This window comes from Symsagittifera roscoffensis, chromosome 6 (assembly GCF_963678635.1).
Source record: "Symsagittifera roscoffensis chromosome 6, txSymRosc1.1, whole genome shotgun sequence".
Lineage (NCBI taxonomy): Eukaryota > Metazoa > Xenacoelomorpha > Acoela > Convolutidae > Symsagittifera > Symsagittifera roscoffensis.
The window spans coordinates 15,462,061-15,520,099 of record NC_087067.1 but is presented as its reverse complement, the minus strand read 5'-3'; the positions used below and the strand labels follow the sequence as shown (position 1 = coordinate 15,520,099).

Sequence of the window (58,039 nt, the reverse complement as noted above, 5' to 3'; positions counted from 1 at the left end):
GATCGGATTGGTCTTATTAATTTCGTACGGCTCAACCTTTCACACTTTAATATTGTCCGCAATTTATAGGTTTTCAATATTTTCTTTTCCCAAAAACTATTCGATATGAATTAAGGGACAGTCGGAACATTCAGGGCGTTGTCCTGATATACGAGCTGTCTTGTTCAGTTTCATGCCAGTGATAATCCCGTTAAAGCTTCCGCCACTTGACCACTGATAGATTATAACTAGTAGTTTCGCACCAAGCTTTACTAACTAACAGTCAGTATTTCATGCCATGTAAAAGAGGATAAAACTCATTGCAATGAACTGTAAAAAAAAGACGATGATCTTGTGCACAAATACTTATCTAAAACAAGGAAAAGCCTTACCAGACACTTATTTCATCAAAAAATAGATACTACCAGCAACATTGTTAGAATTTCAATTCGCCACAAACGTCGTATTAAAACTACTAACAACGAAACAAAGCAAATTGAATTTCAGTTTAAAAAATTAAAAAGCAAAAAAATCAATATCACAAAACCCTCAGAGAAATTTAAGTACCTTTTCTATCGCTACTATGAAATATATTTTGTGTATAAAAATTGAACATTTATAGGCATTAAATTGGCATATCTACATATCCTCAAGTGCAGTTGTTGATGTTAAGTCGATGAAATTTTTAGTGGCAATTTGTACTTGCAAAGCAACTACAAACTTCGGATCAACCGTACAATTTTCCCGGACCAAATCGTATTAGGGGGGAGAAAATATGGATTTTTCATAAGCTAATTTAGAGTATAGCCTAGATTCGTTTAAAATTGACCATATTACTAAAGAAAATTGAATTAAAACATTAATTTGTGTAATTAACAGCATAGAAATGCAATACCGCATAAAAATTTAAAAACCAATTTAAATTGCGCGTTTGTATGAAATGCATATTATTTTTTTTCATAATTACTACATGCTTGAGCAGGGAATTCTACGGTAGGTCAATGGGCGGGGGAGGAGATTGTCTGGTTGATTCCAAAATTCGAAACCTATCGTATATCCTCGGCTTGCACAAAGCAAAATAGCATCAAATTTTGACCAAAAAATTAAATCAAAAAGTAAATGACAAAACCGTAATAAAATACAAAACTTCACTTCCTGCAATAGTTATCTTTCACACACGAGTGAACTCTAAACCCCTTAAAACAAAACGCGAGCACCTGGGTGCTTGTAAACATCCGATGGGGTTTCAATGTCCTTTTTTTGTAAAATTCATAATTAAGGACAAATTGATAATTAGTTATTTTGTGCTTGAACTTCACGTTGAGATGCTAGCTCTTAGATTTTTATGTAAACGAAATTCCTAAATAACAAGAAGGATAACTGGTTGCTGTGCAAGAAACACTAAATGCACGACCCATTCTTTCAAGAAAAAAAAACATAGAGGCGAAGCAAAATTTCGCACTACTAGCGATAAAAAACCTCGAAAAAGTCGAAAAAAACTAGATCTATTAAAATGAAAATTAATTTCAAAAAAATATGGCAAGAGAATTGAACAAAAAATTAGTATCGAATGAAACTTACCAAACGTTAACAAGGTCGAAAATATCTGGGCAGAGGTCGACGCAATATAAACTCCTTTAATATCAATCGCACAGCAGCTCATGACTCAAGAAAACAACATTCAGTAACTTATTCAATTACCATTTTCCGTATAATAAAGACAAGATTAAAAGTTAAATACTTTTTTCCTTTTCAAAGACAATTTCAAAGTAATGCTCAAAAACAAGCAAGCAGAAAGCCAATAAAACCAAAATGATTCTAAATCTAAGCTAATAATAGGCACCATTGCAGTTTAACCATGAATCAAAGAGCAGCTTAATAATAACACAAAATTTGCAAATTCTACAATAATAAAAGGAAGCAATCAATTATAGCAGCTCAAAATGAAGAATTGCTGATATGTTACTTCTTAATGAATTTTTTAACATATTCCAGTGCGTCACTCTTATACGCTTTCAAATCTTCTTTGAACTTAATATGCGCCCTCCTTTCTTTCTCATAAATGAGAAGATACTTATTGATATCCGCCACTGACATGTCCTGTTTCAAGGTCATCATGACTTGGTTCTTCAGCACTGTTGAGGCTCGTGTGATGTCAGCTTCGCTTGCAACAGCTCTCGGCGTCTGGTGATTTGTATCCACACTTGAGTTCTGCGTCACTTCTGAAGGTATTTGGCTGACGCTACTTGTACGACTCACCGAACTTATAGGCGCTATGGTACTTCTAGTATTAGGGTGAAAAGGTAAGACTCCCGGAGTCACGGCACTATCACTTGGCGCGGGTAAGGTCAAGGCACCCGCATCACTAAAAACACATTAAAACCCAGAACAAATTTATGAAGAAAATCATTCTTGAACGCCTTACAGTTCAGGACACTTTCATCGAAACCCCTTTAAAACTTGTTTTGAGCAAGAATGTTCCGATCTTTTGTAAGCATGTTTTGAGCAAGCAGTACCTAATTTCTCTGAAAGTCTTTGACTTTCCCCAAAAAATCGTAACTTTTAGATGTGCCCTATCCGCTTTCAAATTTACCCATCCTCTCTCGCTTCATACATGTTTTTGAAAAATGCACCTTTTAAAAGAAAACTTCCGAGTAGGTCAGTTTGAATGTGGCTAAATATAAACACGCGAAACAATTAATGCAGCGAGTCAAAACCCGAACCGGATTTTATCCGACTAAGTTTGCGGTGTATTTTTTACAATATACAAAATACAAATCTTCCATCGCTGTACAGAGGTTGAACACGCCAAGTCACAGTTTCTCACTTCGGTGCTAATTTACATACCATGTACGATAACATTCCAATTTTTTTATGATAAAGTTATTTTGCAGAGAACCTGATGATGATGACGCTTTCTTAAGCTTTTGGACCAACCTAATTCTTGTACTTTCCAGTCCCGGAAGAATGTTTCCTGCGATGGACACTGTAGCGTTGTGGGTTGACTGAAGCAAAGTGGCTCCAGCTTGAGTCAAACTTGTCAACGGTGCTTCGTCAAACATACTCGGCAATGTCATGTCCACCGGTCGTGACTCGTCTGTAATTGACACATTATTTATTAATTTCGCTATCAGGTCGGCAGGTAATACGCTCCTCAGGCTTTCAATCCAGGATGCTCTTTCAGCTGGGTTACTTGGTCCGTTCAAGGATTCTTGTCCTGCGAAAACGTCACTCATGCTTATAGGTAGTCCAGACGGTAACAACCCGTATCCCGTGGGAAACCCTACCAGGCCAGGGTAATTAATGGCGCCCGGCAACACACCTCCCGGGGGCGGCGACCTCATTCGCTCACGTTCCTTTTCATATTCATCCCAAGCCGCCAATTTTTCCGATTCGGACAAATCTTCATCGTTATCATCTTGCAACAAGGTATCGTGTTCGTAGAAATTGCCGATCCACTTGTCTTTGTGGTTGTAAACTATATCCGCCAACACCTTGTCATCAGGCACCATTTGTATTGGACTTTCCTCCATAGTCGGATTAAACCTGTACAATTCACCTAACTCATGATCCGTGAAGCGTCTTTCTTTCGAATTTTTGTCCACGACGCGTTCTGCAAGTGAAACCTTGACAACTTGACGATAATAAACTTTATGTTCAATCGTGCCCTGTCCTATGAACCTGTAAATATACACTTGTTTCTGCTGTCCCATTCTGTAAACTCTGAACATAGATTGAATATCCTGAGTTGGGTTCCAGGAAGCGTCGAAGACTATCACGCGGTTGGCCGAATGGAGATTGATTCCGAGGGATCCCGCCCTCGTGGAAATTATCATCAGTTTGAAATTATTATTTTTCTCATTGAATATCTTGCACAGTTGTTTTCGAGTATCAGTGGACGTTGATCCGTCGAGTCTGAAATATAATTAGGTAGTAGAGCTACAATAAGGTTTGAAAAAATCCAACGTTTAGCATTCTGAGTTTAGCGGCTTTCAATTGGTTAAAACATTTCTGCTATTCGGCTCTTCTGTAATAAGTATAGCAGCCAATAAAAAAGACTGACCTTGTCCGTTACAGGCGGAGCATTCTGTCTGGAACTGTTGCACGAATCCAGGTCCCAGCTGCCGAACTTTGATAACCCGTCCTTGACCCTCACACTCGCGACACACACTCACAGAGCCAGGCTTCCCTCCTTGTCTATACAAACACATTTAACACAGGTATTTATTTCTCAGAATAAGTATTCTCCCAAATTTTCAGGCATAACTCATGATTAATTTAATCTAACAATTTGTCATGAATTCTCTAATTTCATTGCAATAAACTGACTTCTCCATTTAGGTGATAGCATTTCTGGGGCAACGTCAGATATGTAAGGAGTTAATTAACTAAAATTTTGGCCTTTGCTTTGCTGTTTCAATTTATGTTTTGCCAGTAGATAAATATTTGTAATTTCACAACAATAAAAGCCAGGAACTTACCCATTGCATTTTTTGCAAAGAACTGTTTTGTTCAGCTGTATTTTGCTCGTCTTGCCTTTGTAGAGATCTTCCAGGCTAACTCTGAAAACAAACACAACAATTATTTCAACCGGTTCAAACTCACATCGGCCGCAACTCAACCATACAATCGCAGTTCAAATCACTTCAGCTGCTAATGCCGAGAGAGAAGCTCAATTTAGTTTCAAATGCAAATGTTCAAAAGTTAATACTGAAAAATAAGAAAAAAAAACTCACTTAAGGGGGTGTATGTATCACATCTTTGCCCTTGGTTGGCTGCTGGCGTCTACCTCTTCCTCCGCCGCCAAACCCACCAAATGGAGAAAACATGTCTTCAAAGGGGTGTCCGCCGCCACCTCCCATGCCCCCCGAGGATCCGAAGAAGTGTCCGAATACATCGTCCATGTGTCCCGAAGCACCTCCCGACGAGTCTTTGACTGCATCCATTCCGTACCTTAAAAAAATTAAGATCACGTTGAGTATAAATTAATATAAATTAACAACCTGCTCTCTTTAAAAGGGAAGGAGATCTTTCAGCAGAAAATTCAGCCAAAAAATTCGACTTCATTACAAAAAACTAAAGCGAAATTGAATTTACAGTCTACATTTAACAAATAGAAAGACTGCGTTTTTAAAAACTGCCTGGTTTGGACGACAATAATTTGTTTTTAGGGAGTGCAGATTTTTTAGTAGAAACTATAGAGTGGAATGGATAAGAAGATTCAATTTATTGTAAGTATAGTTTCAAATACCCCTCAAACGAGAGTAGCCGGTTGTTTTGCAAGTAGCACTTAAACAAGAGTTATTTTTTAGAAAATCAAGAGTTTTTTAAGAATCTGCGCCGGTTTTTGAGCATGGTGTATGGAGTGACGAGGAAAAACAAAGCTTTTCCGGGGAAAACTAACGAGGAAAAAAAAGAAGGGTAGCCGTTTACTGTGCAAGTAGCACAGAATGTTCAGACCATATTCATTAAAAAATATATATAAGGGTTTTTTCCTTTCTTTTTTCAAAGTAGCGTCGTTTTTAGTATACAGTTTTGAGAACCATACAAACGCGTAGAAAGTTAGTGAAATAGGCAAGATGGACAATATTTTTTTTGAAAAATGAATACCGAACAAAAACTGTATTTTATTTTTTTAAAGAAAACCTTTATTGCCAAGCAAGCGCTACATGAACTATTAAAATCAAGTTTTGTAAGTCTTCACAAAAGTAATTTTTCCTATAACAAAGATTACTCGCTCCCTCAAAATTAGACGGAAAAACCAAAATTTTTTCTCGACAATGGGAAAATTTTTGACGCTCAAATCACGACTGAAAGGGATTCAATATGGTATATCACTCAACCCAGTCTGATGATTCTTTTTGATACATGACTTTGCGTGGAAGACAAAAAGTAAAAAACTAGAACACACCCGAATACAAAGCTTTTCCTCATTTTCACCGCTTGGAACAAAAAAATCAAAAAATAATTAAAAAATTTTACTAACTTTTGAAGGTTGCTTTTGAATATTATAAACTTTCTATTGCCAAGGAAACGCTAAATAAAGCTCCAAAAACTGGATTGGGAGTTCAGTTAATTAATCTAAGGAGGGGATTTTTCAAATGGGACTTTCATTTCATACCTGTCATACATGGCCCTCTTAGATGAGTCACTCAGCACCTCGTACGCCAAATTCACCTCCTTCAATTTCTCCTCCGCCTCAGCTGCTCCCTGGTGATTCTTGTCCGGATGATACTTTTTAGCCAACCTATGGTACTGCTTCTTAATCTGTGCATCTGTCGCATTGGGGCTCACTTCCAGTACTTGATACAAAGCTGTGTCTGCCACCATTATGCTGCTGTTATAATTCTTTTTTGAATTTCAGAAATAACTGCTATGACAGGGCGCTCGAGGCAAACGCTCTGAAAAAACAAGAGATAATTTAATTTGTTAGTTCTCTGGTGGTTTTGTTATAACAAGACTGCTCTCAAAAACTCTGAACGAGCTGAGCATATAACAATTTTCAGTTCAAGCTTATTTAAATTATTTGATATATCGACACATTCTACCACAGTATGAAAAAAAATTAAAGCTTGAAAGATTCTTCTATGTGGCATTAGAAAAACTGTATCTAACCAGGACCGATATTTGTCAGATTATAACAATAATACTCCCGATGATATCACTCATGATCATTAACACCAGAACGATTTCAAGTGTTTCATGATTACCCAGAGAGCCACTTATCAGTATCATTGTTGAATGATCCCAAAATCATTGTTGAAAAACTCCCGCGCAACTTTAAAAACTCATGTGCAGATTGAACTTTTGAAAATTACAAACTGATGCGAAAGCTCTATTTAAATACAGAGGGGAATATTTGCAACCTTTTGCAAACCGCTTTTACCAAAAACCGACAGGTGTAAATACAACCACAAGTTTTAAAAAAACTAGCCAACAAAAAATTTTCCTGTCAAAAATTGTAAGGGCTGGAAAAATTTAAATAAAAAGACTTTATGGGCTGATGAAATCTTCAAATAAAGCGTTTTAGCAGAAGGCAACAAAACGGAAAACATTCCTTCAATATGTACAAGTGGGAGGATAGAAAGAATACAGAAAGTTCAGAGAACGAAAGAGAAAAGAGAGAGAGAGAGAGAGAGAGAGAGACAATCAGAAGCGACATCTTTTACAGGCAATGGAAATTAACAAAACTATTTTCGTCGGATCTCTAAAACTGCCTTTGATAGAAACATCAGTTCTAACCAAAAACCAGAGAATTCTTGACACAAATATCAATCATCAGATGCAAGCTACTCATTCTAGCCGAACAAAAATAAAACATAGCCAACAGAAGGTTAGCAAAGTTTAGAAGAGCAAAACAGAAAAAAAACGTTAATAAAAATTTTTGAACATTTTAAACTTTCGAGCTTTAGCGAAAAAAATTCAAATATATGATCTCATGAACTGTTTCTGATTGACAATTTTTTTGATGAATTGACCCAATGTTTAAAATAAAGTGTATCAATGGGTAACTTTTTTATTTCGCTTAATTTTTTTTTATATTAAAAACTAAAAACCACTTTCGAAACAAAAAATTGAAAACATTTTTTTTTCGCTTCATTTCAGCTTTCATAATTGGAGAGCGCAATTCGCTCAACTTTTAGGGAAAGATATTGAATTGAATTCCAAAAGTCAAAATAAATGCATTAAAATGCATGAAAGCACTTCTGTCGTAAGAGACTTTTTTCTGGGAAAAAAAAACAAAAAAAGACCTATAGGAGCGAAAATCACTTCTTTCTTTTAGACTTGAACACACAAGCGAAGCTGCACTTCAATCACGACAAAACAGCAGTAAAAAAAGCTCTGAAAATTCAAAAAAATACGAGGATTTGTTGTTCTGACTTTCGAAGAAAACGGAATATTTATGCTCGGTGTGGTTTTTTTATTCAGTCAATTTTCGCCGATCAAAATCGTAGTTTTCAAAAAAAAATTTATACCTCATTGAAGATATTGACTTCCTGAGTTCAAAATTAAAAACATATTTCACCTTAGATTATTTTTTGTGAAGTCCTGGGGGTTTGAAAATTGCCAAATTGGCCATGTTATGCGCTAAATTATGCTCGCTTTGAAGAACTGCTGAGAGCGCAACGCGAATTATTTATGCATAGCGAATTATCCCGCACAACAAAATCGTTCCAAATTGAATTGAGGCTAGCTGATCGGATTGGTCTTATTAATTTCGTACGGCTCAACCTTTCACACTTTAATATTGTCCGCAATTTATAGGTTTTCAATATTTTCTTTTCCCAAAAACTATTCGATATGAATTAAGGGACAGTCGGAACATTCAGGGCGTTGTCCTGATATACGAGCTGTCTTGTTCAGTTTCATGCCAGTGATAATCCCGTTAAAGCTTCCGCCACTTGACCACTGATAGATTATAACTAGTAGTTTCGCACCAAGCTTTACTAACTAACAGTCAGTATTTCATGCCATGTAAAAGAGGATAAAACTCATTGCAATGAACTGTAAAAAAAAGACGATGATCTTGTGCACAAATACTTATCTAAAACAAGGAAAAGCCTTACCAGACACTTATTTCATCAAAAAATAGATACTACCAGCAACATTGTTAGAATTTCAATTCGCCACAAACGTCGTATTAAAACTACTAACAACGAAACAAAGCAAATTGAATTTCAGTTTAAAAAATTAAAAAGCAAAAAAATCAATATCACAAAACCCTCAGAGAAATTTAAGTACCTTTTCTATCGCTACTATGAAATATATTTTGTGTATAAAAATTGAACATTTATAGGCATTAAATTGGCATATCTACATATCCTCAAGTGCAGTTGTTGATGTTAAGTCGATGAAATTTTTAGTGGCAATTTGTACTTGCAAAGCAACTACAAACTTCGGATCAACCGTACAATTTTCCCGGACCAAATCGTATTAGGGGGGAGAAAATATGGATTTTTCATAAGCTAATTTAGAGTATAGCCTAGATTCGTTTAAAATTGACCATATTACTAAAGAAAATTGAATTAAAACATTAATTTGTGTAATTAACAGCATAGAAATGCAATACCGCATAAAAATTTAAAAACCAATTTAAATTGCGCGTTTGTATGAAATGCATATTATTTTTTTTCATAATTACTACATGCTTGAGCAGGGAATTCTACGGTAGGTCAATGGGCGGGGGAGGAGATTGTCTGGTTGATTCCAAAATTCGAAACCTATCGTATATCCTCGGCTTGCACAAAGCAAAATAGCATCAAATTTTGACCAAAAAATTAAATCAAAAAGTAAATGACAAAACCGTAATAAAATACAAAACTTCACTTCCTGCAATAGTTATCTTTCACACACGAGTGAACTCTAAACCCCTTAAAACAAAACGCGAGCACCTGGGTGCTTGTAAACATCCGATGGGGTTTCAATGTCCTTTTTTTGTAAAATTCATAATTAAGGACAAATTGATAATTAGTTATTTTGTGCTTGAACCTCACGTTGAGATGCTAGCTCTTAGATTTTTATGTAAACGAAATTCCTAAATAACAAGAAGGATAACTGGTTGCTGTGCAAGAAACACTAAATGCACGACCCATTCTTTCAAGAAAAAAAAACATAGAGGCGAAGCAAAATTTCGCACTACTAGCGATAAAAAACCTCGAAAAAGTCGAAAAAAACTAGATCTATTAAAATGAAAATTAATTTCAAAAAAATATGGCAAGAGAATTGAACAAAAAATTAGTATCGAATGAAACTTACCAAACGTTAACAAGGTCGAAAATATCTGGGCAGAGGTCGACGCAATATAAACTCCTTTAATATCAATCGCACAGCAGCTCATGACTCAAGAAAACAACATTCAGTAACTTATTCAATTACCATTTTCCGTATAATAAAGACAAGATTAAAAGTTAAATACTTTTTTCCTTTTCAAAGACAATTTCAAAGTAATGCTCAAAAACAAGCAAGCAGAAAGCCAATAAAACCAAAATGATTCTAAATCTAAGCTAATAATAGGCACCATTGCAGTTTAACCATGAATCAAAGAGCAGCTTAATAATAACACAAAATTTGCAAATTCTACAATAATAAAAGGAAGCAATCAATTATAGCAGCTCAAAATGAAGAATTGCTGATATGTTACTTCTTAATGAATTTTTTAACATATTCCAGTGCGTCACTCTTATACGCTTTCAAATCTTCTTTGAACTTAATATGCGCCCTCCTTTCTTTCTCATAAATGAGAAGATACTTATTGATATCCGCCACTGACATGTCCTGTTTCAAGGTCATCATGACTTGGTTCTTCAGCACTGTTGAGGCTCGTGTGATGTCAGCTTCGCTTGCAACAGCTCTCGGCGTCTGGTGATTTGTATCCACACTTGAGTTCTGCGTCACTTCTGAAGGTATTTGGCTGACGCTACTTGTACGACTCACCGAACTTATAGGCGCTATGGTACTTCTAGTATTAGGGTGAAAAGGTAAGACTCCCGGAGTCACGGCACTATCACTTGGCGCGGGTAAGGTCAAGGCACCCGCATCACTAAAAACACATTAAAACCCAGAACAAATTTATGAAGAAAATCATTCTTGAACGCCTTACAGTTCAGGACACTTTCATCGAAACCCCTTTAAAACTTGTTTTGAGCAAGAATGTTCCGATCTTTTGTAAGCATGTTTTGAGCAAGCAGTACCTAATTTCTCTGAAAGTCTTTGACTTTCCCCAAAAAATCGTAACTTTTAGATGTGCCCTATCCGCTTTCAAATTTACCCATCCTCTCTCGCTTCATACATGTTTTTGAAAAATGCACCTTTTAAAAGAAAACTTCCGAGTAGGTCAGTTTGAATGTGGCTAAATATAAACACGCGAAACAATTAATGCAGCGAGTCAAAACCCGAACCGGATTTTATCCGACTAAGTTTGCGGTGTATTTTTTACAATATACAAAATACAAATCTTCCATCGCTGTACAGAGGTTGAACACGCCAAGTCACAGTTTCTCACTTCGGTGCTAATTTACATACCATGTACGATAACATTCCAATTTTTTTATGATAAAGTTATTTTGCAGAGAACCTGATGATGATGACGCTTTCTTAAGCTTTTGGACCAACCTAATTCTTGTACTTTCCAGTCCCGGAAGAATGTTTCCTGCGATGGACACTGTAGCGTTGTGGGTTGACTGAAGCAAAGTGGCTCCAGCTTGAGTCAAACTTGTCAACGGTGCTTCGTCAAATATACTCGGCAATGTCATGTCCACCGGTCGTGACTCGTCTGTAATTGACACATTATTTATTAATTTCGCTATCAGGTCGGCAGGTAATACGCTCCTCAGGCTTTCAATCCAGGATGCTCTTTCAGCTGGGTTACTTGGTCCGTTCAAGGATTCTTGTCCTGCGAAAACGTCACTCATGCTTATAGGTAGTCCAGACGGTAACAACCCGTATCCCGTGGGAAACCCTACCAGGCCAGGGTAATTAATGGCGCCCGGCAACACACCTCCCGGGGGCGGCGACCTCATTCGCTCACGTTCCTTTTCATATTCATCCCAAGCCGCCAATTTTTCCGATTCGGACAAATCTTCATCGTTATCATCTTGCAACAAGGTATCGTGTTCGTAGAAATTGCCGATCCACTTGTCTTTGTGGTTGTAAACTATATCCGCCAACACCTTGTCATCAGGCACCATTTGTATTGGACTTTCCTCCATAGTCGGATTAAACCTGTACAATTCACCTAACTCATGATCCGTGAAGCGTCTTTCTTTCGAATTTTTGTCCACGACGCGTTCTGCAAGTGAAACCTTGACAACTTGACGATAATAAACTTTATGTTCAATCGTGCCCTGTCCTATGAACCTGTAAATATACACTTGTTTCTGCTGTCCCATTCTGTAAACTCTGAACATAGATTGAATATCCTGAGTTGGGTTCCAGGAAGCGTCGAAGACTATCACGCGGTTGGCCGAATGGAGATTGATTCCGAGGGATCCCGCCCTCGTGGAAATTATCATCAGTTTGAAATTATTATTTTTCTCATTGAATATCTTGCACAGTTGTTTTCGAGTATCAGTGGACGTTGATCCGTCGAGTCTGAAATATAATTAGGTAGTAGAGCTACAATAAGGTTTGAAAAAATCCAACGTTTTTTGTCCAACACTTTTTCGAGCGCATCAAGATGATTGATTACAGCTTTAAACTTTCTACTTCTTAATGTTTCTGCTTCATAGTTCGCAAGTTTTACCTATGACTAAAAAATCGACTGAACGCTTTAAAGCTTTTTTAAACTCAGCACATTAACAATTTGAGCTGATTAAATATAAGTAGGATAGTACTTGGACCCCATTAAAAATGGAAGAGCACAAAAAAACGAAAACCATTTCAAATAGTGAACTATTTTCAAGGAACTACAATATTGGGAGCAGCAGTCAATATAGAGAGCTAATGAAAAACGGGGGTAAAAAAATAAGTTAAAAAAAATAGTTCGAGAAATGTAGCCTAAATATTTTATTTATTATTAATTGTATACAGCATATTATTTTGTCGAAAATTCGGTTAAATTTAAACTAGCGTGTAACGCACCTCTGTTGCTTCGAAACTTTCACAACTCATGAAAAACCGCATATATTGGAAACCAGATCTGCAGGCTTTTAGTGTACTCTGACAGCACCCAATTACATGGTTGGTAATTTCATATTTTATAAAAGTTTTTAATTCCTAATTTGCGTCAAATCTCGAAAATGTCAAATCTCGAGAAGTACAAACAATTGGGTAGTCTTTTTTGAAGGCCAGATTTACAGCTCCTGGAAGTAGACAGGCAGCACCCAATTACAGGGTTGGGATATTTAAATTTAGTAACTTTTCTAAATCTAAGTTAACTGAAAATTTTGAACAAATCATAAAAAACCTCATATCTCAAAAACCTCAAGAATTTGAACAGGAATATTTGGAGGCTAGATTTGCAACCCCTGTGAGTACCCAGACAGCACCCAACTAAAGAGTTAGGAATTTCAAATTTAAAAAAATACAAAAATTGAGTTTTGTGATAAACTTTGAAAAAAATTTGAAAAAACGTCATATCTCGAAAACTACAAGGACTTGAGCAGTGATGTTTGGAAGCAACATTCTCAACTCCTGAGAAATATCTGACAGCACCCAACTACAGAACAAACTCTGATATCACCCAAGAAATTTTAAATTTGAAAACAAAAATTAATTCAAATTTTTTCAAAAAAATCACAAAAGAAGTCATATCCCGAAAACTACAAAGATTTGAGCAGTCATAATTGGAGGCAAAGTTCGCAATTGCTGAGAGTACTCCGATAGCCCCCAAGTACAGGGTTGAGAATTTCAAGTTTTGAAAAAAAATCCTTTCAAGTATTCTGAAAATGTTTTGAAAAAACCACAAAAAAACGTCATATCTGAAAACTACAAAGATTTTAGCAGTCAAATTTGGAAGCAAGATTCACAACCCCTGAGAGAGAGAGTACCCTGACAGCGCCCAACTAAAGGGTAAAGAATTTCAAACATACAAATTTTTGGAAAAATCACAAAAAACGTCGTATCTCGAAAACTACAAGGATTTGAGCAGTCATAATTGGAGGCAGGTGTTATAAAAAAAAGAAAAATAGAATAGGACAGAAAGATAGAAAAGATGAAAAAAAAAATAGGAAAAAAGACAGATAGAAGAAATAAGATAAATATAAAAAAAGGTAGAAAAAAAATCGAAAAAGATGGATAGAAAAAAGACAGAAAAAAACGAGAGAAAAAAAAATAAAAAAAGGGAAAAAAAGTTAGAAAAAAGATAGAAAGAGAAGAATCGAAAAAAAAACAAAAAAGATGTAAAAAAGATAAAAAAATCGAAAAAGATGGATCGAAAAAAGACAGAACAAAAGATAGAAAACATCGAAAAACAAGGCTCGAAAAAAAAGAAAAAAGATCGAGAAAGAAGGATCGAAAAAACACAGAAAAAAAATATAGAAAAGATCAAAAAGAAGGATCGAAAAAACACAGAAAAAAAAATATAGAAAAGATCAAAAAGAAGGCTCAAAAAAAAGATAGAAAAAAGCTAGAACAGAAAAGATCGATGAAGAAGGATCGAAAAAAAGACAAAATATGTAAAAAAAGAAAAAAAATCGAAAAAGATGGATCGAAAAAAAAACAGAAAAAAAAGATAGAACAAAAGATAGAAAAAATCGAAAAAGAAGGCTCGAAAAAAGATAGAAAAAAACATCGACAGAGAAGGATCGAGAGAATACAGAAAAAAAGATAAAACAAAAGATAGAAAAGATCGAAAAACAAGGCTCGAGAAAAAAAGTAAAAGATATAAAAATAACGAGAAAGAAGGATCGAAAAAAGACAGAAAAAAAGATAGAAAAGGAAGGATCGAAAAGAAGACAGAAATAAATATAGAAAAGATCAAAAAGAAGGCTCAAAAGAAAAGATAGAAAAAAAACTAGAACAGAAAAGATCCATAGAGAAGGATCGAAAAAAAGACAAAAAAAAAGATGTAAAAAAAGATCGAGAAAGAAGGATCGAAAAAAGACAGAAAAAAAATAGAAAAAGAAGGATCGCAAAAAAAACATAACAAAGATTAAAAAAGCAAAAAAGAAGGATAAAAAAAAGACAAAAAGATAGAAAAAAAGACACAAAAAAAAGATTCAAAAAAAGATAGAAAAAGAAGGGTCGAAAAAAAACAGAAAAAAGATAGAAAAAAAGCGAAAAAGAAGGATCGAAAAAAAAGATAGATCGAAAAGATCGAAAAAACAGGATCGAAAAAAAGACAAAAAAAAGAAAAAAGGGAAAAAGAAGATCGAAAAAAAGGCGAAAAAAGATGTAAAGAAGATGGATAAAAAAGACAGAAAAAAAAAGATAGAAAAAAAAGATAGAAAAAGAAGGATCGACAAAAAAACAGAAAAAAGTTAGAAAAAAAGGCGAAAAAGAAGGATCGAAAAAAGGACAAAAAGATAGAAAAAAAAGATCAAAAAAGAGACACAAAAAAGCTGAAAAGAAGGATCGAAAAAAAAGACAAATAAAGACAGAAAAAAGCGAAAAAGAAGAATCGAAGAAAAGACAAAAAAAAAAGAAAAAAAATCGAAAAACAAGGATCGACAAAAAACACAAAAAAAATGTAAAAAAAGATCGAAAAAGATGGATCGAAAAAAGAACAAGAAGGATCGAAAAAAAAGACAAAAAAAGATGTTAAAAAAGACAGAAAAAAATTTAAAAAAGAAGCATCGAAAAATAAAGGCAGAAAAAAAGATGGAAAGAGCAAAAAAGAAGGATCGACAAAAGTCACAAAAAAAGCCAGAAAAAGAAGGATAAAAAAAACAGAACAAAAAAGAAAAAAAGGGAAAAAGAAGATCGTAAAAAAAGACAAAAAAAGATGTAAAGAAGATGGATAAAAAAAGACAGAAAAAAAGATAGAAAAAGAAAGATCGACAAAAAAACAGAAAAAAGTTAGAAAAAAGGCGAAAAAGAAGGATCGAAAAAAGGACAAACAGATAGAAAAAAAGATCAAAAAAGACACACAAAAAAGATAGAAAAAAAAAGATAGAAAAAGAAGGATCGAAAAAAAAGGAAAGTTAGAAAAAAAAGCTTAAAAGAAGGATCGAAAAAAAAACAGAAAAAAGCGAAAAAGAAGAATCGAAAAAAAGACAAAAATCGAAAAACAAGGATTGACAAAAAACCCAAAAAAAAGATGTAAAAAAAGATCAAAAAAGATGGATCGAAAAAAGAACAAGAAGGATCGAAAAAAAAGACAAAAAAAAGATGTAAAAAAAGACAGAAAAAAGATTTAAAAAAGAAGCATCGAAAAAGAAAGGCAGAAAAAAAGATGGAAAAAGCAAAAAAAAAGGATCGACAAAAGTCACAAAAAAAGCTAGAAAAAGAAGGATAAAAAAACAGAAAAAAAAACAGAAAAAAAAAAAGAAAAAGGGAAAAAGAAGATCGAAAAAAAGACAAAAAAAGATGTAAAGAAGATGGATAAAAAAAGACAGAAAAAAAGATAGAAAAAGAAAGATCGACAAAAAAAACAGAAAAAAGTTAGAAAAAAAGGCGAAAAAGAAGGATCGAAAAAAGGACAAACAGATAGAAAAAAAGATCAAAAAAGACACACAAAAAAGATAGAAAAAAAAGATAGAAAAAGAAGGATCGAAAAAAAAAAGGAAAGTTAGAAAAAAAAGCTTAAAAGAAGGATCGAAAAAAAAACAGAAAAAAGCGAAAAAGAAGAATCGAAAAAAAGACAAAAATCGAAAAACAAGGATTGACAAAAAACCCAAAAAAAAGATGTAAAAAAAGATCAAAAAAGATGGATCGAAAAAAGAACAAGAAGGATCGAAAAAAAAGACAAAAAAAAAGATGTAAAAAAAGACAGAAAAAAGATTTAAAAAAGAAGCATCGAAAAAGAAAGGCAGAAAAAAAGATGGAAAAAGCAAAAAAAAGGATCGACAAAAGTCACAAAAAAAAGCTAGAAAAAGGAGGATCGAAAAAAAAAACAGAAAAAAAAAGATAAAAAGCAAAAAAAAAGAAGGAACGAGAAAAAAAAGATACAAAAAAGCGAAAAGAAGGATCGAAAAAAGACAAAAAAGATAGAAAATGAGATCGAAGAAGAAGGATCGAAAAACAGACGAAGAAAAAGATAGAAAAAAAGAGAAAAAGAAGGATCGAACAAAACAAAAAAAGGATGTAAAATAAGATAGAAAAAAAATATCGAAAAAAATGGATCGAAAAAAGACAGAAAAAAAACATAGAACAAAAGATAGAAAAGATCGAAAAAAAACAGAAAAAAAGAAAGAAAAAAAGATCGAGAGAGAAGGATCGAAAAAAGACAGAAAAAAAAGAAGCATCGAAAAAGAAAGACAGAAAAAAAGTCACAAAAAAGATAGAAAAAGAAGGATTGAAAAAAAAGACAAAAAAGATAGAAAAAAAGCGAAAAAACAGGATCGAAAAAAAGACAAAAAAAGATAAAAAAAGATCGAAAAAGAAGGATCGAAAAACAGAAAAAGATAGAAAAAAAAGAGAAAAAGCAGGATGGAAAAACAGACAAAGAAAAAGATAGAAAAAAAAGACAGAAAAGAAGGATCGAAAAAAAGAACATAAAAAGATGTAAAAAACGGTTAAAAAAGTATCAAAAAAGAAGGCCCGAAAAACACAGAAAAAAGAAAGAAGAAAAGATCGAGAAAAAAGGATCGAAAAAACAAAGAAAAAAAAGATAGAAAAAGAAGGATCGAAAAAAAAAGAGAAAAAGAAGGATAGAAAAACAGACAAAGAAAAAGATAGGAAAAAAAAGACAAAAAAGAAGGATCGAAAAAAAGAACATAAAAAGATGTAAAAAAAAGATTTAAAAAAAGTATCGGGAAAAAAGGATCGAAAAAACACAGAAAAAAAAGATAGAAAAAGAAGGATCGAAAAAAAAAAAGAGAAAAAGATAGAAAAAAAAGATAAAAAGATCGAAAAAGAAGGCTCGAACTATTGTAAAAAAAAGACTGAGCTTGCGCACAAATACTTATCTAAAACAAGAAAAAGCCTTAACAGACACATATTTTAACGAAAAATAGATACTACCAGCAACATTGTTAGAATTTCAATTCGCCACAAACGTCGTATTAAAACTAATAACAACGAAACAAGGCAAATTGAATTTCAGTTTTAAAATAAAAAGCAAAAAAATTAATATCGCGAAACCCTCAGAGAAATTTAAGTACCTTTTCTATCGCTACTATGAAATATATTTTGTGTATAAAAATTGAACATTTATAGGCATTAAATTGGCATATTTACATATCCTCAAGTGCAGTTGTGGATAATAAAGTCGATGAACTTTTTAGTGGCAATTTGTACTTGCAAAACAACTACAACCTTCGGATCAACCGTACAATTTCCCCGCATCAAATTGCATTAGGGGGGGGGGGGGAGAAAATGCGGATTTTTCATAAGCTAATTTAGAGTATAGCCTAGATTCGTTTAAAACTGACCATATTACTAAAGAAAATTGAATTAAAACATTAATTTGTGTAATTAACAGCATAGAAATGCAATACCGCATAAAAAATGTAAAAACCAATTTAAATTGCGCGTTTGTATGAAATGCATATTTTTTTTTCATAATTACTACATGCTTGAGCAGGGAATTCTACGGTAGGTCAATGGGCGGGGGAGGGGGGGAGGAGGTTGCCTGGTTGATTCCAAAATTCGAAACCTATCGTATATCCTCGGCTAGTACAAAGCAAAATGGCATCAAATTTTGATCAAAAAATCAAATCAAAAAGTAAATGACAAAACTTCACATCCTGCAATAGTAATCTTTCACACACGAGTGAAATCTAAACCCCCTAAAACAAAACGCGAGCACCTGGGTGCTTGTAAACATCCGATGGGGTTTAAATGTCCTTTTCTGTAAAACTCATAATTAAGGAAAAATTGATAATTAGTTATTCTGTGCTTGAACCTCACGTTGAGATGCTAGCTCTTAGATTTTTATGTAAACGAAATTCCTAAATAACAAGAAGAATAACTGTTTGCTGTGCAAGAAACACTAAATGCACGACCCATTCAATCAAGAAAAAACACAGAGGCGAAGCAAAATTTCGCACTACTAGCGATAAAAAACCTCGTAAAAAACTAGATTTATTAAAATGAAAACTAATTTCAAAAAAATATGGCATAAGAATTGAACGAAAAATTAGCATCGAATGAAACTTATCAAACGTTAACAAGGTCGAAAATATCTGGGCAGAGGTCGACGCAATATAAACTCCTTTAATATCAATCGCACATCAGCTCATGACTCAAGAAAACAACATTCAGTAACTTATTCAATTACCATTTTCCGTATAATAAAGACAAGATTAAAGTTGAATACTTTGTTCCTTTTAAAAGACAATTTCAAAGTAATGCTCAAAAACAAGCAAGCAGAAAGCCAATAAAACCAAAATGATTCTAAATCTAAGCTAATAATAGGCACCATTGCAGTTTAACCATGAATCAGAGAGCAGCTTAATAATAACACAAAATTTGCAAATTCTACAATAATAAAAGGAAGCAATCAATTATAGCAGCTCAAAATGAAGAATTGCTGATATGTTACTTAAAGAGTTAGGAATTTCAAATTTAAAAAAATACAAAAATTGAGTTTTGTGATAAACTTTGAAAAAAATTTGAAAAAACGTCATATCTCGAAAACTACAAGGACTTGAGCAGTGATGTTTGGAAGCAACATTCTCAACTCCTGAGAAAACTCTGATAGCACCCAACTACAGAACAAACTAAGAAAATAGGGAAAAAGAAGATCGAAAAAAGATATAAAGAAGATGGATAAAAAAGACAGAAAAAAAAGATAGAAAAAAAAGATAGAAAAAGAAGAATCGACAAAAAAACAGAAAAAAGTTAGAAAAAAAGATCAAAAAAGAGACACAAAAAAAATAGGAAAAAAAAGATCGAAAAAAAACAGAAGTTAGAAAAAAAAGCTAAAAAGAAGGATCGAAAAAAAAGACAAAAAAAAGACAGAAAAAAGCGAAAAAGAAGAATCGAAGAAAAGAGAAAAAAAAAGAAAAAAAATCGAAAAACAAGGATAAAAAAAAGAACATAAAAAAATGATAAAAAAAGAGTAAAAAAAGTATCGAGAAAAAAGGATCGAAAAAACACAGAAAAAAAAGATAGAAAAAGAAGGATCGAAAAAAAGACAGAGAAAAAGATAGAAAAAAAGATAAAAAGATCGAAAAAGAAGGCTCGAACTAAAGATAAAAACGCTAGAAAAAAAAATCGATACGGAAGGATCGAAAAAAATACAAAAAAAAAGAAGGATTGAAAAAAAAGACAAAAAAGATAGAAAAAAAGCAAAAAAGCAGGATCGAAAAAAAAGACAAAAAAAAGATAGAAAAAAAAGACAGAAAAGAAGGATCGAAAAAAGAAAAAAAAGATGTGAAAAAAGATTAAAAAAAGTATCGAAAAAGAAGGCCCAAAAATCACAGAAAAAAAAATAGAAAAGATCGAGAAAAAAGGATCGAAAAAACAAAGAAAAAAAGATAGAAAAAGAAGGATCGAAAAAAAAGATAGAAAAAAAAGAGAAAAAGAAGGATCGAAAAAAGAACAAAAAAAAGATCTAAGAAAATAGAAAAAGATCGAAAAAGAAGGATCGAAAAAAAGACAAAAAAAAGACAGAAAAAAGCGAAAAAGAAGAATCGAAGAAAATAGAAAAAAAAAGAAAAAAAATCGAAAAACAAGGATAAAAAAAAGAACATAAAAAAATGATAAAAAAAAGATTAAAAAAAGTATCGAGAAAAAAGGATCAAAAAAACACAGAAAAAAAGATAGAAGAAGGATCGAAAAAAAGACAGAGAAAAAGATAGAAAAAAAGATAAAAAGATCGAAAAAGAAGGCTCGAACTAAAGATAAAAACGCTAGAAAAAAAATCGATACGGAAGGATCGGAAAAAAGACAAAAAAGCAGGATCGAAAAAAAAGACAAAAAAAAGATAGAAAAAAAAAGACAGAAAAGAAGGATCGAAAAAAGAACATAAAAAGATGTGAAAAAAAAGATTAAAAAAAGTATCGAAAAAGAAGGCCCAAAAAAACACAGAAAAAAAATAGAAGAAAAGATCGAGAAAAAAGGATCGAAAAAACAAAGAAAAAAAGATAGAAAAAGAAGGATCGAAAAAAAGATAGAAAAAAAAGAGAAAAAGAAGGATCGAAAAAAGAACAAAAAAAAAGATCTAAGAAAATAGAAAAAGATCGAAAAAGAAGGATCGAAAAACAGACAAAAAGATAGAAAAAAAAACAAAAAAGAAGGATCGAAAAAAAGAACACAAAAAGATGTAAAAAAAGATTTAAAAAAGTATCGAGAAAAAAGGATCGAAAAAACACAGAAAAAAAGATAGAAAAAGAAGGATCGAAAAAAAGACAGAGAAAAAAAGATAAAAAGATCGAAAAAGAAGGCTCGAACTAAAGATAAAAACGCTAGAAAAAAAATCGATACGGAAGGATCGAAAAAAAGACGAAAAAAAAGAAGGATCCAAAACAGACACAAAAAAGTTAGAAAAAAAATAGAAAAAAGGATCGAAAAAAAAAGATAGAAAAAAATTTAAAAAAACAGAAAAGATGAAAAAAGGCTCGAAAATGATAGAAAAAATTGAAAATCCAGATAAAGATAAAGAAAGGTAGGAGACAACCGTTTGACAGTAGTACTGTTTTGAACTGAGTCGTCGAAGTCAAATAGAAAATTAAAAAATTAGGAGACGGGTAGACAGACATAATAAAAATAATTTTAAAAAGCAGGTATACAGAAAGACAAACCTAACTTACCCTCGAAAGTAAATTACTGAACAAAGTGACCTTGCGGAAAATTTATTCGAAAATTTTCTTAAGCATTGCAATATATGATATAGCTTAAACATGAAAAAATTCTTTCGTTAAACATGCAAAATTATTATGCTTAAGCATGTGAGATAGCTGTCACTCGCATTTAAATATAGTATAGATATAGATTATAGAGAAAATTTCTCTGACTGTAAAAAACCAGCCGAGGGCAGATCAATCAATTTTTAACATCAAGCAATAAAACCAAAGACTGTTAGCTATTTATTAGAATTCAAGAAAAACGCAAAATTAGACAAGCAACGAAAAATCTCACAAATCAAACGCAACAACAGACAGTTCGAAAAAGTCGACGAAAGCAAGTAAACAGAAAAAAAATTGAGCTCTCAAAATGCAAATGTCAAAGAAAAAAGAAGATGGCTGTAAAGAGCTGAGTTTCTACAAATTTATGATGGAAACTTTTTGGAAAAAATTAAACCAATTTGAAGAAACTGGCTCAATAGGTAAATTATTTAACTGGCTTGGAAACCCTGATAAATTAAAACAATTTTCAAAATTCAAAGTTGATCACGTTTTTCGTGACTACACTTTCGCTATTCCATAGTGAAGTATGCTTTCCTACTAACAAAGAAAATGAACTGAACTAAAAAAAGTAAAATTTGAGCCTGGACAAACCTTTCACAGAAGCAAAAAAATAGGTCTTTGTTTTTTTTAACCAGCGGCCAATGGCCCAAAAATGAAATCATTGAGCCAAAAACAACAGTTCTAAACCGCTCGATGAGCAAAAAACAAAATATCGCTAGAAAATTTTATGAGGAACTAAGACAAGCTAACTTTTAATTTATATTTTTTGCCCTTGAAGCGACACAAATCAAGGTAACTAGGACAATAACACATAAGCCGAAAATACTTAACCTGAAAAAACAAGTGAAATAAGCTTCTAAGTGAAACAAAAACCAAAAACTAAAATATACAAAGTCAGGGCAATTTATTTCAAAAATTATAGGAATACATCAAAAGCACTGGCATCTACGACAAAAATTGCTGACCACACGAAAAAAATCTACAAGGTGGTAACTAAGTGACAAAACATGAATGCAAGACATGAATGCAAAAACATGAGTCATGAATGCAAGGACAGAAGAAAAACGGTTTTTTTTTAAATTTCAGGTTTCGAATTTAAATGAAAAACATGGCCAATCGAAGATTGGAAAAGAGTAATGAACGCAAGAAAACATAAAAAAAAACAAGAAATTTCTTCAAAAATCTCAACTTTCGAATTTCAAAGAAAAAACAGATGCCCTTTAAGTTCTTTTAATTTCTAGAACATTTTGTGATAGGCGCTTTTTTGATAACATTAACCCAACTTGAGAAAACTGGATCAGGTAAAGTTTTTATTCCGCAAGACCTATGGATCAAGTAAAGAATCAGCAAGATCTTTATTCCGCAAGATCAGGTAAAGAATCAGCAAGACCTATGCAAGAGTTTTCATATACCTGTCTTTAGGCTCTCTGATTTTCAAGAACAATTTATGATTGACACTTTTTTTGATGAAATTGACCCCTTGTTTAAAAAAAACTGGATCAATAGCTAAAATTTATTTATGTAAGAAAAGCAGTTTACAAGAAAAAAGTCTAGTTCCAGATTACAAGACACTTGGTTTCGCAAGTCTAAAGACTTTTCCTGTTAAAAAATCATAAAAACACATGTCCTATATAAGAGATTTGTCTTCATTTTGAACTGAAAATCAAATAAGTATAAAAACTAAAATTACAAAGCCAACAAATCTTGAGCAGACAAGTTGCGCCGAAAAAAACTTAAGTTTTGTCCGGTTATATTAAATCAAAATTGAACAATAACGCAAATTTTGTTGTCGATTCTGAAATGGAAAGAAGAACCAATGTCAAGTTTCAAGTTCCAATGTGCGAGTATCTTTTCCAATGCGCGAGAACTCAACAACTGAAAAATCAAACCGCTAAGATACAATATAAAGCGTTTTGACAAAACACGACCTAGTGAAAATTCATTTTGTTCATTAGCCCTTAAGAAAAATCTTAAATAGAGAAAAAAATTACCGCAAATAATTTTCATCTTTTTTCCATGAGACATTTCCGGCCTCGTATCCATTTATTCCTCGCTCGTCTTTCTGAAACAAGACAAAACCATATCAATATCAGCAGTAGCAGATTTAGGGGTGGGCGGAAACCCCCTTAGGGATTCCACCCCCTCATGACCTAAATCGCCCCCTTGGTACTTTTTTTGAGATATCCCTTTTTGGCTGACTGCGTCATCAGTGCGCCTGGATATCAGTCAGTAAAGGAAGTTAATTTAGTAGTATTTATTTCTTGAGGGGTTTTCTGAAATATCCTGGAAAGGAAATTATGAGCCACAGCCATAAATCAAGTTAATGGCAAATTATAAAAGACTGCAAGCCAAAAAAAAATTCAGCTAAAACCAGAAACTATTAATGGGATAAAAATTACTTATGATTCTAACAAGAGCATAATTGAACGCTTAATTTTTTGTAACGGACTTTAAAATAAGTTAGAAATCCGAAGCCTAAAATACTGACTGAATTAATTATTTTTTTAGATTCATTATTTGTCAGCTAAAATCTTTCTTCATGCCCTGTATGGAATGAATACTTGTTGTAAAATATGTTCTGCTGATGAATCCTTAAAAATTTTTTTTTTTCAATTTTTTTTTCGTTGTTTACTTACCGTCCATTTTTCTTCCTGTGCTTTCACGAACATCCGGAACATCTCTTCTATCAAATCCAACACTACCAAAGACTGGCTAAACACCAGTAACTTATCTCCACACTCATTTGATAACTTCAGAATTTCACAAAGCAGGAAAAACTTTCCACTCAAGTTGATGTCGAAGATTGCATTTTTGGTGAGGTATTTGGATAGCTTCTCGTTCAAATACTCTCGCCAGTGGTTCCATCCTACCTCTGGTTCGGCATCCATCCCGTCTGCTGTTAGGTTGGCGTCCGCTAAAAAAAAACTACCAAATTAAAACAGCTCGCGTCCACTTTGAATACATTAAATGAATTCAAGAGCGAGCAAAATTTCAATAAATTTTATAGAACTAAATTCATTATATCCTATTCAAGCTGACTAGATAGTTCATATGAACTCTTTTTTTTGTTCAAGTAGGCCTAAACTTCGTTGACATTTGACATTGTGTGATATTGTCATTTAGGCTTAACCTACCCAAACTCTTTTCCAAAATATCCGCAACAGTTCCTAACTCCTCCCTCAGTTCGTCCAATTTAGTTTCCTCCTTTTTCTTCCCATTACATGCAAACTCGTCATTCTTTGTCCTCAAAGTTGCTATTGGGTGGCATAATATTTTAGTCAGCATATTTTTATTCCTGAATAAATTAGTGATGGCGCTTCGTTTGATTTCAAACTCCTCCATAGCATCAACAGGAGCTCCCGTCTGGGTGCCAGCTTGTACATACATTTCCAGGAACTTTAGGTACATTTCTTTTTGAAGGTCACACATTTTGATTTCCAGGGTGAACTCTCGCTTCTGCGGCAGAAGCTTCTTGATGTACGAGAAATCTCTTCTATGTACGCATCCCGAGAGCTGTTTATGCAACACATGCGTGCGCTTTTGCATTAGCTTCACTTCAAACTTCCCGGCGTCTCTTTTCTGACCCTTGTCGATGGGGGTCGAGAATCTGTTGCTGAACTCTTTTTTATTACCCAGTAGAAAAGGTTTTACAAAGTCCATCATGACGAAATACTCTGTCATATTATTCTGCAAAGGTGTTCCCGTTAGTATGATGCGCCTCCGAGTTTTGACCAGTTTGATATTCTTCGCTTTTGCAGTTTTGTCATTCTTCAATTCGTGGCCTTCGTCACAAATCACAAAATCGGCTCCTGGATCCACCAGAGCACGTCGGACGAGCTCTTTATGTTCGTCGCTAAACGGAATTCTACTTCTTGGCCTCGGCGCTGTATCGGTAGTTCCTGCCATGCTTTGCCTTACTAAGTTAGTAAACATTTCATAACCAATGATCAACACTCCGCGTTCTTCGCTCCATTCGTGCAACTTTTGCATCATTTTAGGACGGTCTCTCTTGAACCTGTCCAGATTCAAGACCGAAAAATTCCTGTCTCGTCCAAGCCAAGATTTGAACTCTTTCTTCCAATTGAACAATGTACTACATGGCGCAATCACAATCGCTCTTTGAAAATGTTCCAAATTTGCTGAAGATAGAACTGCGTCCAAAAAAGCGATGACTTGTAGGGTCTTTCCTAATCCCATGCAATGAGCCAATATACAGCCACTTCCGTCAGATGTTTTAGACCTTTGAACGGATTCTAGTAAGCAATTGTACATGAATTCAATTCCATCGACTTGGTGTTCCTTCAACTGACAGGCTACTTTATCTTGAACTTCGACAAGGGGCTCGTCCACACCATTTTTGCTCACCTTTTCCAACCAAACTTTCGAATAAACTTTCGCATCCCCGACTAAATCCCACTTATATAAGCCTTTCTTAGCATATCTATTTACACGAGCTATTCTTTCTTTTTCTTCCCGACATGCCTTTCGTGTTTCTTTGTTACACTCGGCGTCCGTCATGATTCTGTTCGGCTTTCTTGATCTTCTCGGTTCAGTTATGGAGTTCGGGTTGATTTCTCGTACGTCGTCATCTTCATCCGATACACGCGCTTGATTCTTGAACCTTTGCATTCTATTTGCCTGGATAACTTCTCTTATTCGCTTTCTTCGTCTATTTTCAGCCTCGCTGTCACTCAAACTGTCTTCTGAATCGGTAGCTTCTGAGCTTTTATTGCACCTCGCTTTTATTTTTGGGTCCCTGGCTTTCACTCCAAATTTACCGTTTCCAATATTTGTTCTGTTCTTGGATCCAGCGCTGGAAGAACTGATCGTTTTTGCCGACCCAATTTGATTTTTGGATCTGGTTGACTCAGAAACAAGTTTCTTTTCATCCTCATTCGACGAAGAATGAATTATTGAATCATCTGAGTCTTCGTACTGGATTTTGTTGCAACTTTTCTTGAAATGTTGTTTCAAATTTGGAATTCCCCGCCTGGGAACATTTTCTTTTTTAACCAAAGACGATGTAAAATTAAGAGTAGACTGTTTCGATTTCGATTCTGAGGTCGGGTCTTTATTTAGCAGCAAACGTGACTTCTGAAGTCCTGTCGGTAGTCGAATCACTTTATCGGACTTTTTGTCCTCTGATTCGGATCCAGCATCTGAAGATAATGTAACCGTGGAAGCTGGACTTACACTCCTATCTTTTGCTTTATCACTATTTTTTGTCTTCCGATTTTTCCATCTTTTTTGAAGATCTTTCAAGTTTCGGTCCAGAGTTATGTTCTCTAGTGTATACTCATCAACTTTCTCGCCTAGAGGAGCATCTTCGTCAGTAGTTGAATCGTCTGATCCGATTAATTCATTGCGCGAATTAGAAATCTCAGCATTATTTATGGAGTCGTTTGCTTCATCGAAGATTTCGTCTTCATTTGGAATCATTTCACCGACTGTATTTGAAACTCTTCTTCGGAACACCGATTGACTTACTTCCATATTATCTTCTGAACCATCCTCGTCAAGACTTTCATTTTTTCTTCTGCAATTTGAACTACTTTCGTTAACTGCTCTTGAAACTGGTTTTTTAAACTTGGGTACTCGTAAAAGCTCCGCGTCAAGACCAAGTTGATGATCAGAATCCTCAAAGTCAGAATCCAAAATTCGACAGCGTTTCGATTTCTTGTTCGATATTGGCGACTTACAAGGACTCGTTTGTTTTCGTTTCAATTCAGCTAACTTCTCACTGTCGCTCATTTCATCACTTGAAGTAGATACTAATCGATTGCGCTTTTTCAGTCTGCCAGGAGTTCCTTTCACACTTGAACCTGAGTTCACATCATTCGACTTCTGGGAGCAAGATGCGAAACTGCGTCTTGCATGATCGTCTAACTTTTCAATTTGGATTCGAGAAACTCTTGGCGAGAGGCTGATCACACTTGAGGACTGGCTTAAAATTCTTTCACAGATCGAGCTTCTATTAAGCTTTTCGGGAGTCCGTAAGGACATCACGGATTTCTCTGAACTTTGACTAGATGTCTCTATGACTTTGGGTCCCGCATTTTTGTAAGCATCGATGTCTCTCTGATAAGTGCTTGACTTCCTAGCTACTTTTTCAACCGCCTCTTCATAATCTTCAATTTTCGAAGAACGTGTTCCAATCTTTATAACGGATCTATGATTGGATTGTTCAGACGATCCTTCCGTATCACAATCAGCTGCTAAACTTTTTGTTTCTGACACTGTGCATGGGAACTTACTTTCGCCGATCACAAAAGGATTCGACTCCTGAAGATTACATTCAGTTGCAGTAGACTCATCCTTCTGATTTTCATCTAATTCGTTCTCTTGCTCAATGGCTGTATCAAACTCGCCAACCACTGACTCTTCAGGCTCTTTGTCCGAAGCCGGTAAAAGAGCATCGAAAAAGTCAATTGGAATATCATTTTCGTCGCTTTCACTGCACAAAAAAGTTTTCCTGGTTCCAGATTTGGGTTGATTGGTCACCAGAACTTCCGTATTTGAGTCATTATTTGGATCTTTGGCAGCTGACGCTTCAATTTCCTCGGTCATTGTGCTAGTTGAAACCATAACGGGTGTTTTTGGGGCCACAGTCATGGTTGGTTCGAGAATGTTGCATTGAGCTTCTGCATTCACCATCACACCTTTCGTCCGACAAGATTCACACTGAGTGCTGGATTGAGCGTTGTTTGAATTCGGCTAAAATAGACAAAAACATTTTCATTTAACAGTTAAATACAAGCGAATATGCAGATCAAACAGTTTAAATGGAAAAAATCAAAATGTGGTAAGAATAGCGAGTTACTGTGTAATTAGCACAGAACTTTTCACAGGGGCGGATCTAGGATTTTCTCGAGGGGGGGGGGCGGATTTTCAAAAATTTTCCAAAATTTTGACGACCTTTTTTTTTTAGGTCGACCAAATTGATTTTTCGAGCTCTCCCAAAGCACTGTTTTGCCCCTATTTTGGCTAAATTTTCTGCGCCGTTTTTGGGCACTTTTTGAAAAATTTTGACAAAAAAAGCGTCCGCCCCCCCCCCCCCCCCCCCGCACCAACACTACATCCGCCCCTGATTTTTCACCAAAATCAATGTCCGAGAAAAATATATCCTATTCGAGAAAGAAAATTTAACACATAAGAGCAAAAGGAAGCTTCGCACCAATTGCGATGCAACACAAATATACCATGACCAAGATTATGAGACAAAAGCCGCGGAAGTCTTGAAAAAATTGATCTACCAAAAACTTACATAAACCTTTTAGCCTGCAAAAAAAGACAGGAGAACAACGAAAAAAATCGGATACACTGAAATCGGAGCTGGTAAAATTACAGTCAACATTAAAACAAAACTCGAATAGAATGGGCTTTTAAAATGCAGTCATGCTCACAATTTGTTTGTTAGTTGACAAAAGTACAGATGGATATGACCAAAAACTTCAGTTATTCTGTGAAAAGTTATTTATGGGAAAAAATTCTTGTAACAGGTTGCAACACTCATGCTTATCGCAAGGGTAAAAATGAGTCGAATAGTGGGTCTAGTCAAATATCTGCTAAATAGAGATTTAACATAAAACTTCAAGAAAAGTGTTGCGAACCAATATCATACTTATGAAAGAGCTTTTCATATTTAAAATTTTATCTTTCATGTTATTGTTTCCGCCACTCACAGGTCGACAACCACCAATGGTCTAGGCAGGCTTTTTTCCGACAACTTGAAGAGTGGAAGGGAACGATGTATTATAGTGCGTTCTTTTTTTTAAAAAAAATTCCAGCCAAGTTTGACTTCTTTAAGGAAAACTCGAAGGGAGTCAGGTGAGTTATCATATTAGAGCCCTAGGAGTTGTGGTTAAGACTCTAAAAAAATAGAAGGTTCTCTTAATTTAAAGAAAAATTGGCCGTGTTCTTTTTTTTTTTCGTTTTTTTTTTCAGACTAAATTAGACGAATTTTGTGGAGAGGATGACCTCTCAACTTAAATTCTACTTAAGCTTCAAAGCTTTTTTGAAACGTTTTTGAATAATAGTTACCGCTTTTTATTCCTTTTTCACCTAATTCAATTGCAGTTGAACAGGAACTTACACAACAAAATTGCAAAAAAATAGTAGTAATAAAATTTTCTTAATAAATTGGGTCGGAAAATTCTGTACTACTTTGCACAGCAATCGGCTATTCTTTTTTAAAGTAGATTCGGTCAAGAGAACCTCATAGATTATCAATGGTTTTTTCAAACTTAACATCTTTCGTTCATGATCTTTCATTATTCAAGTCCCTTAGAGATATTTCACAGGCATTTTCTCATGGTCGAAAAAAAATGATTTAAATATTTCAGTTTTATAGCCATAGCTAGCGAACATAGCATTGATTCATCGTTTGACCGATCGACTGTACATCATTTTTTAAAAATAAGTAACATGCTCTAAGAGCATAATACAATCTGAGAGAATATCGTTTTCAATGAACGTTCGATCGATTTTTTTCGAACAAGCGGTTTTCTCGTAATTGCTTTTCTTTTTTGATCGGCGTAACTAATGACAGATTACCTTTGATATGATACGTTTTAAATGTAGCCCAGTATAACTTGATTAAAATTTACCTGATTGCTGTTCAAACTACAATCGGAGAATCAAAATTTTTTCAAAAATTCAGCAAAAAGGATTGAGTTTCAACCACTTCTGGCGTAAAATCTTCCATTTCTTGAGCTTCATTTGACCTTCAATTTTTTTTTGCAAGTTAACAAAAATTAAGTATTAAACGAATGAACAACCTGTGAATCTGTGTAAACATTCGTATTGATTATGATGTTTCGACCATCGGTGAATGGATTTGCGTTTCCCAGGGTAGGGGATGGTAATTGTTGAGGATACAAGTTAGTTTGTATCGGCATTGAACTCGTCGAAGGCACTGAAATACTTCTTGGTGAGTATGCAGACAATTCTTCGAATAAGACTCCTTGACCTGTATTAGCGTTTGATTCACTGTTTGCCAAATGTTCATCTATACTTACGGTTGTAGCACTACTTAAGGAATTTCTATTTCTCGTTGGAGGCACAAAATTTTCGTATCTTCGAGCTGAAGATGCAACCGATCTGTTCACTGTCGCTTTTTTGAAACCATCGGTTGTTCGCTTTGGTGAAAAATAAGAATTGCTTGAATTTGGAGCTCGTAGAATTTCTATAACATCCGCCTCGGGTGCCGACTGAATCGAACTTTGAACAATGTCATCGCAGAAACGACCCTTAGCATTGCCTGGTTTTGTTGTAACTTTGGTCTTTTCTCCGCGATTTTTGCCCCTGTTAACGGTCTTGACGAACTGAATTTCGGCATCGTCAGACACCGCGCATCTTGCGTCCTTCTTTGCCATCCCTTCTGAAATTTTATTTCGGATTTTCGCTCAGCTTATACTTTGCAATATCATTTTGACTACGCAGTACACGGTTACATTGCATTCGCGTGCTTTTTGTTAACACAAAATTTGTACCACAAAAAGTTTTCACAGGAATCTAGTAAAATATCCAGAGAAGATTTCAGGGAGCATCTAACCTATTACTACCCAAAGAGCCGCTATTCGATAAATTTTTACAATAACAATTTTTGGTCCTCCAGTCCTAAAAGTTCTCTATCGGAGCTTCTGGGGCTAAAATTTTCTAAACTTGAGACAGAATACGTGCCAAAAAAGCGATTTGAGATTTTTCGAAAATATGGTCCCGCAAAAAACCCTTCATCCTTCCGGGATATAGCATCATAAGAAAGCCCTTTCATTGGTAATTCGGATGACAATGAAGAGACAAAAATTTTCTCACTGCTAAGAAAAAAAACGCCCAGAAATTTTTTGCAAATCAGATTTTTTCAGATAAGCCACCATTTTGAGCACAAGTAAAAACACCAGATATGTCAGTCAGAAAAATTCAAGCGTATAATTTTCAGTAGTCTTCAAAAACTGGGCAAGTTTTCATAAAAAGTTTCCGTATAAAATTAAATGCTTGGAAGCCTATGACTTATAGTTCGGATCTCTAAGATTTGGTCAAGGGCTCTTCTTATTATAACCCGCACTCAGCAAACAATAGCTCTCCGTAAACTGTGATGGTGCTTTTTTGTCTGGATTGGGGTCAAAAGGAAAAGAGAGGCAACTCGAAGCTTTGCAGCACTGGCAATAAAACGCGAGCAAAGCATTGCAAGCTGGCTCATAGAAAATGAGACAAGATCGCAAAGTTTTTTTTTAAATGACAAAAAAAAATTACGTCTAAAAAATTTCATCCATTTGTGTTGACTGATCTTCAATTTCAATGTTGAAACACAGTCGCAAAACACAAGCAACAGCGTTAAATAAGTGATTATTGTTGCTAAACGAGCTGCCAATCAGCCGATGAAACTTAGGTAGACGACCATTCAGCCGAAAAAAAAGTAAAAAAAAAAACAAAAAAAATGCCATTAAAGTTTATGCAATCAATTGCAATGCAATGCAATGCAATCAATTGTATAAATGCGCTGTATCGGTAGTTTCTGCCATGCTTTGCCTTACTAAGTTAGAGAACATTTCATAACCAATGATCAACACTCCGCGTTCTTCGCTCCATTCGTGCAACTTTTGCATCATTTTAGGACGGTCTCTCTTGAACCTGTCCAGATTCAAGACCGAAAAATTCCTGTCTCCTCCAAGCCAAGATTTGAACTCTTTCTTCCAATTGAACAATGTACTACATGGCGCAATCACAATCGCTCTTTGAAAATGTTCCAAATTTGCTGAAGATAGAACTGCGTCCAAAAAAGCGATGACTTGTAGGGTCTTTCCTAATCCCATGCAATGAGCCAATATACAGCCACTTCCGTCAGATGTTTTAGACCTTTGAACGGATTCTAGTAAGCAATTGTACATGAATTGAATTCCATCGACTTGGTGTTCCTTTAACTGACAGGCTACTTTATCTTGAACTTCGACAAGGGGCTCGTCCACACCATTTTTGGTCACCTTTTCCAACCAAACTTTCGAATAAACTTTCGCATCCCCGACTAACTCCCACTTATATAAGCCTTTCTTAGCATATCTATTTACACGAGCTATTCTTTCTTTTTCTTCCCGACATGCCTTTCGTGTTTCTTTGTTACACTCGGCGTCCGTCATGATTCTGTTCGGCTTTCTTGATCTTCTCGGTTCAGTTATGGAGTTCGGGTTGATTTCTCGTACGTCGTCATCTTCATCCGATACACGCGCTTGATTCTTGAACCTTTGCATTCTATTTGCCTGGATAACTTCTCTTATTCGCTTTCTTCGTCTATTTTCAGCCTCGCTGTCACTCAAACTGTCTTCTGAATCGGTAGCTTCTGAGCTTTTATTGCACCTCGCTTTTATTTTTGGGTCCCTGGCTTTCACTCCAAATTTACCTTTTCCAATATTTGTTCTGTTCTTGGATCCAGCGCTGGAAGAACTGATCGTTTTTGCCGACCCAATTTGATTTTTGGATCTGGTTGACTCAGAAACAAGTTTCTTTTCATCCTCATTCGACGAAGAATGAATTATTGAATCATCTGAGTCTTCGTACTGGATTTTGTTGCAACTTTTCTTGAAATGTTGTTTCAAATTTGGTATTCCCCGCCTGGGAACATTTTCTTTTTTAACCAAAGACGATGTAAAATTAAGAGTAGACTGTTTCGATTTCGATTCTGAGGTCGGATCTTTATTTAGCAGCAAACGTGACTTCTGAAGTCCTGTCGGTAGTCGAATCACTTTATCGGACTTTTTGTTCTCTGATTGCGATCCAGCATCTGAAGATAATGTAACCGTGGAAGCTGGACTTACACTCCTATCTTTTGCTTTATCACTATTTTTTGTCTTCCGATTTTTCCATCTTTTCCATCCAACTAGCGAACATAGCATTGATTTTTCATTTGACCGATCGACTGTACATCATGTTTTAAAAATAAGTAACATGCTCTAAGAGCATAATACAATCTGAGAGAATATCGTTTTTCAAGGAACGTTCGGTCGATTTTTTTCGAATAATCGGTTTTCTCGTAAGTGTTTTTCTTTTTTGATTGATAACTATGAATCGAACATGCTGAACGGCGTAACTAACGACAGATTTCTTTTGATATGATACCTTTTAAATCTCGCCGAGTGTAACTTGATTAAAATTTACCTGATTGCAGTTCAAACTACAATCGGAGAATCAAGATTTTTTCAAAAATTCAGCAAAAAGGATTGAGTTTCAACCACTTCTGGCGTAAAAACTTCCATTTCTTGAGCTTCATTTGACCTTTATTTTTTTTACAAAAGTTAACAAAAACTCAGTATTAAACTAATGAACAACCTGTGAATCAGTGTAAACATTCGTATTGATTATGATGTTTCGACCATCGGTGAATGGATATGCGTTTCCCAGGGTAGGGGATGGTATTTGTTGAGGATACAAGTTAGTTTGTATCGGTATTGAACTCGTCGAAGGAACTCAAATACTTCTTGGTGAGTATGCAGACAATTCTTCGAATAAGACTCCTTGACCTGTATTAGCGTTTGATTCACTGTGTGCCAAATGTTCATCTATACGTACGGTTGTAGCACTACTTAAGGAATTTCTATTTCTCGTTGGAGGCACAAAATTTTCGTATCTTCGAGCTGAAGATGCAATCGATCTGTTCACTGTCGCTTTTTTGAAACCATCGGTTGTTCGCTTTGGTGAAAAATAAGAATTGCTTGAATTTGGAGCTCGTAGAATTTCTATAACATCCGCCTCGGGTGCCGATTGAATCGAACTTTGAACAATGTCATCGCAGAAACGACCCTTAGCCTTGCCTGGTTCTGTTGAAACTTTGGTCTTTTCTCCGCGATTTTTGCCCCTGTTAACGGTCTTGACGAACTGAATTTCGGCATCGTCAGACACCGCGCATCTTGCGTCCTTCTTTGCCATCCCTTCTGAAATTTTATTTCGGATTTTCGCTCAGCTTATACTTTGCAATATCATTTTGACTACGCAGTACACGGTTACATTGCATTCGCGTGCTTTTTGTTAACACAAAATTTGTACCACAAAAAGTTTTCACAGGAATCTAGTAAAATATCCAGAGAAGATTTCAGGGAGCATCTAACCTATTACTACCCAAAGAGCCGCTATTCGATAAATTTTTACAATAACAATTTTTGGTCCTCCAGTCCTAAAAGTTCTCTATCGGAGCTTCTGGGGCTAAAATTTTCTAAACTTGAGACAGAATACGTGCCAAAAAAGCGATTTTAGATTTTTCGAAAATATGGTCCCGCAAAAAACCCTTCATCCTTCCGGGATATAGCATCATAAGAAAGCCCTTTCATTGGTAATTCGGATGACAATGAAGAGACAAAAATTTTCTCGCTGCTAAGAAAAAAAACGCCCAGAAATTTTTTGCAAATCAGATTTTTTCAGATAAGCCACCATTTTGAGCACAAGTAAAAACACCAGATATGGCAGTCAGAAAAATTCAAGCGTATAATTTTCAGTAGTCTTCAAAAACTGGGCAAGTTTTCATAAAAAGTTTCCGTATAAAATTAAATGCTTGGAAGCCTATGACTTATAGTTCGGATCTCTAAGATTTGGTCAAGGGCTCTTCTTATTATAACCCGCACTCAGCAAACAATAGCTCTCCGTAAACTGTGATGGTGCTTTTTTGTCTGGATTGGGGTCAAAAGGAAAAGAGAGGCAACTCGAAGCTTTGCAGCACTGGCAATAAAACGCGAGCAAAGCATTGCAAGCTGGCTCATAGAAAATGAGACAAGATCGCAAAGTTTTTTTTTAAATGACAAAAAAAATTACGTCTAAAAAATTTCATCCATTTGTGTTGACTGATCTTCAATTTCAATGTTGAAACACAGTCGCAAAACACAAGCAACAGCGTTAAATAAGTGATTATTGTTGCTAAACGAGCTGCCAATCAGCCGATGAAACTTAGGTAGACGACCATTCAGCCGAAAAAAAAGTAAAAAAAAAACAAAAAAAATGCAATTAAAGTTTATGCAATCAATTGCAATGCAATGCAATCAATTGTATAAATGCGCTGTATTGGTAGTTTCTGCCATGCTTTGCCTTACTAAGTTAGAGAACATTTCATAACCAATGATCAACACTCCGCGTTCTTCGCTCCATTCGTGCAACTTTTGCATCATTTTAGGACGGTCTCTCTTGAACCTGTCCAGATTCAAGACCGAAAAATTCCTGTCTCCCCCAAGCCAAGATTTGAACTCTTTCTTCCAATTGAACAATGTACTACATGGCGCAATCACAATCGCTCTTTGAAAATGTTCCAAATTTGCTGAAGATAGAACTGCGTCCAAAAAAGCGATGACTTATAGGGTCTTTCCTAATCCCATGCAATGAGCCAATATACAGCCACTTCCGTCAGATGTTTTAGACCTTTGAACGGATTCTAGTAAGCAATTGTACATGAATTGAATTCCATCGACTTGGTGTTCCTTTAACTGACAGGCTACTTTATCTTGAACTTCGACAAGGGGCTCGTCCACACCATTTTTGGTCACCTTTTCCAACCAAACTTTCGAATAAACTTTCGCATCCCCGACTAACTCCCACTTATATAAGCCTTTCTTAGCATATCTATTTACACGAGCTATTCTTTCTTTTTCTTCCCGACATGCCTTTCGTGTTTCTTTGTTACACTCGGCGTCCGTCATGATTCTGTTCGGCTTTCTTGATCTTCTCGGTTCAGTTATGGAGTTCGGGTTGATTTCTCGTACGTCGTCATCTTCATCCGATACACGCGCTTGATTCTTGAACCTTTGCATTCTATTTGCCTGGATAATTTCTGTTATTCGCTTTCTTCGTCTATTTTCAGCCTCGCTGTCACTCAAACTGTCTTCTGAATCGGTAGCTTCTGAGCTTTTATTGCACCTCGCTTTTATTTTTGGGTCCCTGGCTTTCACTCCAAATTTACCTTTTCCAATATTTGTTCTGTTCTTGGATCCAGCGCTGGAAAAACTGATCGTTTTTGCCGACCCAATTTGATTTTTGGATCTGGTTGACTCAGAAACAAGTTTCTTTTCATCCTCATTCGACGAAGAATGAATTATTGAATCATCTGAGTCTTCGTACTGGATTTTTTTGCAACTTTTCTTGAAATGTTGTTTCAAATTTGGAATTCCCCGCCTGGGAACATTTTCTTTTTTAACCAAAGACGATGTAAAATTAAGAGTAGACTGTTTCGATTTCGATTCTGAGGTCGGATCTTTATTTAGCAGCAAACGTGACTTCTGAAGTCCTGTCGGTAGTCGAATCACTTTATCGGACTTTTTGTCCTCTGATTCGGATCCAGCATCTGAAGATAATGTAACCGTGGAAGCTGGACTTACACTCCTATCTTTTGCTTTATCACTATTTTTTGTCTTCCGATTTTTCCATCTTTTCCATCCAACTAGCGAACATAGCATTGATTTTTCATTTGACCGATCGACTGTACATCATTTTTGAAAAATAAGTAACATGCTCTAAGAGCATAATACAATCTGAGAGAATATCGTTTTTCAATGAACGTTCGGTCGATTTTTTTCGAATAATCGGTTTTCTCGTAAGTGTTTTTCTTTTTTGATTGATAACTATGAATCGAACATGCTGAACGGCGTAACTAACGACAGATTTCTTTTGATATGATACCTTTTAAATCTCGCCGAGTGTAACTTGATTAAAATTTACCTGATTGCAGTTCAAACTACAATCGGAGAATCAAGATTTTTTCAAAAATTTAGCAAAAAGGATTGAGTTTCAACCACTGTTGGCGTAAAAACTTCCATTTCTTGAGCTTCATTTGACCTTTATTTTTTTTTTACAAAAGTTAACAAAAATTAAGTATTAAACGAATGAACAACCTGTGAATTTGTGTAAACATTCGTATTGATTATGATGTTTCGACCATCGGTGAATGGATTTGCGTTTCCCAGGGTAGGGGATGGTAATTGTTGAGGATACAAGTTAGTTTGTATCGGCATTGAACTCGTCGAAGGCACTGAAATACTTCTTGGTGAGTATGCAGACAATTCTTCGAATAAGACTCCTTGACCTGTATTAGCGTTTGATTCACTGTTTGCCAAATGTTCATCTATACTTACGGTTGTAGCACTACTTAAGGAATTTCTATTTCTCGTTGGAGGCACAAAATTTTCGTATCTTCGAGCTGAAGATGCAATCGATCTGTTCACTGTCGCTTTTTTGAAACCATCGGTTGTTCGCTTTGGTGAAAAATAAGAATTGCTTGAATTTGGAGCTCGTAGAATTTCTATAACATCCGCCTCGGGTGCCGATTGAATCGAACTTTGAACAATGTCATCGCAGAAACGACCCTTAGCCTTGCCTGGTTCTGTTGAAACTTTGGTCTTTTCTCCGCGATTTTTGCCCCTGTTAACGGTCTTGACGAACTGAATTTCGGCATCGTCAGAAACCGCGCATCTTGCGTCCTTCTTTGACATTCCTTCTGAAACTTTATTTCGGATTTTCGCTCAGCTTGAACTTTGCAATATCATTTTGACTACGCAGTACACAGTTACATTGCATTCGCGTACTTTTTGTTAACACAAAATTTGTACCACAAAAAGTTTTCACACGAGTCTAGTAAAATATGCAGAGAAGATTTCAGGGAGCATCTAACCTATTACTACCCAAAGAGCTGCTATTCGATACATTTTTACAATAACAATTTTTGGTCCTCCAGTCCTAAAAATTTTCTATCGGAGCTTCTGGGGCTAAAATTTTCTAAATTTGAGACAGAATACGTGCCAAAAAAGCGATAATTTGGGATTTTTTGAAAATATGGTCCCGCAAAAACCCTTCATCCGTCCGGGATATAGCATCATAAGAAAACCCTTTCATTGGTAATTCGGATGACAATGAAGAGACAAACATTTTCTCGCTGCTAAGAAAAAAAACGCCCAGAAATTTTTTGCAAATCAGATTTTTTCAGATAAGCCACCATTTTGAGCACAAGTAAAAACACCAGATAACTTACTTTTCTTGCTACCTATGGCAGTCGGGAAAATTCAAGCGTATAATTTTCAGTAGTCTTCAAAAACTGGGCAAGTTTTCATTAAAAGTTTCCGTATAAAATTAAATGCTTGGAAGCCTATTACTTGTAGTTCGGATCTCTAAGATTTGGTCAAGGGCTCTTCTTATTATAACCCGCACTCAGCAAACAATAGCTCTCCGTAAACTGTGGTGCTTTTTTGTCTGGATTGGGGTCAAAGGGAAAAGAGAGGCAAATCGAAGCTTTGCAGCACTGCTAAAACAATGCGAGCAAAGCATTGCAAGCTGGCTCATAGAAAATGAGACAAGATCGCAAAGTTTTTTTAAAAATGACAAAAAAAATTATATCTAAAAAAATTTCATCCATTTGTGTTTACTGATCTTCAATTTCAATGTTCAAACACAGTCAACAGCGTTAAAAAGTCATTATTGTCGCTAAAAGAGCTGCCAATCAGCCGATGAAACTTAGGTAGACGACTATTCAGCCGAAAAAAAACAAAAAAAACAACAAAAAAATGCGATTAAAAGTTTCGCGCAATTAATCGGAGTGTGAAGTAAAGACTTAAGCAATCTCGAAGTCTTTACATCACATTCCTGCATCATTCAATAAATAAAAAGGAAAGCCGGCTGCTGTGCACGTTGCACAATGTTTCGACCATATTCACAAAAAACAACAAAGGTATTTTTAGTTTCTTTTACTCAAATTAATTTCATTTTTTGTGCGTGGTGTGATTGGAGTTATACAAACGCATAGAAAATTACTGATTTAGACATAATCATTAAAATTTGTCCGCAAAAAATGAATGACAAAGCAAAAAAAGAAAAATTTTAAATAATTTTTTGCATAAAAATTTTAAATTTCTTTAGGAAAACCATTATTCCCAAGAAAGCACTAAAAAGAAACATTCATAACTCGTTTTTTCTATAACAAAACTGGGTATTTTTTAGCGTAAAAGTCTAAATTAAAGTAATTTTTCATATAAAAATTGTTACTCGGTCGCTTTACTCGCTCAGAATTGTGCTTAAAATCAAAATATTTAAACCCAAAACTGGGAAAACTAATTGCAAAATTTATAATATTGTTCGAATCACAACTGAAATGGGCTTCAACTTGCCATATCACTCGACCCATTCAGATGATTATTTGTAATACCTGATTTTGCGTGGATAAAAAACTTAAACACACCCGAACCCAAAGCCACACCCCCCATTTTCCCCATTATCAATGGTCGAACCAAAAATTTATTACTGCCTTCCAAATTGAACAATGGAAAAAAGACGATATAACATCTGCCGAATCTATTTGATCGATGTTGTGGAAATAAAGCCGGCAAAAAAACAAGCAGACAAAATTTCGCAGAAAAAAAATACAATCGAAACATGAATGCGTATACGTCCGGTATTCGAACTTCAGAACTATCTATCTTTGGGCAAGCGCATTACTAAAAGAGAAAAACCAAAAGAGAAGAGGTCTCGAAGCTGTTGAGGTCCATAGTAAAGCAAGTTGATTTTCTTCAAATTAGTATAAAAAGTTGATTACGTGGAACAAGTCTGGTTCTCGATTACAAGTCATTAGTTCTCGCAAGTAGAAAGAAAGAACCGTTTGAGTAACCGATAAAAAGTTACTTGCCATAAAAATGGAGTATCTCAGAAGCCCTTGTTCTATTACGTAAAACAAAGCCAAAAAACATAGGAAGACGCACACTGAGCCGAAAACAAAAATGTCACAAGAAATTATTGACACGAAAAATATTGAACGTTAACTAAAACGAAAATCCGATCCTTTAATTTATCCCGAAAAAAAAATCAAATTTCAAATTTTCTACATATTGAACAAAAAACAAGTCCGACCGGAACTCGAACCGCAGACTTTAGGGTACAAAAATAAATCAAGTTCAATAACTGACAGATTTGTAAGAAAAAAATTTGCATGAAAAAAGTGTAGCTCCGATTAAAGACTACAAGCGTACCTTGAATAGCCAAAAGTGCACCTCGAAGATAACAAGACTGCTCGTATATCAGGGCAAAGCACTGCTCCTTAATCCTTATCGAAAAAAAATGTTGAAAACCCATAAATTTCGGACAATATCAAAGATCATGTGTGAAAACTTTTGTAATTAATACGGCCGACTAGCTAGCCTCAATTCAATTCAATTTGGAACCATTTTGTTGAGCGGGATAATTCGCCACGAATAAAGAAGTCGCGCTACGCTTTAAGGATAAAATCTTCAAAATTTGAATAAAAATTGGCAAACTTCCAATACTTGAACCGACTATTTTGAGATAAAACATTTATTGCGCGAAGTTTAAATAACATAAACAACAAATATAACAAAGACGTAACAGTTTTATTTATTTAACAGGCGTGACTTCCATTATTTCGTCATCATCTGTGCCTTGTTTGGACTCCAAGTGATTTGAATCATTATCTTTTGATTCTTTATCCTTTAGATGCGATTTGAGTTGAGCTAAAGCAAACGCGAAAAGCTTGAAATGTCTATCAACGTCTCTCTGTTCCTCCTGCAAATAGCTTTCAGTTTTCTTCAGTTGCTCCATCTCAGCGCTGATCGCCTCAAGTCTTTTGTGACTTAATTCTCGACTCGGCTCTTTTAAAATAGTTTGAGCCAACGAGTCGAAAGCTTGCTTATGTTTTCGAACCTTTTTCGCGTCTTCAAGGGAGGTTTTGAATGTTTGCACTGATCCCTTGGACTCATCTATTGCCCTCTCTATTTGATCCAGTTCTCGTTCATAGAATTCAACTTCATCTTCATTCATTTTACAAATCGAAGAACACCTCCGAATTCCCGCTTCAGCCTGATTCAGTGTCGTGATTATTTTAAAGGCCGCTTCCGTCGGGTTGTCGACTTGATCGGTAGGTCCTGAGAGATCTCCCAATTTAAGAATTGACCTTAGCAACTGTGTCATCCTTTTGTCGTCTCCTCCAGTATCACCTTCAACCAGTAGCCTTCTATGTATCATTTCTTCTTCAATTGAAGCCATGCCGTCTGAAAGATTCGCAGACATTGAAGAGGGATTGTGGCATCCTGATTTCCGATATTTCCAATTTTTTCTTTTTTACTGTTTTTTCTCGAAGATAATCAGTAGGACAAAAGTATTATAGTAAGCGAAGTTACAATCAAGAGTACCTTCATCACATATTCCAGTCAAAATTCTAGGAATTTTGCTAGACATAGAAGTGACATTGACGTCAAAAAGGAGATGATTAGAGTTGATGTGATTGAAATCAAACTCGATACGGGTTAAGTTTCTTCAATAAGAATACGTAAGTCGACACGAGAAAAAAATTTATTATGCATTACAATTTAAAAAAACTAGCATTTAACGCACCTTCGGTGCTTCGAAACTTTACGACAGCTCATGAAAAACCGCATATATTGGAAACAACATCTGCAAACTTTTAGTGTACTCTGACTGCACCCAATTACAGGGTTGGTAAATTCGAACTTTTACATTTTAAAAGCGTCATCTCGAAAACTTAATGGGCCTCTGGAGAAATTTGGAGGCCAGATTTGCAACCACTAAGAGCACCCTATTATAGGGTTAGGAATCCCAAAATTTTGTGAATTTTTTCAAACCTAAGTTTCTTGAAAAAAAAAATTGAAAAAAAAAAAACGTCTTATTTCGGGAACTAAAAGGATTTGAGCATTCATATTAGGAGGCAAGATTTGAGACGCCCGGGTGTACGCTGACAATAAGGTTGTATCTTCTTCAAGTTAGTATTTTCAATTTTTTTGAATTTCTTTGTAGATAAGTTCTGCGAGAAATTTTGAAAAAGTCAAAAAACGTCAAATCTCGGAAACTAAAAGCATTAGAGCAGTCGCAACTCTTTAGAGTACCCTGACAACACCGAACTATAGCGTTGGAAATTTCAAATTTTGAAAAATAATTAAAGTATACTTTCTGAACTTTTCTGAAAATTTTTGGAAAATCACAAAAAACGTCATATCTCGAAAACTGCAAAAAATTGAGCAACCATACTTGGAAGCAAGATTCGCAATCTTTGAGATTACTCTGTCTGGACCTAACTACAGAGCTGGGAATTTCAGATTTTTAAAAACTAATAATAATTTAAGTTTTCTGAAAATTTTTGAAAAAATCACAAAAAAACGTCATATCTCGAAAACTACAAAGAAATGAGCAATCTTATTCGGAGGCAAGATTCGCAATCTTTGAGATTACTCTGACAAGAAACAACTACAGGGTTGGGAATTTCAGATTTTACGAAAAAAAAATTATATGTTTTCTGAAAAATCACAAAAAACGTCATATCTCAAAAACTACAAGGATTTGAACAGTCATATCTCAAAAACTACAAGGATTTGAACTGTCATATTTGGAGGCAAGATTTGTAACTCTTTAGAGTACTCTGACAGCGCCCAACTACAGGGTTGGGAGCTTCAAATTTTGAGAAAAAAAATAATGTAACATTCGTCTACTGTAACATTCGTCTACTGCTATGTAACATTCGTCTACTGCAGTCACACATGAGGCTTAAGAAAAATAGGCCCTATAACCATTGGCTCAAGAGTCAGGGACACTATCTCTTGTGTTTTTCTACCTCAAATCAGTCGGAGCCAATTCGGTTCGTTTGTGACATGAGACTACGACCCGTTACAGCTTAAAGGCTACTACTAAAATATCCCCCCACTCGAATTAAGAACGTCCCCATACTTAGGTCTCTGGATACCCAAAATACATGAACGCCGTTAAAATCCGGGTCGGAACAATCCGTTAAGTTACTTTTTATTTGACAGTGGAACTTTGATCCATTTCAGATGGATCAACCTAGTACTCGCCTTACCTCAACATAACAATTATAAAACACACTCTAGAAATTTAAATTGGTACTCACATTGTAGCACGCTCAAGAATTGGGAGTAATTAAGTCGGTAAGCAACTCAAGAATTAAATAGTGTAACTAAATGAGTTTAATGTTTGTCAGTTTCAACAACAGGAATAAGTTTGTACTCTAGAATGCAGTTTTATGTGGACCATTGGGACACTCAAGCTGTCCACCTTTCCACCGAAGGTTCACTCTGGTCCAGTTTAGAATAATACTCCAGTCAAGTCACAATAATCCAGTTCGTGGGAATACACTTGCCTCTGTTTCGAATGGGACAGCTCTACTCTGGATTATTATTGTCTCGGAAATTGCGAATGGCAATTTCCTAGTGATTTATCTTGCAACTTTCCCGCGATTGTCACTCGATTGTTCTGAATTCTCTTTTTCGACTTTCAGTTATCGCGAGAAAATCGTGCATCACAGGCTCCATTCGAATTTTTGAAAAATTAAATTTCACTCCAAAATCAAGTGTTTTTTGCTTCTCTCAAGGTCAAACTTCCAAATATGACCGACTGGCACATACTCCCCGGACTCGAGATCGATGTCCTCATCGCGTGCTGTCGTCTGCCAGTGAGTCCCCGAAAACCGAGTGTTGCTCAAGGTACAGTGCCAGTGGTCATTTACAGAAGTTTGCAGCAGACTTAAGCTTATCTACACCCCAAAATTCACGGCCATGTAAAATTTTCACACTATCGCTGAACAGCAATCAAAATCTGCACACACCTGCACCTATGAATTCTCGCTTTTCAAGCCAATTATTTAAAATTTCTTTTGTCCCATTCAATTAGGAAATTGTCATGCAGCATTTTGATTTATATAATAGGTATAGCATATTAATAACTATATCTGTTTCGTTAAAATTTCTTTTTCGTGAACCCATGTTTCACCCGGATCCACACTCAAGCCCCCCTTCCCTCTCAAGACTCAAGATCCATTCGAACCATCCACTCATCTCGCACTCTTCGCCTTGGAGGTGCCGCACCCTGAAGTACTAGATACGGCAAACTGTCTCAACAGTTCTTCTTCATCATCGGAGCTAATCACGATCTCCTCCCAAGCCTTCAGCTGTTCATAGGATCGCATCCATTCTCTTTGCTCCTGCAACCTCTTTGCCTGGTTGGGTAGTGCCTTCACCCTAGATTCCCCGTTCAAACAAAAGGAGTTGTGCAGGCTCAAGCTCACGTTCTTCGCCAGGTCCTCCTCTAGTATCGATTCCCTCGCTTTGGTATTGTCTCTAGACATTTTACCCACTCTCTTCCATCCTGTCGTGATCGCATTTCGATGGGTTAACAGGGGTCTCTTGAAAGCTTCCGGCCCAATCTCGGCCTGGAACTGTCGATACTCCTTCTGATGCTTTCTCATGTGATTTTTCGTTGTCAGCGACGCCAAGACAACCAAGACGTCAGCGTCGCCCGAAACCATGGAAAGTACCTCAAACGGCTCCATACGTGTCTGACTTCCGTTGGTATGGCGAATACTTTGCACGCAGTCTCAAACAACTCTAGTCTCCTGCTGTAGTCTATCGCATATATTGACTCAGCCGTTGGCGTCGTCGCTTCCCGATACTTCGTTATATTCTCTTCTATCCAATCAGAGCCAACATCGTACTCACTACTAAGAGCGTCACCTTCTGCCGGTGATCCGGTAGTCCGATCGACCGAATTTCTTCCCTATCCCACACCAGGCAAAGGTTCTTGTGATCTGGATACCACACCGTTTGTGCCAAACAGTGGCATGGGCATTCTCCATGGGTGATCTCAATGCTCCTGAGGTTACGCTCCCCCGAGGCTTCCAAGAGAGGCTGAAGGTCTATCATTTTCTCATGCATCGTGTCGTTATCTTCCATGTTTGGAGCACCTCCCACAGGTTTTCCGATCACGTTTTGTCTCTCGTGATCGCTTGTGTTCTCACTCTCCAACTTCAAAAGTTCTTCTCCCCAGATTTCACTCAAGTCATCTCTCAATTCTTTTGTTACTGTCCCTCTGATTTTTTTCAACAACTTGTGCGAGTGATGCGATATCCGAGCCAACCTCACGCACTTGGGCACTGAGAAGGCCTTGTCCACCAATATTCTCTGGCTGGATGCTTCCACCATCGCCATGTGCAGTGGGTAGTGGCTTTAGCACAAATTGGCCATCATTGATCCTATCAGGGATTTTGCGTTCAATGGCAGGCCATAAGCTTCGCTCATGGGAAACCCCATTTCCGCCTCGAGACCAACCTTCCAGCTCCGGATATGTTTTTGAGTCACCTGCAACACTCCCGGCCATGATTCCACGCTCAACGCCGTCACTAAATGGTGTTCAGACTCTAGCCTCTCCAGTGACTGCAGACTACACATTCTCGAGGAGAATCCGAGAGCTGTCGCTATATTCACCGTAGTTCTCGCGTAACACTCCGCAACTATTTGCACTTCATTTTTCTCCCTTTCTGTGATGTCTTCAAACCAAGTAACCAGGTCTTCTTTTTGAAAGGACAATATCCTGACACATGATCGTCCATCGCAGGTGTGCTCTCCACTCCCACACGTAGAATCCAGACAGCTACCCGGCTCCATCTTCTTGGCTGACTCGAGACTGTTCGTCTTCTCGCCTGACTCCTTCATCTGAGGTAAGATCAGTTTGTGCACCACACTCAACTTTGCCAAATCTTCATCTTCCGTTGGAGCTAACCTCACCCGTTCGGTGGTCTCCTCGATCAGACTCGCGTGGGGATGTGGGCATCAGGAGGGTCTTAGTAACTTCCATACCACTCCCAAGTTCGTGATCAGCAAGCCATTGCCATCACCCATGTTCACTTCAACTCTCTTGTTCGAGCGCGGTATGCTCACCACCTCCGGTGTTTTCTCAAGAATCAGGCCCAGGCTCGGCCCCTCTTTCTCCACCGCGTCTATTTCCATTATTCTTTCTGTCCAAAACTTCAGTAGCTCCGCCACCTCGTGGTTCCTGTGAGCGCCTCCAGTTTCTGAGTCTAAGAAGGGGTTGTAGGCTATTCCCATCACTCCTGACACGTATTGGTATTCCCCTTCTCGCTGTGTCTCGAGTACTGCTCTGACGAGGCCAGGTTACGGTGAACATCATGCTCTTCTTCGAACTTCTTATTATAAAACCTCCGCACCTCGTCTAGCTTTCTGTGGTTCTCTAGGGATAGTCTGGAACCATCTTCCTTTTCTATCCCTGTACTCTGATACACGTTCAAGATGATCGTTGAGACTCTTTTTTCCATGGTTTTACTTCCGCTTGCTCTCTGGTGGCATGCCAAGATGGTACTATCAGACATCATTGACATTATCCATCTCAAGAAACATGTGGCATCCTTTCTCCTAGCCAGGCTCAAGCCTGAATTGTCCCTGGCCACGTGTTGCATTAATGCTTGATACACATCTAGCTTCTTGCTTCCCAACTTCAGCCTGTCATACGAGGTCAATGTCTCCAACTCTATTCCCACCAGACTCCAGGTGAACATTAATTGTCCTGCAGTTCTAACGAAGGTATTCGCCATTAATGGCGGTGCTGATGAGGGTGTCCTCATTGCCTCTTCAAAATGATCCTTCAACAAGTTCTGCCAGGACCTCTTCAGCTGATTCGCCATTTCGATTTTATTAACCTCGGCCTTTTACTGGGTGGCCCAATTGCGTCGCTTGCGAGCTACTCCACTGTCCAACTTCTTCAAGCAGTCCTCCATTTCCTTCAATGTCTCGAGGGCCACCCACCACGTCCGGGAGGTGTTCCTCGTCTTGTTCCTCTCCAATGGATCACTCGTCACTTGCTTGCCCGTGGCCTGGTGCCTTCGAGATCCATTCTTTGCCGACATCCACTTCCCATGTCTGTCCGTTCGTTGAACCTCTCTTTACGTTTATCTTCTGAGGCTTGAAGTCTTCCTCCGATGTCGAACTGGTGGAAGCCTCTATTTCCCTCTCTACTTCGAGTGGTCTTCTGGGCTCCCAGCTGCTCTTGTATGCCGCCGTCTTGCATCGAGCCAAAACCATGGGCGCCGTCTCTCTCAAGTTTCCTTCCGAAACAGCATCCACTGAAGGACTACCCAATCCCTCCACTTCTCTCTTCCTCTTGCGAGTCTTCACATCTCTGCTTGAGGGTGTTGTGGCTATCATCACTGATTCGACCTCTCTGTCTACCCCCAATCCTTCCAACTCTCGCCTCCCCCTGCTCGAGCCTTAAGAATATTAGTACTTTTAATCATATTACTAGTCCCAAACTTATATCATCAACTATTTTATCTACAATTTTTTGTTTCAGAGTAGAGCTGTCCTCACATTTTTCTTCTCTAGTCTTCGATCGTGAATTCCTCAGCTCTACCAGCTTGCTCAGCAGCTCTTTTCTCGCCTTCTCATCCAGGCCCGTTCCTATCAGAAGCGGTTCTCCAAACCTTACGACTGTGTCCCACAGTTCCTCCTTGAACTCGTCCAGCGTCGTCTCGCTGCCCACTTCTTGATTGAATTCTTTTAAGAACTCCTGCCAAGCATCGTCCTTCAGGGACCCCAGGAACATGTCCCTGTTCCCTTCGAAAGTGTTCTTTTCCCTTTCCTCCGAGCTCAAGAGTATCATCCCCATATTGGAGGTCTCACTTGCCAATGGCAATTCCAGATTCTTCCGGGGGGACGGAGTCAGAGGTGGAGTGGCAGTATCTGCCCAATTCTCCTCGCTCAGGTCTTTCAACAGCTCTTGAGTGGTGAGCTCCTCCCCTGATGGTCCTGGTTCAGGTGTATTCCCCACTTCCATGTCCTCACCGGCTTCACTGAGAGTTTCATCCATACTCTCTTCTTCTGACTCATTTCTCCTTCTCTCGAGAATTCTTTTGAACCGGTCCTCCACGGGTCCACTCCTCTTGTCTCCAGGCGTGTCCACTGACAGTGGTGATGATGTCGCAGGGTCCAATTTTTTGTATTCCGTCAGGGCTACGTGCAGCTGGCCTGCTGCATCTAGTTCTTTTCCCTCCTGTCTCATTTCCACCTGTTCTAAGCCATAGGGTGCCCTGTACTTTCTTGTTACAAATTTCATGTCGTCCACCAATGCGACGTGCCCCTCCATCATGATCATCCTGCCATCATCCCATATTGGTAGCATGTTCTCTAGTCCTTCCTGCTCAAGAGCTCTCAAGACCTTCCGCACCTCATATCCGGGGGGCTGCGAACCTCTCATCTTTTTCGCTTGCGTCGTCCACGAATTTATCTTCACCTCGCTAGTATGGAAGTAGACCGCCGCCGTGTAGCCGATGAACAGGGGGTCCCAGCCATCAGTGAAATACTTCTGCATTTCCTCCGTCGTCATCCTCGCCATTATGGAGTGAAATACCAAGGGACTGTTCATTCCCAAGGTCATCCTCCTGACTATCGGGAACTCAGGCATGGCGGCTGGAAGGATTTCTTTCTCCATTATGGCCTCCAGCTCCCTCTTGACTAGTGCAAAGCATTCCTTCCAAGCAGGAATCCTCAAGATCTCTCGCCCGTCTGCCGTCAGTGGGTTCAAGTTCCAAAACTTGGGATACGTTTCGATGGGGCCCTCTCGCTTGCCTCCCATTCTACATTGCATTTGCCCCCTGAAGTTGTACACTATCAGCTCGGCATCTTTCACTTTTCCAAAGAGTACCGTGTTGCTCATTCGCGCTCTGAGCACCTCCTGCTGACACCAATTGAGCGCCGTCCCATCCAGTATGCTGATAAGACTCAAGTGCGTCACAGAGTGACGATACGTTGTCACCAGGGGATCTGGGAATGCGTACGTCACTGCTGGACCATAAATGCAGGTCACCACCTCCTCTAGACCCCGGATTATCCCCATAGGGTCCGACCTCATTGCCAGGCATAGGTCCGTCAACAGAGGCATTCCTCTATTCATCTTCTTCCATTCTTCTCTCGAGGTTGGATTCTCATCTTCACCCGTCATGTGCCGATTCTGCATCATGAGGTATTGCACTAACAACGTCTTCAACCCTGCGGCACACTTGTAGGAGTAGGTTTCAATGCTCGAGTGGACTCTCCCCATAGACAGAGGCTCTCCATATTCCATCAATCGATGAAACGACACCAATTCCCCATGGGTCAAGAGTAATAGTGCCAGATACCCATCAACTCGAAGTGTTTCTACTCCTCGACTAAACATGTATGCTGGGCCCATGTTGAACAAGTATCTGGGGTAGACCAGATACAAAGTTAAGAGCAGGCTGATGGGCATGCCCAGTATCTCCTGCACGAAGGCTCCAAAGATAGTCGCCGTGGTGCCGAACATTCCTGCCATGAATTCCTTCTCCCAGCAAGGACTCAAGAACTTGAGAATCTCATGATCCCTCCTAGTCCTCAGCTCACCTTTGGCGTGCTCTCTCCAGAACCCTCCAGTCGTCACTTCATTGGCGGCCGAGACAAATCTAGCCACCGTCATGTCTCTTACTTCGGCCAGCTCCAGTTGTTTCTCCAGAAAACTCCAGACTTGTTTCACGAGGGGTGGTGCTTCCTCCCTCGTCTTATTCGTGGCGTTCTCCAGCCTTGGTGTCAAAAATAGCCACCAGCCATTCTCTTGCGTCAAGCGATATTTCATTGACTCTAATTGCTTTTCCGTCTCGGCCACATTTCTTCTCTCGTTACTCGGACCTCTAGACTTGCTGGTGGAATTTGTGATCTTCACTTCCATGCTCCGAAACCACAAGCTGGCCGTCAATTTGCTTATCGCCGGGTGATTGTCCCCGATGACTGGGTTGAACTTAAGTTGCCTGGCAAAATTCGATATCTCTAGCAAGAGCACCTCGTCTAATACGATCAGGATGTCGGCTAGTCCATAAAAGCCCCTCAGTGCATGAGATATGTCCGCCCATGCCGCCGCCAATTCTGACTTGCGAAGCCTCAGGTTCGATGGCTCCAACTCCCGATTGGGAGCTGCCATTAGAATCCGCCATTCGTTCCCCTCTGCTATTAGGATCAAGACCGCGTACACGAATTGTAGGGCGGGTGGCATATTCGCGTATCCAGGGGATGTGGTGAACACCACCTTCGTCTTGGATCCAAATCTCGAGACAACATTCTCTTGCACTTCATTCATCGCTGCAAACAACGCCTGAATGGCTTTCCATATCTTCCTCGATGTCGGAATTTCATTGCCCTTCAGCTGCTCAAGAAGTCCCATCGCGTGCAGGTGATCATTCATCCCTGCAAACAATAGCAGCTCAGGCTCACAGGGCATCTCCGACTTTATTGCCACCACCAGAGTTAACATCTGGTTTAATTCAGCTCCTGGCAAAGAGTATATCAGAGTCTCCGGCCAGAACAACTTAGGAGACGTTCCTTCGAAGTCCGATCCTGCCACAATGACTACTCTCGCAGCAGCTGGATCTGCTCTATCATAAACTGCCAGGGTTTTGGCCAGCTGGGTGCTCCCACAGGGCTTCCCGTACCTGGGATCTTCCGCCAATTTCGAGCCTTCGTAAGCGGCATCTGGCAATTCCATTCCCCCCGGATTGAGCAGCTTGTCCACCACCTTCAACTGGGCCGGGGTCGCCAACCTAATCCTGGCGATGCTCGTTCGGTGTTTGGGGGGTTCTGCTAGGAATCCAGGACTCCCCAACAGCTTGAGAGGTCTGTAGTTAATGGGTCCCATGATCGCTTTTGTGGGAATTCCGGTCAGATCCGCGGTCTCCATCAATTTCGTTCTCGAGAAGTGCGCCTCATGAGCTTTCAACCAGTCCACGCAATGATGTCTGTTTAAATCCTCGTGCGACACTCGTTCAATCCCCAGGGTCTCCGCCAATTCTCGCCTGCATTCCAAACCCTCTAGGTCCAGCCCTTTCACCTTCTCAGGATATCTCAAGCGAGCGGTCTCCGTAGACCTCTTTTCCTGCTTGCTCTCTGCCACTACCACTGAGGATATCGCCGAGCCTGGAGGTGTTGATGACGTCACCTCCTCAGATTCCATTGGCGTGGCACTCTGCAATCTGGTCTGGTTGCTCCTTGAACTGTCTCTAGTGTCAACTCTCGGTCCCAAGCGACCAGACAAGGCCCTTGAGGCAAGGAATGGTGGGTTCGGAGGTGGTCCTAATGTGAATTGGGCTGTCTCTAGCAGATCCGCCTCTAGCGTGCTTATGTGTTCTTGGAAGACGTCGTTCAGCCACTCCGCTCCCCTTGGTCTATCGAAATGGATTCCATCATTGGAGGTGTCTTCAGGGAATCCCTTTTTCTCCATGCGCTCCGCCACGTCCAACAGTCTGACAGGGAGCACACTTTTCCAGTGGATATCTCGGATCACCTTGTTTAGGTTCCGCACCTTCTCGTTCATCTCCAAGGCGTGCTGATCAAACATCATGTTGTAGGGGACAGTACATACCGTCAACAGGATGGGGTCCATCTGGATCCTCAGCTCCTCAAGAAGGCAGCTCATCTTGTCGTGCAGCCTCGTCATTTTCCTCGCTTCTCCCCTTGATACATCGTTAGTCCCGATCATCAGGGTCACCGTGTACACTTTAGTCATCCCTAGCATCTCAAGCGTCGCCAACATCTGTGGCGTGGCAGCTCCAGCGAAACTCAAGATTCCTGTCTGCCAGTGCGACTGGATCCGGGTCAACACCCGCACCAGGCTGTCCGCTAATATCAGGTGGACCGCACCTTCTGGCACACGGGGTGGCGCAAGATACTCCGCCCAGGCTGCATCATAAAAGCAGTCCCTCCTGGCTTTCTGTTCCGCACTCCAATCCAGCCGATTGTGCCTGTGGTACCTCTTCTCTGTATTTTTCTTATAACTCGAGATCACGACGCTCCTGACCGGCTGTTCCCTCCAATTTGGGGGAAGCTCCGGTCTTGCCGAACTTTCACGACTTTTCTGCCGTAATTTCTCGCCCAGCTCTTTCAGACGCAATGAGCCGCCGCTCACCTGACTGTCACTCGAGGTCGAGGTTGGGGTATATCCCGGCAGCACCACATCCATCAGTGGGCGTACGGGTTGCGTCTCTAGGCTACGCAAGGAAGACGTTGCGTCATTCGGTATCCAGACTTCCAACCCTTCACTCATGTGTTCTCGGGCCTCGCGGTCAAGGTTGAACCGTGCTCTTGCTCTGGGGACTTCATCCACCTCCATGCGTGACTCTGGTCTCGAGCTGGTAACCACTCGCTCCTTCGGCCTGGCTCCCTTCTGTGCGTCAAGTTCGCGTTGTCGTTGTTCTATTCTCTCCAACTCCGACTTCAGTTGTTCACAATTCGCGGCATTCTCCCGCACCCTTAGCTCCTGCTGATGTTCAGCCTTTAGCATCTCAAGCAACCTCAGAGTCTGATCTCACTCGTTGACCGCCTGGTCCCTTTCCAGCTGAACCTTCTCCCGATCCAGCTTTGCCTGATCCCGATCGAGGTTCGCCTTATTCCTTTCCTTCTGCGTCTTCTCGAGCTCTTTCTTTAGAACACCAAGATCCGGGTATGCCTCGGTCGTCTGTTGTGCTCGCGTCATCGATAGCACCTTACTCGAGCTCTGGCCTGTAGATCTTGCTGTTGGCCTAGTTGGTAGTGGGAATTCCCCTGCGCCATATTCGGTATTGTTACTCAGGCCAGGATTCCTTGCCAAGTCAAAGCCCCTTACTCCTCCATCAACATTCCAAGACAACCATCTGGTCTGTTCTTGGTTTGATATACCCTCGGTGGTGTAGCCGATCATCAAGACAGCCTCCGTCGCAGACTCCCTGCATTCACCCTGGTCTTCCAACTGGAGGATGGCATTCAACATTACCGCCATTCTCTCGTCTATCTGGGTATAATCCAGGTCCCTCAGGCGTCTGTACAGCTCATCAAGAGTAGGCTTCTTCAGGGCCGCGGGCATGGATTTCCAGAATATGTCTGCCATTCTTGTGACTTCGGGATGTATTCAAGTATGTATTAACCAGCTCAAGAATTACCTTGCCGACTCAAGTCTTACCCCACTCAAGAATTCTCTAGAAATGTTCCCTTGCAAACACTTGCTGTAGGTGTCGATTATCGCGAGTTCAATCAAGATTTCTCTTTCTGTTTCTCGCTTGAGTATAGTTGGATTTTCAACTTTGTTTTTCAAACTTGATCTGAAAACAGAAACCATATTAAAACTTAACGAGTCATGTTCCTAACCTAGAGACCCCCTTTTCACCAGTATGGTTAAAATTTTATCATTTTCATTCTACTTAAAACAGTTCAATTGGAATTTCCTTAAAAGCATGCAGATTCATTTTATGTTTTAGCACCGTTAGTTCTTTTTAAAATTCAATTGTCATGCCAATCACGTCTTAAGATCCCTTTACCTGTGCCGCACCCCAGTACCTAACTCAAGACTCCTCCCTCACGCCCAACTCGAGACCCCGTGTCCCCAACTCAGGCGATGCTCAAGTAGTATTTTTTGTGCAGATACATCATTATCTCAGTTTCCGCAAAGACTACATGTAGGATAGCGTACAATTCCCTCGAGCTCAGTTTGCCCCTGTTTGGGTCATACACCGGCATTGAGACCTCCGTTATTCCTCTTTCAATCATGAAGTCTCGTAGTCTTGTTAGTGCCAACATCACGTGTTCGGGATCAATTGTGTTCCTGTCATTGACCCTCGTCACTAGGAAGCACAGATATTTGCCCGGGACTTGTGCTACTGATGGTGGAAGCGCTGCCATCACTCCCAGTCCTGGTCTCTGTCTGAACAGAAACTCCACGTTCTGGTACTCTCCTCTGAAGTCAGCTTCCAATCTTGATTTGAAACTCATGTCCGCCGTGATGCAGATCGCGCTAGTCCTGTTTGACAGGATGAAGTCGCTATCCGTTATCATGATGTTTTCCGAGTACTCATTGGGTATTTCAAATTTCGTTTCGAAATTCCGACCTATGGTAGGCTCTGGCTCTTCTTCTTCCAGTTCCAATTTGCTTGTTTCTCTCACTTCCCTGAGCTTCTTTATCATCAAATTTTCCGTGTGGGTAAGTCCTACCCCCACTCCCAGGACAAAAATATTTATCGACGTCCCCGTCGATGTTGTCGGGTCTGAATTGTCCGGAGGAATGTCCAGTGGCCTATCTGTTGCCGTCCATCCGAAAAGAGGGTCCTCTGCCTTCATATAGTTTGCCGATGATACGTCGACTTGTTGAATGCTTTGTCCTTCGCGGCTCTCGTCTTTGACATCGCGCATCCACTCTAGTATCCTCAAGTTCGTGTTCTCCCTCCTCTCTATCTCACTCTGTTCGAGATCCGTCTCCAATTCTGGCGTCGAGTAGTCTTCCTGCGGATAGTGTCCACCATCGTCAATGACCTGCCATTCCTCTTCGGCTTCCAGTTCGTCTGCACTCAGTAGTTCCTCACCCAATTTGTCTGGCTGTATCTTATCGATCAAGAAGTCATCCCCGTACCTGTTGTACCTCATGCCGGTCCGTTTACGATTGCCAGTCCTGGTCCCCGGTGGTATTGGTCGATCTGGCTCCATCCACTTCGGCACCTCATCTTGCTCCGGGTCGTTCCAGTCTTCTTCTACAAATGATCCTGCTTCAGATTCCACTTCTATCTTTTCATTGTTGTCTAAACTCAAGTTCTCATTACCATCATTCTTCTCTCTGGTGCCTTTTTCATTCACTTCACACGCTGGCTCTACCACCAGGTACTCAAGACCCTCCATGTCCTTCGGTATGCACCAATCCTCTGGGGACGGGACGTGAGGCTTCAGATTTTCATAATGTGCCGCTCGCCCAGTACTCAAGCGATAGAACCGTCCTTGTTGATGAACTTCCGTTATCATGAATGGTCCCCTCCACTTCTTGAGTAGTTTCTTTGTTCCCTTGGGCGGTATGACATTTTGGAAGACCCACACATATTGGCCCACTTCATATGGCTTCGCTTGTAAAATTTTTTCGTCATATTTTCTGCGTTGCCTCATTTGCGCTTGCGCCGTGTTCCTCCTGCATAGCTCGTTTAACTCCTGTTGTCTTTTGATCGCTTCTTTCACGTATGCCTGAGGCGAGGTCCTTTTCCCTTCGTATTCCGGGTAAAAGAATGTCAGAGGCATTGCTCTCTCCCTACCCGTCAACATCATGAAGGGACCATCATGATGCCCGTCGTTGAGTGCTGTGTACTGTTGTAGGCCCCCACTACCTGTGGCAGGTATTTATCCCAATCCGTCATGTATCTTGAGCAGTACACCCTTAACATGTTGACCAGTGTCCTGTTCTGTCTCTCTACCAACCCGTTGGTCTGTGGATGGTAGGTTGTCGAGTGTGCTTGAGCAATGTGCGATCTCCTCATCAATTCTTTTGTCAAGTCCCCCACAAAAGCTTTGCCGTTGTCCGACTGGAAAGTCATTGGACAACCATACCGCGATATCCAATGCGTTATCAGATGATCACATGTCTCCTCGGCCGAGGCTGTCTGGCACGGAACCGCTTCCGCCACTTTGTGAAGTGATCTATTATAACCAGTATCTGGTTATATCCCGACTCCGTCATGCAGATTTTTTGATGGTCTATCTGCACCACTTCATTGAATTCTGAGCTCTCGACGGACTTGAGTGGAAACTTCATCTTCCTTGGGTCCTTTACCTGGAGGCATGCCAGGCAGGCATTCACCCATCTCTCGCAAGCTTTTCTCATCCCTGGCCAATCAAACCTGTGAAGTATCCTTTGTGGTACTTTGTCTATCCCCTGGTGCCCCATCTGGTCGTGTGATCTGAAAAGCACCTCCGTTTGATACAACTGTGGTAGTATGATGAGGTTGTGTTTGTGTAATATCTTCTCCTCGTCTTTCCTCTTGCATGCTACCACCCCATCAGCTGTGTGATAGAGTAAGTCTTTCTTTTTTTTGTAGAACTGGCTCAAGATTTTATAGCTGTCTTCCTCGAGTTCCCCTTTCTCCTTGACCCCCGACTGGATCCATTTGGAGAGGTTATTTGTCATTTTGTCATTTTTTTGGGCTCTTATTAGGTCTGACAGCCTATATCTTGCCTTGACATGCTCCTTTAGCGCCATGATCTGTCCATTCATCTCACCAGGGTTGTGGATGTCATCACTCAGCTTCACGCATATCATCCTTTTCACGATTTTCATATCATCCTCTGGCACCAGATTCGTTCTGACGTTTGAGTTGCATGATAACTCCCTGAATGGCTTCCTTGAAACCGCAATTTTCTCAAGTTCTTCACCACCTCGTATCTCCTGTACGTCCAGATTGTACGTTCTTGAAGATGGATCCGTCTGTAACTCCCTGTCGTGGTGCCTTGTCTTCTCTTCCGCCAATATCATGCACAGACTGTCTTGGTTTTCGCTGCTCTCATCCGAGTCTTCATCCCATTCTTCACGCTCCCCGGACAATTTTCCCTCTCCGGTTTCTTCTTCCGTGAACATGGAACACTCCCCGGACTCTTGACCTAGTCCCAGGTGTTCAGTATCTTCTTTGAACGTCACTTTCTTTTTCCTAACCTTGGTCTGCTCCAGAATGTTTTCGGGGATTTTGTCAACTAGTGACCGCACGACATCTTTGCTGTCAGTGACGCTTCCTCTTGAGGAGTCGGTATTGTTCACTGTTTCTTTTCTCCGAAGTATAGTGACTTCCGGTTCCTCTTGACCCTTCTCTTGGATCACGGGCTTCTCATCTGATAGTTTCTCTAGCAACCTCATTAAGTCATCATCTATCTGTGCAGTTCCTGCTTCTACCTGGTTAAGATCATAGCCTTTTGCCTTGAGCGTCTCCCTCACGATCTTCGACTTTAATATTATTTCTATCGAAATCCTTCTGCTCTTCTTCAAGATGGTCTTTTCTGGAGGTTCTTTAGGTAATTCAGGATGATCTTCAATCGGTTTGCCTGATTTGTCCAGCCATCTCGTGAGTGGAAGACTTTTGTACGTTTCCTTGTCCATGAAGGAGAAGCCATCTTTGATTTCAGGTCTGTCTGCCTCTCTTTGCTCTTGTCTCTCATAGAACTCCGTCTTCTTACTCAAGCTGTCGGCATTCTGATGTTCATCTCGTGTTCTATGCTCAATTATCATGTTGTATCCGTCCAGGCGAACTATCCACCTCCCAATGTAACTTTGGTCCATTGAGTACGTTTTCAGCCAGCTCAGTGCTCGGTTGTCGACTCGCAACTTGAATGGCTCACTGCCCAGGTATGCCCTGTATTTCTCGACAAAGGTAACCTTCGCGAACATCTCTGCTTTCGGTGCTCCGTACTTCATTTCCGTGTCACTCAGGACTTTGCTCCCGTACGCTATTGGTCTCAAGACTGTCTTCCCATTCCATTCTTGTTCTTGGTGGAGAATCCCAGAACTCGCGACTACCGACGCATCCGTGTCCAGCACGTACATCCCTTTCTCAGTCGGCATACCCAGTACTGGTGCCTCACATAGCTCTTTCGTTATTCTCTTGAATGACTCTTCTGCTGCGTTGTTCCACGTGAACTTCTTGCCCTTGTGTCTCATTAATTGTTGCATCGGGGATACCTTGTCTGCATAGCCTTTGATGAACTCTCTATAATAGTTAGCGAAACCCAGGAAGCTCATCAACTGGTGCGCTGTCTTCGGTGATTTCCAGGTCAGGACTGCTTCCACGGCGTCCGTATCAGGTCTGATGCCGTGCTTGTCTACCATCCTGCCCAAGTATTTTATTGAGTCCTTGAGTATCTCGCACTTTGATGGTTTACACTTTAGCCCCGACCTCTTCATGCATGCAAACACTTCGTCAAGTCTCTCAATGTGGTCTTCCAGTGTTGGCGTCGATATTACCACGTCATCCACGTAGCACATTACCAGGTTGCCATACTTCTTCGTTACGCCTATCAGCGCGTGTGCCATCAACCGCTGAAACGTGGCTGTGGCATCGCAAAGTCCAAACG

General features: G+C 38.6%; 3 protein-coding genes across 3 annotated transcripts; all 3 read right to left on the bottom strand.

Annotated features, from left to right (window-relative positions):
• Positions 1-1,566: 1,566 nt before the first annotated feature.
• On the bottom strand, positions 1,567-37,822 carry LOC134848609 (transcriptional regulator ATRX-like). Its single transcript, XM_063866127.1, has 14 exons — positions 37,417-37,822; positions 35,830-36,678; positions 31,871-33,144; positions 31,429-31,528; positions 30,149-30,774; positions 24,506-28,085; positions 24,008-24,285; positions 23,363-23,433; positions 11,092-12,069; positions 10,121-10,519; positions 4,461-4,541; positions 4,043-4,176; positions 2,917-3,901; positions 1,567-2,344 (listed from the first exon to the last, which is right to left on the bottom strand). Exons 1-14 carry the CDS (start codon positions 37,820-37,822, stop codon positions 1,942-1,944), a joined length of 10,164 nt encoding a protein of 3,387 aa, XP_063722197.1. The 3' UTR covers positions 1,567-1,941.
• Positions 4,048-6,487, bottom strand: LOC134848429 (chaperone protein DnaJ-like). The gene is made up of 4 exons (XM_063865876.1): positions 6,101-6,487; positions 4,716-4,932; positions 4,461-4,541; positions 4,048-4,176 (listed from the first exon to the last, which is right to left on the bottom strand). The coding sequence occupies exons 1-2, from the start codon at positions 6,307-6,309 to the stop codon at positions 4,716-4,718; spliced, it is 426 nt and encodes a 141-aa protein (XP_063721946.1). The 5' UTR covers positions 6,310-6,487; the 3' UTR covers positions 4,048-4,176; positions 4,461-4,541.
• Positions 37,823-40,648: 2,826 nt separating the features above from the next.
• On the bottom strand, positions 40,649-41,373 carry LOC134848229 (THO complex subunit 7 homolog). Its single transcript, XM_063865614.1, has one exon. The coding sequence runs from the start codon at positions 41,370-41,372 to the stop codon at positions 40,725-40,727; it is 648 nt and encodes a 215-aa protein (XP_063721684.1). The 5' UTR covers position 41,373; the 3' UTR covers positions 40,649-40,724.
• Between the last annotated feature and the right edge of the window lie 16,666 nt (positions 41,374-58,039).

Coding starts and splice junctions, on each gene's coding strand:
- LOC134848429 (XM_063865876.1), bottom strand. CDS start 6,309: ATGGTGGCAGACACAGCTTTGTATCAAGTACTGGAAGTGAGCCCCAAT. Junction 4,933..6,100: donor AAGAGGGCCATGTATGACAG/GTATGAAATGAA, acceptor AATTTTTTTAAG/GTACGGAATGGATGCAGTCA.
- LOC134848609 (XM_063866127.1), bottom strand. CDS start 37,822: ATGTCAAAGAAGGACGCAAGATGCGCGGTTTCTGACGATGCCGAAATT. Junction 36,679..37,416: donor TGAATCAAACGCTAATACAG/GTCAAGGAGTCT, acceptor CATTATCTTCAG/ATGCTGGATCCGAATCAGAG. Junction 10,520..11,091: donor CTGGAAAGTACAAGAATTAG/GTTGGTCCAAAA, acceptor ATGTGTTTTTAG/TGATGCGGGTGCCTTGACCT.
- LOC134848229 (XM_063865614.1), bottom strand. CDS start 41,372: ATGGCTTCAATTGAAGAAGAAATGATACATAGAAGGCTACTGGTTGAA.